We start from the raw sequence: 53,417 nt of genomic DNA on the forward strand, positions 1-53,417 counted from the left end.
CGAAATAAATGACACAAATCTGCCCATATTGACAAACAATATTCCCTGGAAAACAAGGAAAATGAAACATCGTAACCTTCCACACCATTTACCAATGACTCCTCATTTCCTACATAGTGTCGCCGATTATTGGTATTGTCACACCGCCGATTACTGGTAATGTCACACCAGCAGTCGATCACTGCAAAAATGGTGCATGTCCATACATCACCACCAGCAGCACCAGTCCAGACGAGGCTTGGGCCATGCCTCCCGGGAGTTTCGAGGCACCACTGCAGTGCAGTGCTTATGAAAAACAGCCACAATGGACAACCGTAGCAGTTATGTCTTGAGTTCTTGTGGAGTACATTTAGAGTTCTACTTTGACTTCCAGGGGACAGAATCGTCGCATCATCGCTCTGGCGAGCTTATGTCAGACTTCTATACTCACAGTGTTTAGTTGTGTCTAACAGATAGTGCTTGTAGCAACTATACTAAGAACAATTAAAGTGCAAGGTCTACAGACTTGCCATATCACACAGCTTAGTGTCTTTGGCAGTTTCCTTGTTTACTTGGGCAGTCAAGAATTATATTTGTGTAAATATTATATTTGTGTAAATAATTCCGTGTGTGTCGTCAGTCATAGCAGTCGGGGGCTATACAGTACTAAGTAAAGAGCTGTGTTATTCGACTGTGAGTGCTAACTGATGGTTCTCTATTTCCACCTGCCTATACAGCAGTAGAATACAACAGTACATAATTAATCACAAAAATAATTACGCTCAAAAACCATATGGTAACCTACCTATGTGATTGTGTGATCTCAGTGTGTATGGCATCTTCCATGTGACCTGCATGTGCGTTTTTGTAACCTTACTCCCATCTTTGCCCCCTATCTTCTTCCCAGGTAGTGGCACTGGTACCTGTGGTAAGGTATCTGGAGTACGAATGCACCCCATGTGGACAATGGTTGTCCATATTGGCAACTGAAATTTAACATTTACCAGTGACATCATTACACAACTTGATGTGGCCCCTGATATTGCATAACAGATTTCTTCACTTTATCCTGTGGTGTATACAGGTTTGATAACATCACCCACTGGCGCCGGCCGGTGTGGCCGTGGGGTTCTAGGCGCTTCAGTCTGGAACCGCGTGACCGCTACGGTCGCAGGTTCGAATCCTGCCTCGGGCAAGGATGTTTGTGATGTCCTTAGGTTAGTTAGGTTTAAGTAGTTCTAAGTTCTAGGGGACTGATGACCATGGATGTTAAGTCCCATAGTGCTCAGAGCCATCACCCACTGGCCAGCCCTATACCCTGACAGTTCACCACTATAATTTCCCATTTTCCCTGGCACTCAAGTTTCGTAGTGTTCACCTGCATTCACTTCCACACATCGTTTAGTGTTCTTGCGAAGTCCCATATGGGCTCCCTATTTTTTCCTACCTTAGGTTTAATAACTTCAAACAGTGATGGCATCTGCTTTCCATACACTACCCCATATGGAAAACGACTAGTGCTATCATTTAGCTTTGAATTCTATGCAGCCATTACATACGAACAGCAAACTTCCCAGTCATTATGGTGACTATTGACATAATAGCTCAGCGTCTTCCCAATCATTTTATGGATTTATTCAGTCTTCCCATTAGCCTGTGTGTGCAATGGAGTAGTTCATAGCTTTTTGATATGTAGCAGGTGACACAGTTGTTTTGTTAACTCTGACATGAAGTTGGTGCCCCAATTGGTGATTGTCATTTCAGGGATGTCAAACTTCAACAACCAACTGTTTGTAATCACCTGTGCTACTATATTTGCTTTCTCATTTGGAATGGTGACCATTGTAATACGTTACACAAAATTTTATATATGCCAGAACATAGCAGTTACAAGCTGGTTTCTGTCAAAACAGTCCTAGGATGTCTAACCCAATCATTTCAAATGGTTTGGTTGCCTCTCGTACCGCCTGAAATGGCATTAGCTGATGACTCAAGTCTGCACATGATACACAGTTTCTCACATACTGGTCCACATCCAGTTTCTATGTTCTCCACTGATAACATTCAGTTGCTCTACAACCCATTGTCCTGCATTGTCTGTGTCCTGGTAACTATGGTCATGTGCTTCAATCTCACAGTGCAGCAGACACTATGATATGTGGCCCAAGCCTGGTTGTCTTACATAAAAAGTCATAGTGAACAATGAATTGCAGCCATGTTTTGAATAGCTCAGAGTCTGCATCAGTTCCTGTACCGTCTGTCATTCTGCAAGCCTGTGACCGAGTGCTCATATTACATCAATCTTCCTGCTCAGTCCATTTGTGTTAACAGGCATTCTACCCAGGCCCCTCCTATCTGCATCCTCAGCTGAGGATGACATGGCGGTCGGACGGCCACGAAGGGCCACTTGTGACCTGAAGACGGAGTGCTTGTGCTACTATTCGTAATAGACAGATATCTTGTCTAAATCACTTTGTAATTGGTTTTGATCTTCTGATGACTGTACAAGAGGGAGAATGAGTGCGTCATCTGCAAACAAGCCAACAAGCCTGCTCAGATTGTCTCCTATGTTGTTTATGTAGATTACGGACAGCAGAGAGACTATTACACTTCCTTTGGAAACGCCAGATATTACTTCTGTTTCACGCGATGATTTTTCATCAGTTACTATGAACTGTGACATTTTTGACAGGAAATCACGAATGCAGTCACACAATTGAGACGATAATTCATAAGCACGCAAGTTTATTACACGTCCATTGTGAAGAACAGTGTCAAAAGCCTTCGGAAATATAGAAATACGGAATCAATTTGACATCCTCTGTCAACAGACCTCATTACTTCGTGGAAATAAAGAACTAGTCGTGTTTCTCGAGGACACTATTTCCTGAATCCATGTTGGCTGTTTGTCAAGAAATCGTTTTCTTGAAGTAATCCATAATAGTTGAAATCAGTATATGTTCAAAAATCCTACTGCAAAATGATGTTAGTGGTAGGGGTCTGTAATTCAATGGATTACCAATATTTCCTTTTTTGGGTATTGGTGTGACCTGCGCAACTTCCCAGTCTTTAAGGTAGTTGCATATGATTGCTAAGTGTGGAGCTTTTTTAGCGGCATACTCTGAAACGAACCTGACTGGTATACAATCTGGACCAGAAGCATCGCCTTTATTAAGTTATTTAAACTGATTCGCTACACCGAGGACATCTACTTCTATGTCACTCATATTGGCAGTTGTTCTTGATTCTAATTGTGGAATATTTACTTCGTCGTCTTTGGCGAAGGAATTTCGGAGAACCGTGTTTAGTAGCTCTGCTTTAGTAGCACTGTCATCAGCGGCGTCACCATTGTTGTCGCACAGTGAAAGTGTTGGTTGCGTCTTGCTGCTGGTGGGCTTTACATCTGACCAGAATCTCTTTGAGTTTTCTGCCAGATTTCGACTTAAGAGTTCCGTTGTGGAAACTATTAAAAGCCTTTCTCATTGAAGTTCACGCTAAATTTCGAGCTTTTGTAAAACTTCGGCAATCTTGAGGATTTTGCGTTATTTTAAATTTGGCACGATTTTCTCGTTGCTTGTGCAACAGTGTTCAGACATGTTTTGTGTATCATATGGGATCATTATCATCACTTATCAGTTTATGTTGTACATATCTCTCAATTGTCGTTGGTACTATTTCTTTGAATTTAAATCACAGCTGGTTACGGCTACATTGTCAGATCGGAGGGGGTGGAAACTGTATCTTAGAAAAGCGTCAAGTGAATTTTTATCTGTTGCATTTTGCGTTTTTTTTATGGGCTTGTATGTTACGGTATACCGTCACGCCACAACTGCTTTGTGGTATCCCTATATCTGTCAGGGTGTTCCCCATTTGCTCTGGATAATTTGTTGCTAAGAGGTCAAGTATGTTTCCGCAAGCATTTTACTTCGAGCGGGCTCCTGAACTAATTGTTCAAAATAGTATTCTGAGAAAGCATTCAATACTATTTCGGACGCAGTTTTATGCCTATCTTCAGCCTTAAACATGTCTTTTTGCCAAAATGTCGAGAGTATATTGAAATCATCACAAACTATAACCATAAGTGTGAGGTACGTATTTGAAATAAGACTCATGTTTTCTTTGAACTGTTCAGCAACTAAATCATCTGAGTAAGGCGATCGATAAAAGGAACTAGTCTTTAATATGTTCTGCATGTCAAGTACAGCTCTTACCCATTCTAACTCGCAGGAACTATCTACTTCAGTTTCACTATGAGGTAAACTGCTTCTGACAGTAATAAAACTCCACCACCAGCTGTATTTTCTTTATCCCTTCTGAACACAGTTAGGTCCTTTGAAAAAATTTCATCTCAACTTATTTCCAGCTTTCTGTACCTATACCGATTTGAGCTTCAGTGCTTTCTATTAGCACTTGGAGCTCTGGTTTTTTCTCAACACAGCGGCGACAGTTTGCATCAATACTACTGAGTATTGTTGGGCTTAGCTTCCTGTTTTTGCCTTACACCCTTTCAGACTGACATCTTTTTATTTTTTCTCGGTACCCTTTAATCTAAAAAAAAAAAAAAAAAATATGCCCAGTCCCCAACACACAGCCTCCGTTACCCGTGTAGCCGTTTCCTGTGTATAGTTTATAAAGTCGCCTCGAACTAATATTGCATGATCTGGGTATTTCCAGGCTAAAAGAGCGTAAACCTTCTTTTAATGACTCTAAAACTGTCGTGGCGGAATCGGGTGGCGTGTAAAAACAGCCAACAGTCAATTTGATTTCACCTACATGCGTCCAAGTACATTCACAATCGCACACATATTCGACCTCAATGGAGACAATATCGACTGCAATGAAAACTCCTCCTACTGCGTCAAATTTGTCTTTTCGACAGATGTCCCATGTCTCGCTAAGTGTTTCAGAGCTTTCTACTTTGGGTTTCAGCCAGCTCTTGGTCTTGAGAATAATTTGAGTGTGACTTATTTCATGGAGGGTAGTAATTTCTGGAATTGTGTTATGAATACTTCAACAAATTACCGATGAAATTTTGATAGCCGAAATGTCCTTGCTCTGAACACAGTATGATTCCGCTATCTGTGTGTCGACTGGGAAGTGATCCTCAGAACACTTCAAACTACTGCATAGATAGACTAAAAGAAAAAAGAAAAAAAAAGTGCACAATGCAAACACACTGATACTCAAATAGCTACTTTCTTTGTGTAGTACACCACTGACCTATGAAGGGGAGTACTACTACTTCCCACATGATAACACAGATCAGAAGTCTACATCCAAGACCATCACAGGATCGACAAAGCCCTTGATTGAGGCCCTCCACTTGGCTCCAAACCAGATGACCCCAATCAATCCTGAGAACAATGCTGCCAGTTGCGAGGTTTGCTTGCACCCCATGAGCCAGGCTAGCAGCCTTTCACCATATCCGATAGCCGCTGGGGTGAAATGAGGTTAGCCTCAGAACTCAAGCGACAGGCACCACTGGTACTGTTGTGAGCCACAACTTGCAGAAGACTACATTCTGCATACTCGACACCCGCAGGCAAGGTCTCCTCAACATCTCCGATGAGGTCCTCTGGTAGATATACCAAGTGAACATTGACTTTCTTTCCAGTACTGAACGCTATTTCTCTAAGAGTCTCCATAACATGCCTAACGTTGGAACTCCTGCACCCGTGAGCTGCTCAGACCCTGCTGAAGTAGTGGCCGCCTACCCATTCGGAGGGCGAATGGGCGATATCGATTGATTAAATGACCGTCGTCGCTATGGCATCGTGATCACTAATCCCTGCCTCTATACTGACACCGTCAATAAGCCCATAGTAAGGCACAGCAAGGTGAGAAACAATTTTTTCCGATTTTATGGGGACGCATTTAAAAGGAAATCGCCTGATAAAAAAAACAAAGTCCATTTCCCTAAGCTCACTGTCGTTTAAGAATACGTGAGTTCTGAAGAATTCATTGTGGCCTTGAAAGAATTTCAAGGATAGTTTGCCAAACGTTTTGAAGAGGCTGCCAATCTTGCATCTGTTTTCAAACTGTTTACGAGACCATTTGCATTGCAGCTGAAAACTCGCCTGTGCATTTGCAGTGTAATTCCTGTTTAAAAGACCAATTATTCTACCAAATTGAAGAAATCCATATCTGCCATAAATTACAGATTTTGCGACTGACTGCTGTCCTTTCTTCAATCTGATCATTCAACGGTTGCTGTGCACGCAAGCAAATTCTTTTACGTTAGGACATCTGGTTTGTTTTCCTCGTGAAGGCCAATGAGGTTCCAAAAATGATAAAATATTTCAATCAACGTATGTGTATATCAAAGGCTTTTTTAGATTATGAAACTAATAAGACACAATCACGTGGTGCCCTGAGTGCGAAAATGTCGTTTAATTCATTCCACGCAGCGCATTATGGTCGCGATGAGAAACAGAGGCGTTCAGTTTGTTCTATTTTGTGTAGCAAGTACTCTGAAGCAAAGTGGCGTAGACATCGAAAAAATTGTGAACTTTTGCGAGAGGGTGAAATGGGGGATGCTTCGGCACTGATGAGTGATTTGCAGCTGTAGCCATAGCGAAAGCTTCACTCACATGTCAGCTGACTATTTTCACCCATTCTTGCTGCAGATGACCTGATGATTTCAAAGCAAGACACAAATTATCGACAAGCCATATCAGCAGGAAAGAGGCTAGCACTTACACTCCGATTCTTAGCAACTAGTAACAGTTACGCTATCCTCAAGCGTCTATTTCGTATATTACCGGCATCTATTTAGAAGATAATTCCTGAAGAAGGATGTGTAGCACCATATAAGAAGCATTCATGGATTTTATTAAGATATAAGCGAGGGATATAATGTCAATAAAATGAAGTGATGTAATGTGAAAACATACAAGATACCAGCTTTATAGGCTATTTGATGACTATTACTTAATTTGTCGGATAGCCAATCTGTAATGCACAGCCAGTCTTTGGTGAGATGCATCTTGGTACCTGAAGAGTTCCCTGGGTCAGTTCATATGGAATATCTTTGTTTTGGTTTAATATGTTTTGAAATTGAGTGTGGGTGTGTTGTTTACAATGCCATCTTTTTAATTTATCGACAGTTGTGCCAGAAGAAAACTTTTTCGAAATGTCAGCTGTAAACAGAAAAGGCATTAGCATTATTTTCAATCAGTTTCGTTTGTTCGGGAAAGTTACAAACTCTGATCTAGCAACTAGTGCTAGATTTAAATCTGTAAAGGCAGCAGTTCTTCGTGAATTCAAGGAAAATTTGGATATTAAGGAGATACCGCTGAAAAAATTGCGCAAGAACGAGGTACTTCGTGTAGTTTAGTTACTGTTTGTGTGTTTCACATGTATTCACGATAAACGTTCTGATGTGGACTGTGTCAATTGAACAAAAGTTAAACGCCCGTCTTTAAAGACCTATTTATGTCGCTACTTATGACTGTTTACAGGTTTGTAACAACATACTTGTTTGTATTCAACATTTATTTTGCGGCATACGTGTTGTCAAGAAGAAATAACTTTAATAATAATCTGTATTTGAGAATACTACTGCTGTCAGACACACGCTTCGTATTCTTGGACACATTGTTCGGAAGTTTTATACCTCTTTATTTCAGTCACTAGCGCACCAACCTTATGTCAAAGTTAGATTTGTTAGAGAATAGCGGAGACCATTATTCTTCTTCTTAATACTGCAGTTTTGAATGCGACATCTCTCTTACTCGCAAGCTCAAACGAATTGCTGAAACTGTTGGTTGGTGCTCCAGTTACCAATATAGGGTCCTCCATGATCTATAGACATCACAAACAATTCTAGTTTTATTTTATTTCGGGTTGAGTAACCCTTTTGTAGTGTTCGACAAATCAACATTGTTTCTGTTTCTTTGTTGTCATATGTAGTTTCCTTCTCATCTTTTGTGCACTTTCTCCCAGTTCTTCCCTTTTGCTGTCCTGAAAGCCACTCTTTTCTATTGGTTCTTTAAAAAACGTTCTGTTTGTTATTTTGTCCAAGTTAACTCCTGCACTTTCTATATCTCTTCCTACTTCTCTCAGCCATGTGATTTTGAAGTTGTAATTGTTTAGTAAGTCAAAGACCCTTTTTCTTATTCTGTCATTATTCATCCTGGATGTGTGCCCATATAATTTTAATCTTCTTTTTCTCATTACATCAGTTACCGTATCAACTTCCAGATATAGTTCTGCATTAGACCTTAATTCGTATTGTGATTCACTGCTGTGTTTTTGTCGTAGTATTTTTCTTTGTTATTTAATGAATATTTTTTACCTGTCTGTGCAGTCAGCACTAAATATTGCCTTCATAAATTAATGAAAATAGGTGGACATGCTCATTTCTGTTACCACAACCTAGAATATTATTATTGTTATGCAAAAGTAATCTAACCTAAATATTTTAGCTGTTAACTCTGTAGTTTTTCCCCTTTAAGTTTTCTTCAGTATGTAGACCTACAGTCAAACATTAATAAACTCTTCAATAGAATGTAATGATTACCTTTAGTAAGCTGTAGAAGATTCCAGCTATAGGTTTTTATTGAATAGTCAGTGGATACGTAAATTATAAATACACTGTACCACTAGAATTTCAACATGTAAAGACGGCATTGAACAAATGTCAAGTTGGTATGAAATGTGCCACATGCTTGGACATGCAAATGATTAGCATTTCGTGACAACCACACAAAATAGGTAGAAGTAATGCCATTTACATTCTGTATATAAGGAAACATTACACATTGAGTTTCTCTTTCAGAATCACGTTCAAATGTTGTTTCTCAGGAAGATCGTGTTGTGCTTCTTGCAAGAAGGAGAAACATCTACCGGCACGTTATAATTTGACAACTGTATAATCGTGGCATATCAAAAGTTCTTTTATTGTTCTGTGATGCAGTTAAGTTGGTTAGAATCCTACAACTGTTGGACCGATATGGAATTGACGGCTTAAGGAGGGCCATACTCAATGCTATGTAGCATCTTAACAGGTACACATTCCTAGCTCCTGAAAGGACAGGCATATTCTTCACTTGTCATGCAGAATCATACAGCCTCTACACATACTTTAAGCCTGGAAATGGGCTTGTTCGCAGCAAGACACTTATTTACATGGTCACTGCTAAGACATCTGGAGCCCTGCAGACTGTCAGCACAACTACACTACTGGCCATTAAAATTGCTACACCACGAATATGACATGCTACAGGCGTGAAATTTAACCGACAGGAAGAAGATGCAGTGATATGCAAATGATTAGCTTTTCAGAGCATTCACACAAGGTTGGCGCCGGTGGCGATACCTACAACGTGCTGACATGAGGAAAGTTTCCAACCGATTTCTCACACACAAACAGCAGTTGACCGGCATGGCCTGGTGAAACGTAGAACTTGTGATGCCTCGTGTAAGGAGGAGAAATGCGTACCATCACGTTTATGACTTTGATAAAGGTAGGATTGTAGCCTATCGCGATTGCGGTTTATCGTATCGCGACATTGCTGCTCGCGTTGGTTGAGATTCAATGACTGTTAGCAGAATATGGAATCGGCGGGTTCAGGAGGGTAATACGGAACGCTGTGCTGGATCCCAATGGCCTTGTATCACTAGCAGTTGAGATGACAGGCATCTTGTCCACATGGCTGTAACGGATCGTGGAGCCACGTCTCTATCCCTGAGTCAACAGATGGGAACGTTTGCAAGACAACAACCATCTGCATGAACAGTTCGACAACTTTTGCAGCAGTATGGACTATCAGCTCAGAGACCATGGCTGCAGTTACCCTTGACGCTGCATCACAGACAGGACCGCCTACGATGGTGTACTCAATGACGAACCTGAGTGCACGAATGGCAAAATGTCATTTTTTTGGATGAATCCAGCTTCTGTTTACAGCATCATGATGGTTGCATCAGTGTTTGGCGACATCGCAGTGAACGCACATTGGAAGCGTGTATTCGTCATCGCCATACTGGCATATCACCCGGCATGATCGTATATGGTGCCATTGGTTACACGTCTCTATCACCTCTTGTTCGCATTGACGGCACTTTGAACAGTGGACGCTACATTTCAGATGTGTTATGACCCGTGGCTCTACCCTTCATTCGATCCCTGTGAAACCCTACATTTCAGCAGGATAATGCAGGACCACATGTTGCAGGTCCTGTACGGGCCTTTCTGGATACAGAAAATGTTTGACTGCTGCCCTGGCCAGCACATTCTCCAGATCTCTCACCAATTGAAAACATCTGGTCAATGGTGGCCGAGCAACTGGATCGTCACAACATGCCAGTCACTACTCTTGATGAGCTGTGGTATTGTGTTGAAGCTGCATGGGCAGCTGTACCTGTACACGCAATCCAAGCTCTGTTTGACTCAATTCCCAGGTTTATCAAGGCCGTTATGATTGCTGGAGGTGGTTGTTCTGGGTACCTATTTCTCAGGATCTATGCACCCAAATTGCGTGAAAATGTAATCACATGTCAGTTGTAGTATAATATATTTGTCCAATGAATACCCGTTTATCATCTGCATTTCTTCTTTGTGTAGCAATTTTAATAGCCAGTAGTGTACCATTGTTGCAGCTAATCTTGATGCAGCAACACTGGAGACGGGAGTGGCACCATAGCTTTTCAGACGAGTCCCATGATACATCGTCATGATGGACATATCAATGTGTGGGAGCACCAAAGAAAACTGATCTTGCCAGACTGTATTCATCATCAGTATGTCGATCTAATACCTGGTGTTATGGTATGGGGTGTCATTGGGTGCAAAACACAATGGCCTCTGGTTCAGATATCCAGTAACTTGGGGGCAAGTGTTATGATACACATTAGTACTTATGGCTGTACTCTATCTTTGAGGCCTCTATGACATTACCTTTCGACATTATAACAGAAGATCATATGTTGCCCACCTACATTCATACACCTGGTCGGCCTGTATCTCAGATCCCTCACCCATTGAAAACATATGTTCATTGGCTACTGAGACACTCCCAGGCCACCACTTGGCAGCCATTATGATTAATGAAGTCTGACATATAGTGCAAGCAGCGTGGAACGATGTACATGTATTTGTCTTTGAATATCTGTCATCAAAGGTCAGCTCAACATGATGACCAGCCGAGTTAGAGCTGTTGTTACTTCCAGAGGTTGCAGCTCTGTGTACTAAATGTCCCACTTTATATACCCTCAAACTCCCAGAAAATTAATTATGTTACCTTCCTACTACAGTACGTTGTATACACACAAGTAAAATTTAGTTATCTGCTATCCTTCCTTGTATTGCAGTTCTGATGGCCAGCAGTTTTACTGTCTCAGGATATTGTACTGTTACTGCTTTTTGAAGTTTTCTAATCACTCTCTTGCAAATGACACCATGAGCTTCCTGTGTAAAGTGCGACAGAAAAATTATTGTCACGTAGTAAGTGCACAGGATCACTGAACTTTATCTGTGTGACAGAGTGTATCAACTGTACAACTGATTCTTGATCGTTCTGGCACACTATCCACCATGATTTCATAAGCTAAGCAAATGAAGAGATGTAGCTCGTTTAAACATAAGAAGTAGGACAGGAGAGGGATTGCATGGAATGAATACGGGTCACCGGAGGCATCCCATCCCACCTGTCTGCTTTGACCCGTGACATCATTACTGCGCAAAATTTAATTTACGAGTTGGTTGTTTTTGTAGATGTCGTCTTATGGTTGATGGTGTCCTCTGGATATTTTTGTTTTTTTTTGTTTGTGTGTGTGTGTGTGTGTGTGTGTGTGTGTGTGTGTGTGTGTGTGTGTGTGTGCGTGCGTGTGTGTGTAGGGAGAGAGGTGGCTAACCTAGTGCTGAGGGCCGGAATTTGTCGTAAATAGTCATTTTTTTGGGTCTACTGTTCCCGAGTTGGGGATTTTGATGTGTTGTGGGTTTGGTTTCATTTATCGCAGTTGTAGGTGTTTGGTTTTCGGTATTGTCTGCTGTGATTGACTTATATAAGTTAAGAGAAGTGTCTGGTTCCAGTTTTTGTTGTTTTATGTATTGGTTTCGTGGTATCAATAGTTGCAGTCTGATTCTAATTTTTGTAGTTGTAGGTTTTTATTTTGTGGTATCGACAATTGCGGTTGACCTATGTAGGTGAAGGGAAGTGACTGATTCCTGTGGATTTTGTGAGTATAGCAGAATGTGGGAATTTGGAGTTGTTTTTCATCGTTTTGTGTGGTTTGGGATCATGGTGTGCGTATTTATATGTTTACATTTAGCTTGTCCCCACCCTAAAACCCCTAGTTTGTCTCATTTGTCCTGTTAGTTTGACTATATTTTTGGAGGGAGATGTTATTGTTGTATTTCTATGTATTTTATTGTTTGTTGTCATGTTTAGGTATTGGCGTTTTAGGTGCCTTATTGGAGATGCTGAGAATGGTCATTTCTGCCATATTGATGATGTCATAGGTCTAAGCAGACCGGTTGAATTGGATGCTTCTGTAATCCCATGAATGCTCCCATGACTTGTCATACAAATATCGACATGTGTTTATTGTCTTTGCAGTGAATTTTAGGTGGCACTGAAACTTAAAGGTTTGTTTACTTTACTTACTTTCACTGTGTTATGTCCTATGGTACCATATTTTGGGGGAACTCTGTACTCTCATTAAGAAGTTTCTTATCCCACGAAAGAATGGTCAAGTAGACATGCAGTGTCAATTAGCATTCTTCAAGTAGGCCGTTGTTCTGGCGTCATGGAATCCTAATTCTGCTATCCCTGTACATATACTCCATCATGAGATATGTTATTGCCAGTGTTGGCTCACACAGAACAAACTGCAGTATTCATTTCATGAACACCAAATGGAAAAACGATTTTCACCTGGATTAAACTTTCTTGAGTATTGTACAGTATGCACTAGTCAACAGATATAGCTAAACTTTACTGACAGCTGACAGCCCTTTGTAAAGTTTTACCACAGGTTTTATTTTCAGTACACTTCCAGCACAACTGGGGGGGGGGGGGGGGGTAAAAAAAAAGGTCAGTCAGAAGACTTAAGTTGGAAGATTTCCTTGTGGCACACTCCTCTTTTGTAAGGGCTTCCTCACAGTAGTTGAAAAATTCTTTCTGTAATGTTTTATTTATTCTTATACTCTGTCATAATGTTTTTTCTGTTTTAGTAATACTTTTTTATAATTTTTCCAGTGAACATTCTGTAAGCTATGAAGTAGACTGGCTTGCATGGACCCATAGAACTTGCTAAATAAATAAAATTAAATTAATTTGAATGGCACAGAAACATATAGTGATTGCCTCTTCTGAAAGTATGCAATATGTCTGCACTGTTTCTGTTATGACTTCCATTTGTCGTTAACTATAGAAACTATTCAAAGAAGATACAACTTTTCTAGCTGTTCAAATGAATTCACAGTTGCGAATAAGTAATGTAGCGCTTGACACAGTCACGTCGATTAAATATTTGGGCGTAACATTGCAGAGCGATATGAAGTGGGACAAGCATGTAATGGCAGTTGTGGGGAAGGCGGATAGTCGTCTTCGGTTCATTGGTAGAATTTTGGGAAGATGTGGTTCATCTGTAAAGGAGACCACTTATAAAACACCAATACGACCTATTCTTGAGTACTGCTTGAGCGTTTGGGATCCCTATCAGGTTGGATTGGATTGAGGGAGGACATAGAAGCAATTCAGAGGCGGGCTGCTAGATTTGTTACTGGTAGATTTGATCATCACACGAGTGTTACGGAAATGCTTCAGGAACTCGGGTGGGAGTCTCTAGAGGAAAGGAGGCGTTCTTTTCGTGAATCGCTACTGAGGAAATTTAGAGAACCAGCATTTGAGGCTGACTGCAGTATAATTTTACTGCCGCCAACTTACATTTCGCAGAAAGACCACAAAGATAAGATAAGAGAGATTTGGGCTCGTACAGAGGCATATAGGCAGTCATTTTTCCCTCGTTCTGTTTGGGAGTGGAACAGGGAGAGAAGATGATAGTTGTGGTACGAGGTACCCTCTGCCACCACGCACCGTATAGTGGATTGCGGAGTATGTATGTATGTAGATGTAGATGTAGATGTAGACTACCATCAGCTGTAGAATGGAATGACAACAATGAAAATCTGTGCTGGACCGGGACTCAAACCCGGATTTCCCACTTATCGCGAGCGGCCGCCTTACCATTTGGCTATCCGTGCACGACTCACGGCCAGACCCAAACCTCTGTATGTCGTCAGCTTTGGGACTACGCAGTAGTTGGTATCTGGGTTGATAATGAAATATCGGACACAAATACACTTCATTGGAGACAATAATAACGTGACCATTTTTCATTTAAAAATCTGTGTTCACAGTTAAATAATTGCATATTTTAGTCCTACCCTAACATCATCGGACTCAAATCTGCACTAACTACAAAGAATAGGAAAAAAGGGTATTTGTTTGTCACAAATTTTACTATGCCATATAATCATGGCATTTGTTCCGTGACAGTAATTAGCTTTGTCGCCAAGAATTCAACAATAGACCAGGTTTTGTATTATTCTCTAGAAAATAATACATTCACTCCAAATAGTCCTAGAAACTGTGAATCAACTCGAACACTTCTGCAGTAGTTTCCACTGCTGTTTGAGGCACAAAACTTAACCAGATATCACCGTAAAAGATGTAGGTAGGATTCATGTCATTTTAATGTATAAGCTAAGATGCTGAACTCTCATTGATTGCATGCGCTTATAAAGTGTTTTTACTACACTCTTTAGTCACATTAATGTGACCACCCTTTCAAAAGCGTAACCAACCACCTTTTGCACCACTGACCACTGTGAGATGTGCAGGAAGATAGCTAATGAGGTTCTGTAAGGTACTAACAGGGATGTGGAGCCATGCCGACTCTAGCACCATGGCCAGCTGCAGTAGCTCATTTGATGATCTGTGGTGCATACAGCCCGATTGAGGTGGTCTCGCAGTTCCTTGATTGGGCTTATATCTAGGAAGTTTGTTTGCTGGGGGAGTATGGTAAACTCATCCTGGTGCTTTTCTAACCATACATGTAGACTGAGAGCTGCAATATGATACATTGTCCTTCTGGTAAATGCCATCATGCTGAGGAAACACAAACTGCATGTAGGGGTGGAATGGTCCTCAAGGAAAGGGGCATAATTCTGTTGATCCATTGTGCCTTGCAGAATGAAGCGATCACCCTGGGAATGCCCCAAAACATTCCCCAGACCATAATGCTGCCTCCTCCAGATTGGACCCTTCCGTCGACTGTTGCAGGGTGTTTACTTTCAGACATTTCATGCAGTACATGCCAATGGCCATCTGTCCGATGGAGCATAAAATATGTTTCACCTTGAAAGGCCACTTGTTGCCACTCAGTGGACGTCCAGTTGCATTATTGGCTTGCAAATTACAGGGTTTGTCATTGATGCACAGCAGTCAGCATAGGTGCATGAACCAGGCATCAATCATTGAGGAGACACTTTTGGTAGCCATTAGGTTCATCAGGGTAATCAGTTGCACATCTATTCACCTGTAGACATCTCCACAGCTGTCATTCACCCATGTCATATAGGGGCAGTGTGCATAACAGTTGTCTTGGTGCCAGTTTTGAATAGTGCCATTTTGCCATGCATGGTATTCTTTAGCCACGGAATCACAGGAACAGTATAAGAACTTAGCTGTTTTGAAAATGCTTCCATTCAACACCCAAAAGATAATGATAATGTCCTCTTGGACATCAGATAAATCTCTCTGTTTCCACATTACAACATGTGCACTGTTTTCTGCATCCCCCAACAAGCATTGTGTAAGCTCTGCTGCTAGTGCTGCCAGCAACTGTCTGTGAGTGGTCGTTGCACATTGACTTCAAACAGGCACTAGTCACATTAATATGACTGGACCATGTATATATTTGTCTGTAATCCATATATCACATAGTGTAGGGTATTTCCTGGACCACTGTCACTCTTGACCCCTCTTGTTCCAATTGCAAATTGTGTACAAGAAGGGGTGTTGGTAAGCTTTCATATGAGCTTAAATCTCTCCAATTTTACCCTCATGGTCTTTTTATGAGGTATATATATGAGAAAACATATGTTGGCTGACTCTTCTGTTAACAAATGTGTCAACCAATTTTTGCGATACCACCCCTCAGCTTTGATCCCTAATGTATCTGTGTTGTATTTTGTGATGGCATTCAAGTGCAGCATCTTTGAAATGGATCTTGTTTGCAGAGGGCTTGTTGGAGGCAGTGGTGGCACACTGTAGTGTTGGATATTTATGTTTCTAATTTCTTTGTGGGTGATGTTTCTGTGGCATTGTACTTTTTGCCGTGTAGTATTTGGTGTTTTTGAAGGTTGTGGTTGTTGTTGTTGGCTTGTCAGTGAGTTGTTTTTGAATCTCATTAGTTATTGGCTACCAATTTGTCTTCAGTTTTGGACCTGTTAGATCATGTGAAATTTCATCATTTGAGGAATTTAATTTTGCGTGTTTTTCGTTCGTTGCTAGGTACGGATCTGACAGTTAAATTTAACAGTTGTTTGTTACTGGCTGCAGTGGGTGAGGCTGTGGCTGCAACTATGAAATTTCTACAGTTATCAGGCCTCTTCGTGGGGTGTATGAGATGTCATCCATGTGGTGAATTTATGAAGTTAACAAGTTCCTGCTTCTTGAACTAGGGACCAAAACATGTTTTGGTGCTGTTGTGATAACATTTGGAGCTCGATTATGAGGGGTTCCTGGGTTGAGCAATCTAGGCCGTCCATACAGTATATTGTTTTTCTAAAGTATCATTGGTATTATTGTCTGTCTGTCTGGTTATGTGCGCATAAGACTGGTGTGAGTGGTAGATGTGTCTCAGATTGCCGGCCACAGTGGCCGAGCGGTTCTAGGGGCTTCAGTCTGGAACCGCGTGACTGCTACGGTCGCAGGTTCGAATCCTGCCTTGGGCATGGATGTGTGTGATGTCCTTAGGTTAGTTATGTTTAAGTAGTTCTAAGTTCTAGGGGACTGCTGACGACCCCAGAAGTTAAGTCCCATAGTGCTCAGAGTCATTTGAACCATTTGTCTTAGATTAGTATTCTGGGAAGATATGGGTTGGCTATCAGTTGGTGGGTGGGCAGTGTTTAGGGGAGGTGTTGTTAGTGTGCTGCGAGTTTTAGAAATAATTATTTTTGTGTGTGTGTGTGTGTGTGTGAGAGAGAGAGAGAGAGAGAGAGAGAGAGAGAGAGAGAGAGAGAGAGAGAGAGAGGGGGGGGGGGGGGGGAGGGGGGGATATGAACAGCCTAGATTGATTTGGCAGCTGACTGAGGCTTTTAAGTTCATTCTCATGTTGTGTTTGGTCTGTGTTGTAAGGCTGTAGTGGGTCTGTTTACATGTGTAATTATTTTTTTGAGTTGTGAGTGTCGTGATTTATGTTGGACTAGTTTATAGTTTTGAGGTTTGGGTTGATAGTTGAACTTCGTAATTATGAGGGTTGGAACTTAAATAGTGGCAACTATTTATTCACAACCAATACAAAAGAGTTACGTGTTTGTACCTGTTGCTTTCCTTCAAAGTAGTCACCAGCGTTGTGTAGAACCCACTGCCAGCGATGTGGAAGGCGTAGTATACCATTAGCAGAGCCTGTTCTATTGTTGGTGCGACTGGAGCAGTCTACTGCCTGTCAAATCTTTCGAACAGTTCTGAAGCGAATGCCACAATGTGGTTCCTTCATCTTCAGAATCAAATCAAAGTCACAAGGGCTTAAGTCTGGGGAGTATGGTGGATGGTACAGTAGTTCCCAGTCCCATCGACCGGACAGAGCAGCCACAGCTTGCGGTGTATGCGCCTGCGCATTGTCATGCAAAATGATGGGTGGGTTGTACAGAAAGTGTCGCCGCTTCTTTCGCAAAGCTGGTCGCAGGTGATGTTCCAAAAACGAACAGTAATACTTTGCATTGACGGTCTGCCATGGAGGAACGTAATGCTTTAGGATAACACCATCTGAGTTGTACACAAGAATGACCATAACTTTAGACTGCTCCATTCTCACTATCAACAGAACAGGCTCTGCTAACGGTATACTACGCCTTCCGTATCACTGGCAATGGGTTCTACACAACGCTGCTGACTACTTTGAAGGACAGTAACGGGTGCAAACATGTAACTCTTTTGTGTTGGTTGTGAATAAATAGTTGCCACTATTTAAGTTCCAACCCTCATATTAGCTTACATTCGTGAGTATCGTGAATTGTGGTCTGGAGTTATAGGTATTTGGGGGTTGGTAGTATAGTGAATTTTGGTTGAGCTGTATAGGTTAAGTGAATTTTCCACTACTGCTATTTTTCTAGGTTTTTTTGGTCATGGTATTGTTTGCTTTATTTGAGCTATATAGATCATGTGAAATTTGCAGTATTGGTTTTTAGAATTGTGTGGGTTCATAGTATCATATACTTCATTTGAGCTACATATGTCAAGCGAAGTTTCCGCTCCCTGTTTTTGTGTTTTCAACTTTTGGTTGTTGTGGTTTTTGTTTTGTTGATTTTTGCATTAGTGTTTCTTTTGGTATGTCTTCAATATTAAGATTGACGTATACACTGATCATCCAGAACATAGTGGCCACCTACCTAATAGCTGGTATGACTGCCTTTGGCATGGTAGGTCACTGGAAGGAGTTGGCATCACATCTGCACACACAAGTCATCTAATTCCCGTGAATTCCGGGAAGAGGGCGAGGAGCTCTGGTGCCATTTTCAATCACATCCCAGATGTGTTTGATCAGATTCAGATCTGGAAAGTTCAGGGACCAGCACATCAACTCGAACTCACCATTGTGTTCTCAAACCACTCCATCACACTCATGGCCTTGTGATGTGACATGTTATCTTCTCGAAAAATGCCTTTGCTGTAGGGAAACGTGATCATCATGAAGGGGTTGCGTGATCTACAATCAGAGTACGATACTCCTTGGCCATCATGGTGTCTTGCACAAGCCCCGCTGGACCTATGGGTGCCCAAGTGAGTGTTCCCTAGAGTGTAATGGTGCCACCGCCAGCTTGCCTCTGTGTCGCAACACAGGTGTCAAGGAGCTGTTCCCCTGGAAGACTATGGATTCTTGCCCTCCCATTGGCATGATGGAGGAGGTATTGGGATTCATCAGACCATGCTACAACTGTTGCTACAGCTGCTATGCCAATGTCCAGTGCCAGTGGTCGTGTGCCCATTTCAGTTGTATTTGCCAGTGTCATAGTGTTATCATTGGGACATATATTGGTCATTGGCTGTTGAGGCCCATCATTAGGAGTGTTCGGTGCACTGTGTTTTCAGACACACTTTTGCTCTGCCCAGCATTAAAGTCTGATGTTAATTCCATCGCAGTTCACTGCCTTTCCTGTTTTACCAGTCTGCCTAGCCTATGATGTCAGACATCTGTAATGAGGTGTGGCCACCTAACCGCACAATGTCTGGACGTCGTTTCACTGTGTGCTGAAGACATTTACCACAGTACTCCTTCAACACCCGACATGTCATGCATTTTCCAAAATGCTCATGCCAAGCCTCCGGATCATCACAACCTGCCCTCAGTCAAACTCAGATAGAGCATTCTACACATGGACAACACTCTTACTAATATTACATACACCGTGCATTTGTCCAGCTAGCATTCATTCCTCGCCTTTAAGTAGGGTATCAGCCATCTTGCTGACATCATGAGTCATAGCCAACCACCCTTCAATGAGCAACACTTCTCCTTTAATCATTATCACTGGATTTGAATGAACATCACCATGATGCTTTCATGCTCACCAAACAAACCTGTTGTGAAATGTGCTGCAGTTTTTTTTATCTTGTCTGTTTCCTCAGTCACTCCTACTGGGTGGGCTGCCAGACTGAGAAACAATACTCGAAAAGGAATTGAATGAAGATTTTGTGGGTGAATTACACTTTGTGGAGATTATTCCAGTGACTGGCTAACATCTGCCTTTCTTATGATTATTTTTATGTGATCGTTCCATTTTACATCTGTCCATATGCTTACACCCAGATATTTAATGGATGCTTGGTAATCATATTATCATGCAGTAAGTTTTTTGCTTGTGCAGTTCTCTGCTGTTATTCCTCCATTTTGCTACTATTTTCTTGCATTGTAACTTCTCTATGTACAACAGCCTCATGGGATTCCAGGATTATCCATTAGGTCATTTATGTATATTGTGAACAGTAATTGCCCTATAATACTTCCTTTGAATGTGCCCAAAACTGTTTCTACATTTGAAGGCTTGTCTCCATTAAGAATGGCATTACAAGGCATTGTGGAAATACGCTGAAGACCCAAAGAAACTGGTACACCTGCATATTATCGTGTAGAGCCCCTGCGAACACGCACAAGTGCCGCAACACAACATGGAATGGACTCTACTAATGTCTGAAGTAATGCTGGATGCAATTGACACCATGAATCCTTCGGGGCTGTCCATAAATCCGTAAGAGTACGGGGAAGTGGAGCTCTGTTCTGAGTAACACATTGCAAGACCTCCCATGATATGCTCACTAATGTTCATGTCTGGAGAGTTTGGTGGCCAGTGGAAGTGTTTAAACTCAGAAGAGTGTTCCTGGACCCACTCTGTAGCAATTCTGGATGTATGGGGTGTCACATTGTCCTGCTGGAATTGCGTAAGTCCACCGGATGCACAATGGGTATGAATGGATGCAGGTGATCAGACAGGATGCTTACATATGTGTCACCTGTAAGTCATATCTAGATGTATCATGGGTCCCATATCACTCCAACAGTACACGAACCACACCATTATAGAGCCTGCACCAGCTTGAACAGTCCCCTGCTGACATGCAGGGTCCATGGATTCATGAGGTTGTCTCCATAAGCGTACACATCCATCTGCTCGATACAATTTGAAATGAGACTTGTCCGACCAGGCGTACACATCCATCTGCTCAATACAATTTGAAATGAGACTTGTCTGACCAGGCAACATGTTTCCAGTCATCAACAGTCCAATGTCCATGTTAACAGGCCCAGGCGAGGTGTAAAGCTTTGTGTTGTGCAGTCATCAAGAGTACACAAGTAGGCCTTCAGCTCCGAAAGCCCATATCGATAATGTTTCGTTGAATGGTTCACATGTTGACACTTGTTGATGGCCCAGCATTGAAATCTGCAGCAATTTGTGGAAGTGTTGCACTTCTGTCATGTGGAATGATTCTCTTCGGTCATTGCTGGTCCCATTCTTGAAGGATCTTTTTCCAGTCGCAGTGATGTCGAAGATTTGATGTTTTACTGGATTCCTGATATTCATAGTACACTCGTGAAATGGTTGTACGAGAAAATTCCCACTTCATCGCTACCTCGGAGATGTGTCCCATCGCTTGTGTGCCGACTATAAGACCATGTTCAAACTCACTTAAATTTTGATAACCTGCCATTGTAGCAGCTGTAATAACCATTTGACATAATAAGTTACACTTGATGCCGTTACATAGGTTACTCTTACTAGTTTTTTTTTTAAGACCACTTTTCATTAGTAAAGCTCAGCGTGTGCTCCCTTGGTAGCTCGGAGAATGTCGAGGCGGTATTCCAGTTCCCGCGATGTGTTTCGTAACATGTGTTCTGTCACAGTACCCACAGCAGCTTGTATTCTAGCCTTCAGTTCGTCGACATCAGCAACTTGTGTGACAAAGACTCTGTCCTTGATATAGCCCCAGAAAAAAAAAAGTCAAGGGGCGTAATGCCTGGAGAGTGGGGTGGCCAGGGTGTTGGACCGTTCCTTCCAATCCGATCCGGACATTACTCCCCTCTCCAGACGTTATGCCCCTTGATTACTTTTTTCCTTGTGCCATATCAAGGACAGAGTCTTCGTCACACCAGTTGCTGACGTCGACGAACTGAAGGCTTGGATACTAGCTGCTGTGGGGTTTGACAGGACACATGTTACGAATCATCTGGCAGGAACTGGAATACCACCTCGACATTCTCTGAGCTACCAAGGGAGCACACGTTGAGGTTTATTAACATAAGTAGTCTTTAAAAAAAACTAGTAACACTAACCTATGTATTGGCATCAAATGTAAATTATTGTGTCAAACGGTTATTCTGTAGTAAATTGTTATAATCAGGGTAAGACTTTGTGCTCACCCTGTCTAATGAAACTATATGGATGCAAAAACCTTTTCAAGTCTGAAACATCTAGGATGTATACGTGCAGACCAAAACGATGAATGACAATTTTCATTCATCTCTTCAGTCCATATATATACGTCATAAATGTTAGAGACTTGAGAAGGTATCTGGAACCATATATACAGAGTGGTCCATTGATCGTGACCGGGCCAAATATCTCACGAAATAAGCGTCAAACGAAAAAACTACAAAGAACAAAACTTGTCTAGCTTGAAGGGGGAAACCAGATGCCACTATGGTTGGCCCGATAGATGGCGCTGCCATAGGTCAAACGGATATCAACTGTGTTTTTTAAAATAGAGACCCCCATTTTTTATTACATATTCGTGTAGTACGTAAAGAAATATGAATGTTTTAGTTGGATCACTTTTTTCGCTTTGTGATAGATGGTGCTGTAATAGTCACAAACATATGGCTCACAATTTTAGATGAACAGTTGGTAACAGGTCGGTTTTTTAAATTAAAATACAGAACGTAGGTACGTTTGAACATTTTATTTTGGTTGTTCCAATGTGATACACGTACCTTTGTGAACTTATCATTCCTGAGAACACATGCTGTTACAGCGTGATTACCTGTAAATACCACATTAATGCAATAAATGCTCAAAATGATGTCCGTCAACCTCAATGCATTTTGCAATATGTGTAACGACATTCGTCTCAACACCGAGTAGTTCGCCTTCCGTAATGTTCGCACATGCATTGACAATGCGCTGACGCATGTTGTCAGACGTTGTCAGTGGATCATGATAGCAATATCCTTCAACTTTCCCCACAGAAAGAAATCCGGGGATGTCAGATCCGGTGAACGTGTACGCCATGGTATGATGCTTCGACAACTAGTCCACCTGTCATGAAGTATGCTGTTCAATACTGCTTCAACTGCACGCGAGCTATGTGCCGGACATCCATCATGTTGGTTGGTAGTACATCGCCATTCTGTCATGCAGTGAAACATCTTGTAGTAACATCGGTAGAACATTACGTAGGAAATCAGCATACATTGCATCATTTAGATTGCCATCGATAAAAAGGGGGCTCAATTATCCTTCCTCCCATAATGCCGCATCCCCGTCAAGGTCACTGATGTTCCACTTGTCCCAGCCATCGTGGCTTTTCCATTGCCCAATAGTGGATATTATGCTGGTTTACGTCACTGCTGTTGGTGAATGACGCTTTGTCGCTAAATAGAACACGTGCAAAAAATCTGTCACTGTCCCGTAATTTCTCTTGTGCCCAGTGGCAGAACTTTACACGACGTTCAAAGTCATCACAATGCAATTCCTGGTGCATATAAATATGGTACGGGTACAATTGATGTTGATGTAGCATTCTCAACACCAATGTTTTCGAGATTCCCGATTCTCACGCAATTTGTCTGCTACTGATGTGCGGATTAGCCCTGACAGCAGCTAAAACACCTACTTGGGCATCATCATTTGTTGCAGGTTGTGGTTGATGTTTCACATGTGGCTGTCTGTTGGGCATTTTGATCACAAAATAAGCATCAAACGAAAAAACTACAAAGAATGAAACTTATCTAGCTTGAAGGGGGAAACCAGATGGTGCTATGATTGGCCCGCTAGATCGCACTGTCATGGGTCAAACGGATATCAACTGCATTTTTTAAAATAGAAACCCCCATTTTTTATTACATATTCCTGTAGTACGTAAAGAAATATGAATGTTTTCGCTTTGTGATAGATGACGCTGTAATAGTCAGAAACGTATAAGTATGTCGTATCACGTAACATTCCGCCAGTCAGACGGTATTTGCTTCGTGATACATTACCCCTGTTAAAATGGACCATTTACCAATTGCTGAAAAGGTCGATATCATGTTGATGTATCTAGAACCACATTGTTTAATTTAATTAAAAGTGCTATTCCAATACAGTTGGAGACCATCTGCAATGCTTTTTGAGCAGCCTCAGGCCTGAGTAGGAATTTGGATTGAAGAAGGAGGCTTGCTAGGATAGTTCCGTGCTGTTGTGCAAAGCCACTGTGCCGAGGTGATTTAGTGATTAGTTCATCTGCCTAGTGAGCAGGAGACCCTGGTTTGAATCCCAGCCTTGTTACAGATTTTCATTCGTTGCTTCAGTCTACATGCGAGGTGCTATCCTAAATTTTTGGGGCTGGTGCTGCCATCTGTTGAAAACCTTACCTTTGGACTAATGGTCACCATCACCCTCGAAGTAGTTCCCATCCACACGTACACACCGGTCCCAGCGCGTCTGCCTCTTGTCAAACATTTTCTGCAAGTCCTGTTCTTTGAGAGTGTTTATCACTACCAGCAATGCTTCTGGAATCGTCTCTAAAGTGTTGATCTGATGGCCTTTCAACTTGAGTTTCAGTTTTGGGAATAGCGCAAAGTCACAAGGTGCCAAGTCTGGCGAATAGGTTGGGTGGGGTACACTTTTTTGGGCCTTGGAGAGCCTGGGCTCTTCCACTGGGCAATTGTTGTTTTGTCTCTGGGTCATAACCGTAAATCCAGCTCTCGTCGCCGGTGATAACCTGTGACAAGAAAGATGGATCATCAGATGCGGTCTGACGAAGGTCTGTGCACACTTCAACATGTTGTGCCTTCTGATTGGCATTCGAGATCCTTGGCACACATTTTTTGGCAACACAATGCATGCCCAATTCATCAGTCAACATTCGTTGACATGTCCCATAACCAATACCCACCTCATCTGCAAGGTCTTGAATGGTTCGATGTAATCCGCACAAACCAATTGTTGAAGTTTGGCAACAGTGTCTGGCGTTGTGTGGCTAACGGGGCTTCCAGTGTGAGCATCATCTTCGACGTCTGTACTTTCGGCCCTGAACTGAGCATGCCACTCAAACACACACGTACGGCTCGTGCTCTGTCCCCCAAACACTTATTGAATCATTGCAAGGGTCTCCGTAGCAGTTTTACTGAGATTCACACAGAATTTGATACACACGCGCTGTTCTGTTCATGGATCCATCGTAAAATTGCCACACACCAAACACAGAGTGTTACGGAAATCACTGTGGACATGTAACACGTCCTCCCAGCTGAATTCCACTCCTCACACTGACTCATCATATATGCAGCTCTTGCCACCTAGCAGTGCAAAGATCTACTACCCTACTTTCCAGATGGCAGCACCAGTCCTGAAAATTTTGGATTCCACCTCATATATACATCAGTGATATCTAATGCCTTATGGGTCTTATGGATGAACTGAGTCAGTTGGGTTTCGCAAGACTGTTGTTTTTAGAATCCATGTTGACTCCTACAGAGGAAGCATAGGCATCTGATACATGATTATCTATCACTTGAGATTGAGATCCAGAAAACTTTTATGAAAATCAGTAACATGTTGCAGGTGACTACATACAAAGCTAGAACGGAAACAGGTAAAGTAATAACTTCAAACCATCATTACTGGCCTCAACCACCTGAAAAACTCCCTCCAGGTCACCAAGATAAGTGGACTATGTGCCATGCCCACAAGTGCTTACTTTGTATTGTTGAAAGATCCACAAGAAATCTGCAAATTAATCTCCAAAAATTTCAATTTCCACCTATAATTTCCTATTGTGTAACGGTGGAGAAGTACACACCCTGAAGCACATGCTCGGGTGCAGGCTCTGTCCCTTGGCTTGCACTAAGGAAGGTTTACTTCGGGGGAGCTGCAGATGCTTTTGAACTTGCCTGCATTCGTCATCCATTTTTCAATCCCCCATGTCCTTATACATGACGCGTTTACTCTATGTAATATGCTTTATGTATTCTGCAATATTTTTGGTTCTTTGTAGTGATGCATCTGACATATATCAAAAAAATTGCTTGAAAAGATTTGAATGGATTGTCAATGAGATGTATTTTTGTTTTGTTAGCCATTTCAGGACCAATTATCATGAAATAAATAATAGAAGCAATGAATCTTTTCAATAAGTGTCACTTCTGTGTGCGAGATTTGAATTTTTTTTTAAAAAAAGAAACTAATGGTTCATTGCTCATATCTGTCATTTTATAATGTGAGGTCTGCATGCATGGCACCCAACACTTTTAGGCTAATGTCGACCTGAACTGCCATGCATTATTGGATAGTGGTGATGTTTGAACTATCAGTGTTATAGTCTGCATTGTGCACAGTTGTCCTCCTATTTGTGTTCCCTTAGTCCTCTTAAGACTGCGCTCAGTGCTCTTTGCCTCTCCCCCTTCCCCTCCCCTCCCCCCCCTCCCCCCTCCCCCTCCCCCTCCCCCTCCCCCTCCCCCTCCCCCCCTCCCCCCCAAGCTCAAGATCTAGAGTTTCGTCATAGAGAGCGTGCAAGCAAGGTATATCTTGGCACTCTGGTCTAAGTAACTACCTCACTAACTGTACAGCTGATAAGAGTATGTCGGCATATGTATTGACATAGTTCATGGTTTGTGTAAGGTAGGCATTAGTGCTGTTCTGTCTGTCTTTTGACTCACAAAATTACAGGACATTTCACTGTCAATGTCTGCAGAAGAAGTTAATTGGTTACAGTTGGAGAAGAAATTAATTGGTTACAGTTGTATTCCAAAAGCTTCATTGATTATAAATACAACAACCTCTTATAAATGATTGTTATGCAGCTCTATACTCACTGAAAAACTGTGTCATTTTTGTAAATAAGTGGACATATTCCATATTGTCAGTGTGATCTGTGTCACTATTTTTTGTATTTATACTACTTGTTATAAATTGTTAATACTATGTATTTGATTGCAGGTTAGAGTTAAAGTTAGCTATTGCAGTTTGAATCAATCAGACTTATTGATGTGTAAAGGAGAATATGATTTCACGCCAAAATTGCCATTTGTTCCTGGTCATGAAATTTCAGGAGAGATAATTGAAGTTGGATCTGAAGCAACAAAAGAAGGTTTTACCAATGGTCAGAAAGTGGTAGGCCTTAGCAAGGATGACTATGGAGGATTAGCACAACAAATCACATTATCAGCAACAGTAAGTTTTTTTATAGCATTTTATCAGTAGCGTGATATCTCACATTCAACTCAGATCATAACCACTCATTATTACTCTTCAAGGGTTCATTTTCTTGTACACTGACATTCTGTATCACAGTAGTTCATACTTGATGACTTTATTGATATTTTGGCAGAAATGAAGATTGAGTACCATATGTCAGCTTTGACCTGTGACGTCATCAACACAGTGGATACCCCTATTTCAAATGTAAACAATATGCAACTATGATGTTACTCACTACACCTGCAAACAGACATAAATGATATGCATAATTACATCAGTTCAAATACACTATCAGGCCAACTGTGTGAATTAGGGGGTCTTAGGCGGAGTCAAACAAAATAAATAACACTTCAAATAATAAAGACATACGAAAATCAATATGAACATAAAAATGAAGCAAATGAAATCCTTAGCAATAGACAAGACCAACGTGGGGTGGGGGACTTATTACTGGAAATGTCACCTGATATATACATCTGAAATGAAGTCCACAATGCCACAAACCCAAACACAACTCCAAAACAAGTACCTGAGATTTCATTTGACCTATATGGCTCAAACGTAATCAGCAGTACCATAAACCCACACATTACTCCAAAATCCAACACAGCAGATGTCACTTGACCTATATAGTGCAAACAATCACCAAGATACTGTCAACCCACACTAAACTCCAAAACATAGTACTGCTGTACATAACACTTACCACACATACTATAGTAACAATAAAAAAAACACCAAAAATTACTTACTAATCAAAGCTGCTGAGAGACCAAATCTAGGATAGGCAACCACTCACATAACCATATGCAACCCCTCGCACGCATAACTGGAAAAAAAAAGTATTACTTGTTTCTTCAAAATGTTAACGTGTATGTCACAAATTTGTAACTTTGTGACAAAGCTTGTGCGGCCAAGTCTTGTGACAGTACAACATATATATAAATGGTGGTTATAATTAAACTTTCGCTGTTTGGGAAGGCTCTCATGAAAAATGAGTGATTGTAGGACAGTTAAAATTTGTGGAAATATTTGTAAGGGCATGCAGAAGAGAAATAACAAATAAACCTTTGAAAGAGACACATTTTAATTTACATATGAGAGAGTAACTTTTTGTTACTTGTGTTCCATGTTACATGTGTTGCTCGATGTAATGACCATCTACTTCTGTAGCACTCTGGAACCACACTAGAGGTTGCCCTGCTGCTGCCCAAAACAATGGTGGACTATGAAATGTTCAGCTGTTGTGACACAGCTTGTGCACTGTTTGAAAGTCGCACATTGTGTCCCATATTCTCACCCATGGCAACAGTGACTACTCCAACAATTTTCGGTACAGTTGGCAATCGGCCTCTCCCAGGAGCAATTCCCAAACTGCCAGCTAATTCAAACTTCTGACTCATATTCTTCAACCCAAATATGGAAAGTGGACCTTTCTGTATTCCTTTAATGTGTTGGCACTTGCGTAGAGCAGCAGCACTTATCCCTGATGTTGGGTTAAAAACAGCTTTATGAGGAAAGCCCTGCTCACCTCCAGACCAATTTTGACTGACTGCGACTGTAATGCATAAGGATGCTTCTATTTCAACCCTATGTCACTGTACCAGTACCGGAGCCTAATGACAAGTCATGATACTAATATTACTAATAACCCAAATCCTGCAATAAACAATCTGAACACCATTCCTGTAAGCTGGGTGCCCATACAGTAAGTAGTTTTCCATCTGCACTGGCTCAAGCTGTAAAAGTTTAATCATAACATGTATCTGATGTCACAATATGTGTAGTATATTGCATTTACTAAGGTCTGAAGATGGTCATTGACTGAAATTTATAAGCTGATTGATAAATAGTTGTGGTCCTGATGTCACAGGTTAAATTATGGTCTGTCCCAGATGTCCTATAATGTCAGAGTATAAGACATTGTTCATGGTGACATTTCTTTTGGATGGTAAGATTAAGTGTGTACAAGCAACCCTTAAGTGATGTGAGACGAATAAGCTACTGTCCAACACCAGATTTCACCCTCTCTCTTGTGTCACTCAGCAATTAAAACACAACGTTACAATCTACACATAATCATCTGAGTCATCTACTCTGTATATTAATACATAAAACACAACATTCTAACATTACAGAAATGCTTTTTAAAACTGGATGTGGAGCTACCATTAAGAGTGGGCGTGTCTGTGCTTGCAGTACTACATTTTTATTGAATTTGATGTTCATTTCTCAAAGTATTCAGAATAACGTTACCGAACTTATACTAATATCTTATTGAGTTTCTCCTGAAGAGTAATTTAATGTTGCAGGATGTATGGTTACTTCCACAATCTATAAAGCTACGCAAGGGCTGTGTTCTTGCTGATGCATATGCTACAGCTTTGCTTGGGCTTACACGACGAGGCCGGCTGAAAGAGAAACAGTCTGTTCTAGTCACTGCTGCTTCTGGTGGGCTGGGATTGGCTGCTGTGGATGTTGCAGCTAATGTTTATCGAGCCAAGGTAATTTACATTCAAATTGTATATGTAACTTTTTTAATGAAAGAAGAAGCTAAAACATTGCGAAAAATAAATAGGGATAATATGTGGTTAATTGTCTCAATAAATGTGTTTGTTAAGATTAATACATGATAAATGCAATATATCATGGTGATACTGCAATTAGAATACCCAGATGTGATGTTAGTAAGCTGTTTGAGTAGGAGGAGACTAGATATAGTGCTTATAGTCATAATGGAAAAAGTAAATGTTATTAAGTCTCAGTGGAAGAAGTAAATATTTGAAGTTTTAATCAATATAAAAAGGCAGGATTATGACTGAAATGCATGTCCAAGGCATAAACCAGCTACAGTAACACAAAAGTGCCATCAGACACAACCACCATCAAAAGCCCACAGTTGGAAATTTGTGTATAAGTACGTGCATATAGTGAGAGACTTAAGGGGAGCCAGAACAATGAAAATGACAAAATTAACAGCGAGAGAAATTTTGATGTGGTAGCACAACTGGAAAGATGCCTCCACATGATGAAATTCAGTGTCCAGACTTTCACAGCTACAACTAATTCAGCAGTGTTTGTGAAATATTTCATCTAAAGTCTCTCACAATTAGTTACAGCAGTCAGTTTCACTCATTTTTCAAAAAGCACAAACATTTCTCCATGTATATTCAAAGCAGTCATAATACAAATAGTGAATAATGTGTCGTAGATGTGTGAAGTAAGATCTTTGGCTTATTTTTATACTGTTACATGGATTATAACCATACCAGTGATGAAATGTCACTGTGACACAATAGTTTGAACTGAAATTGGGACACCATCATCAGTTGATCTGGTGTACTCAGGTGCTGTCACATTGTCTGCACCATATGTACCTGTTACTACTACTCCTGGCTCACAAAATGGATGACAATTGCCCCCACTGACAGGAGGTGTCCACAGATGCTCTGACCAATCTCCACATCTGCCTGCAGCCAGACTACCTCTCATCATGCCCTGAAATGAAGAATGTCATACCCACTATTCTCTTCCCACCCCATCCACAATGGCCCATCGAATCTACACAACTTCCTTGTCCATCCCTACAAAACCCCTGCTCCAAACCCCTTGCCTCATGGCTCATATCCCTGTAATAGACCTAGATGCAAGACGTGTCCCACACATCCTCCCATAGGACGGGCAGGTTTGGGCAAACAGCTGACACAGGGCCAGTCATGCAGCTGGGCTGCAGCACAGCTGATTATAGTGCACTGGCTGAGCTCAGGAAACCAGAGGTGGCCAAGCAGGTCATGCATTCACAGAATACATGCAATTGTGCCATCTGGCAGGTTGCTTGCACCACTTGTGCCTGCTTGTGTGCACTAGCAGGACCGCGTGACCAATGAGGCAGCATTGGAACAACCTGCTCTAGAGGGTCCATAACTGGGCTAGTAAATAAAGGTTCAGTGCAAATGGCCATGAGTGTGTTGCAGATTTGCTTCTGAAACTTTTTTTTTTAGGAAATCAATTTGACATTATTATGTATTTGGTCACAGTTATGAGGATGGAGATGACTGGATTCACACTGTTCTCACCACCCACCCCGCTGAAACCAATAATGACCCCAGTCAGAGTAGAAAGAGTACCCCTGTGTACTTATGGTTTGATAAAGAATGCAGGTTTCAGAGATTTTTTTATTTTGTCCCTCTCATGCTATTTTCCCTCAAAGAAGATTTTCATATTTCATGTACTTCACTCATCTTCTAAAAACAAGACATAAAACTTTTTATGATGTGCCTAATACATATGGCAGTGGCTGCTATATGGAAAATGAGTGTAGTTTTTTCACATGTTTCATCCTTTTTATTTTTGTATTCTTACATGTGCTACCTTAAAATGAATTTCAAAATCATCTCAGTAAACACTAGACAATATGAGCAATGGTATGTTGTTTGGACTTTTCAGTTACACTTTGAACATATTGAGAATCTGAAATTGCATTATAGCATGTGTGAAAATGTGGCAAAGAAAGAGAGTGTAACACTTGTTAAATATTACAGGTAATTGCTGTGTGTGCAAGTGAGGAACAAGCGAGTTTACTTCGTGAAAGAGGAGCATGGGCTGCCCTCACCTATGACCCAAAAGAAGTGATTAAGAAAGTAGAAGAAGTTACTGATGGTAGAGGTGTTGATTTGGTATTTGACGCAGTTGGTGGAAAAGTTTTTGAACATGTTACTAAATGGTGAGTGTTTGTAAAACTTTAAATAGAGATGATTTGGAGATTATATTTGTACTGAATTAATTTGAGTATAGTAAAATTTAGTGGTAAGGAAAGTAGTGTAACTTATTGTGAATGAATACCAGTGAATTACTGGTTGTAATTTGAAAAATAGTCTTCACTGTGATGTAAAAATTTTCAAAATATTTTATGTATTGCATCTAGGTCTATTACATAAATATTAGTGAGCTGCACAACAATAGAGTAGTGTAGTATCTCTAGCAATTTAGGTTTCCATTTGGGTCAGAATATTCTTACATGTTTCTGTGTTCTTGCAAATACTCATTCTTCCGACAAAATACAATACACAAACTCAATGTGGCACATTTGTAACGTCATAGATTACTTAAGAATTTTGGAGAACTTGGACTAAGACAGGTGAGATGAGGGCTGATGATGACAATTTGAAGGCTATGTACACAAACAAATCTCTGAGCAGTGAAACTGATTTCTTTCAATAATAACTGCCAGTTTTTGGATATATAGCAAGAAAAAGGAAGCAAACATTTTCAGTTCAAGTAAATGCCCATGTTCACTTGTTTGTTTGAGCTTCATCTCACTTTAAATTTCAGTTTTGATTTTGCAATCTGATGTACTGATTTTAATAAGAGGTTTCATCCTCCTCTGTATTTGTAAGAGCTTTGAATCTTGCAAACATTTTTGTGTTAACATTGAGAAAAGGTATTGAAATGGATGTTTGTTGTTTAACATTAAATCAGCATTTAAGAATATCTCGTGAATATTATGCTAGGCACAGCTGATGGCTCTGAGCAGGCCAGCCATTTACCAGCACTTAGTTGTTATGAAACAACCCTTTTTCAAAACAGTGCTCTATTAAGTAATTATACACAATTTTCATTTGTGAATTGGTTTTTTGTTTTGTGCAGCAAGTTAGCAGTAAAAGTGGCCTTGTAGTGATCTATGAAGGAACTACTATACTCAGATGAGTAAAGTTGAAGTATTTTAGTCCCTCAGAATTGGTCACTCATTTTCCTACACTTCCTTGTTACATCTGCAGACACTATTCATGTTTTACACACATGACAAGTCACAGTTAGTTTAACACATGCTGTGGCAACTATACACTTTTGATCACTCGTATTTCTTAAATCACTTGAGGCAAGTGGTGGTTGGTTCTTTCAGGAAGGCCATGGCCTGATTCCCCCCTTCCTTCTCTGATACATCTGTATTAAAGTCCCATATTTAATGAGTTCAGTGATAAAATAAAAAAACATTCAAGTTTCTTACAGTTGATTATGTCGTGTATATTGATAGTGTCTTTATCACTTACAAATCTTTTCCAGTAAAGAAAAACTACAAAATAAATCAGCCATCTTCTCGCAGTACTGACTGTAAAATGACGAAGTTTGAGTAGGTTGTTCGTAAACCTTTTACCATCAGCTGGAAACTACATCAAAAGGCTGTTTTTTGCCTTATCCACACAAGGCAATCCTTTAGGAAGACTATACAGTGCTTCATAACAACAAATTGCCTCCAAGAGCGTGAAGTCACAACTGTTTACATTCAATTTGTTTTAGCAGTTATGAGCGCGCTCATGCACATGCACAGTTGAGTCACGGTTGAGTAGTAGCACAATCTAGCTAGACTGTGGTAGTAGATTCTTCCGCTTCTGGAAACACGAATGTGGCTGTTGACTGTGCAAGCAGTCGCAGCAAGCAGCTAGATGCTATCGGGGAAAGGGGGCACCAAATTCATATTCTTGAGGAAAACAACTTGTTTCACAAAGCACCTAGCATCCAGCGCACGTTTGCATATCGATTATTCATATCATTTTGAAACGCTTCCCTGTTGGTTTTTGAACATTTTTGAACACAGTTTAAGCTCATAATCAGAGCAATTTTTTTTGCACAGATCATATTTTTTCTGCCTAGCTCACTTTGTATTTTGTATTACTGCTGCTCACTTGGACAAATGACAACACAAATTATCATTGTGTTACCTGAAGCATTAATGAAGGTATAGGTACGGGTCTGCAGTTGTGAAACAAAAATGGAACGGTGCAGAATCATTTTATTATTTGTTGGTGAACTTTATACACAAGCGCGCCCACTCGAGGGTTAATATGACCATTAGAGTTAAGCAGATTTTATATCCGTGAGTCCAAATATTGTAGCATATTACAGTAGAAGTGGCTTTTGCTTTGTGTTTGAATGTGTGGGGATTTTGAGTTTCCTGACTGTCTACTGGCGATGCGTTATAACCAAAATATAAAACTCCATTCTGAACTTTACACAGGGATGCATACTCTACATGGAAATCATTTTTACTTCTAGTATTGTGGTTGTGAATTGCACAGTTCATCCTAAAGTCCCATTTATTATTAACCACGAATACTATTGGGGAGTAAATGTATTGCCATGTCAGTATAAGTCCCTAGGTCCCTGAACAGGTTTTTGCAGGATGCTCAGTTATCAATCTTTCATAACTTTCTTACTGGCATTTTTGCAGAATAAATACTATTTTAACTTTAGATGTCCAGAAGATTATGCCACAAGACAGTATCGAGTGAAAGTACTCAATGTATGCTAGCAACCTCATCTGCAAATAAACACAGTGAGAGATATTTCCAAAAGCAAAGCAGGCACGACTGAGATTTTTGGTTAAGTTATTCCTGTGCTGGTGACATCTTAGTTTATTATCCGTCTGGATGCCTAGGAAACTCATGCAAGGATCATTATCCAATGTGTGCCTGGCCTCTATTTGTCTGAGCACGAGTTTTTGTAAGATTAACCCTTAATGTCTTTGTTGTGAAACAGTTACAGTGTGTGCGTGCAGGCTTTTTTTTTTCCCCCTTTCTTTATTCACTGTGTCAGGCCCAGTTATCAGTACACTTGTGTCATCAACAAACTTTATAGTATTTTGAAGAGTCCTCCAATGCACAGACAAATATGTACATAAGTCAAGAACGGGAATGTGGTAAACACCAAATCGTTAGGACACCACATTTAACATTTACCCATTCTAAATTTAGTCTTATTCCTGTGGTATCATTTGTTAATGTGATCGCTCCATTTTATATTGGTAACACATTCAAGAAAAGCAACATAGCTTGTACTACGTCGCACGAATTTACTCCAAAGAGACGAATGAAATAGGAGCTACGTCGACCATTTCTCAGCTTTGTAAGTGTTTCCCAACATTTTTTTTTTTTTTTTTACATTGGTAATTCATTCTGTGATGTTGTGATGCTTGTACTACTATAAAAGAATACAGTTGGCAGCACTTGTCACTCATATTGCTGGGAAAGAAATGTTACCTGCTTTGCAGCGTGCTGATTCATCTTGGCATCATGTGCAGTGCCTATGAGTTACGTGTGAAGCAAAGGCCCTTGATTTTTGTCTGTGTTGTCAGTTTTACACTTCGTGTTTGCCTTCAAGATGGCCCTACATGATGATGAGATAGAGTTTTTATTGAACAGTTGTGACTCTGAGCTTGATGAATAAATCTCTAGTTTCAAAAGCAGTTATGGTAAGCTATTTGTTTTGTCGCATCTTTTCTGTAGGCGTACATATTGTCTACTGTACACCAGAAAGCTAATTTTTATTATTTACGCTATACAAGAAGAAGGCATTCTGATGATAAAGAGTCAGTGAGCCGTAATGATGAAGCACCTGATGCTGATGCCGATGCTGCATCAGAGATACCTCTTTCTTGACCTATCAGTATACCTCTTTCAACTGGGCAGTGGACAGATGACAACACTACTGCTGCACAGCTTCCAATTTTTTCCAGAATCAAGCAGAAATCAAATTCAAGTTGACTGGAACTCTTCTGTGTTTGATTGTTTCACCTACTGTTTTTGATTAAGAACTTCTGGTAAAGAGAGAGGACAAATAGAACAACTGTTGACAAGCTAAATGCAAATGGGAACCCGAAGCCACACTCAGTTTGGTTTAAGTGGAGTACTGTGAAACCCAGTGAAATATATATATTTTTGGTGTGGTTATGCATATGTGCCTTGTTAGAAAACCAAAATTGACCAACTGTTCGTCTAAAGATTCCATACTGCAGACCTCCTGTGCAGGAAAGTATTTACCAAGAGAGAGTTTCTTTTTTTTTTTCTTTTTCCCCCCTTTCTTTCCAATTCAGTGAATGTTACATTTCATAGATAATGTGACTTTTATTTCAAAAAATCAAGAAGGGCATGATCCTGTTCACAAGGCAAGACCCACCTTTGATATATTCGTGACAAAAAGTGAGAGAGCTTACAAACCAGAAGCAAATGTGGCTATAGAAAAAGGAATTTACCCTTTTTGTGGCAGATGTTGTTTCAAGATCTACTTGAAAAATGAGCCTAATAAATATAGCATAACTTTTTTATGTTATGTCAAAGTGAAAGTGAATGTCTGCTTGTGTCTGTATATGTGTGGATGGATATGTGTGTGTGTGCGAGTGTATACCCGTCCTTTTTTCCCCCTAAGGTAAGTCTTTCCGCTCCCGGGATTGGAATGACTCCTTACCCTCTCCCTTAAAACCCACATCCTTTCGTCTTTCCCTCTCCTTCTCTCTTTCCTGATGAGGCAACAGTTTGTTGCGAAAGCTTGAATTTTGTGTGTATGTTTGTGTTTGTTTGTGTGTCTATCGACCTGCCAGCGCTTTCGTTCGGTAAGTCACCTCATCTTTGTTTTTATATATGAAAGTGAATACATTTTGAAATGTGAAATGTATTCTGGTGGTGAGGCAAATGATAATAACAGCATTTTGCATGTAGTAAACAGACGGTGTGAAAGTTTCTATGATAGAGGCTGTATTCTATATATGGATGATTTTTACACTAGCCTTGAACTAATCGATCACTTATAGAGAAACAAAACCAACGCAGTTGGTACAGCAATGAAAAATAGAAAAGGGCTAGCTAAAGATATAATAGCAGAGAGACTGAAAAAAAATGAACTTCCTTTTCACAGATGAGACCATTTACTGTTTGTGAAATGGGAAGACACAAGGGATATACTTACTTTGACAACAAAACACAAAACGACAGCATCTAATGTCAGTGTCAGTACGAAGCTAGGAATCATAGAGAAGATGAAACCTGATTGTGTCTTGGATTACAATGGAATCAAGGCTGGTGTGGACCACAGTGATCAGCTAATGGGCTACTACCCATCCGAGAGGAAAGGCAATGTTTCCCCATGTTGATCATCATATAATATATATAAAAAAATAGAGACCTACTAATAAACATCGTGTTGAGTTCATTACTGAATTGGCAGAGGCTTTGATGAACAAAGATGGCCTCATTTAATCTGATTCTACCCAAAAAGTTCACCTGTAAACAGAGTCAAGACATTTTCTTAAACAGATTCCATCTTCAGAAAAGTCAAAAATGGCCCCAGAGGAGATGAAAAGTTTGTGCAGAAAAAAAGCAACACAAGATCTGGCAAAGTGGCAATGAGATACCAGGTACTATTGCAAAGAATGTGAAGTAGGAATTTGTTTTCCAATGTAACTAGATAATTTTAAATGAAAAAAAAAAAACACATTTTGAAGCAGTTTTATTTTTAGTACAAGTGAATTCTAATCTTATCCCTGTTGTATCCTGCCTAGTTGTCAAAGATGGGTGTCTAGGAAACCTGATTTTTGGATTGCTAGACAACAATTCAAGCAAATCATATTAAAGAGTTTTATTATGAAATGACTCAATGACAATACTTAACTTTGAGAAATACATATATGTGTCTCAAGCAAAGGGCAACATGCTATATAATCAATATCCTTCAGTATAATGATTCCAATACAAGTAAAGTAATACGGTGGATGCTTCTATCCAGGTTACTGGTCTTGATGCTTCTGTAGAACTCAAAGAACTGCACCGCAATCAGTCGGTGCGGCAATTATGTCCTCTTCCCCTAGAGGCTGCTGCCGTTATGTTGTCGTCTTGGAGATGGATCAGTCAACGCACAGTTGGCTGACGCTGTCTCACAGCCCTCCCTGCTCAAACATTTCCAACTGGCGTGCCAGCGCTTGACTTCACACCAGAACATTCCCCGCCCCCCAAAGCAACAGACCGTCATTGTATAAGGAGCTCGATAATGGGAGGGGAAGCAGGATCATGGACGCTGCTCTGAACCGGAAGGTGTGGCTGCAGGGGACGTTAGGCTTGCACTCGTACACCGCTATCCAGCCTGCGCTTTGGGTGAAACGTCCTGCGGAAAATGACCAGAATGGTATGTGTCCACCTTCTGAGGCCCATAGCAAGATGTAGAAGACATCAGCTGCTGCGGCGTGCTCAGGTCCAGCTCCATCGGTAGGATGAGAGGAGGCGAAGGCTCTGTCTCCATGGGGTTGACCCGCGGTGTCGTGATGACACCCACTGGTGGCTGCTGTGGCCTCGCTGTCCTTGAGATCTGTGAATCTGGGGAAAATGATACAGAAGGATCAGTGTGCACAAGACAGTGGCAAATTTGATTGTGATGTCAGCACTGCAATCTGTCTGAGCCTGAAATGAGCTACATGCATGCGCCAATTCAATGATGGATCTCGCCTCGCACCAACAGTCTGCTGCCACTAAAAATCCTAAAAAACACAATATCATGCAGTTCGTAGCAATATTTGTGGCCTTCCTTTGGCGCCAGATGCTGAAGAAGGTGGATCAGGTGGAGCAGTGTCCAATGGCTGCGGCCTTCAAGCAGTTCCACCTGTGATGGTCCAGCTTGTGGATGCAAATGATAGGAGATGAGAAACAGTTGCAGTGGTTGATCCCTGGTGTGTGCAGTGCAAAGTTTGGCCATGTGCTGCTGGAAGGTTCAGACAAAACTTTCTGCTTTGCCATTTGACTGTGGATGGAACGGTGCTCTAGTTAGATGCTGTATGCCATTGCATCCACAGAATGTTTCAAATTCATTTGACGTGAACTGAGGGCGTTGTCTGACACTATGACTTCAGGCAAACCTTTGAGGCAAAATATAGAGGACAACACCTGAACTGTGCTACGTGATATCCTCTATATTTTGCCTCATAGGTTTGCCTGAAGTCATAGTGTCAGACAACGACCCTCAGCGTCAAAGTCCGTATCAGGGCCAATTGGAAGCTGTGAAAGTACATCCGCATTACCATGTTGAGCTGTCAGACGATACACAATCTCGTACTGGTATTGAGATAACAACAAAGCCCATCTTTGCAATTTTTGGGCAGTTCATACAAGAACCGGGCTCATTGGATTAAACTACGACTGCAATGGCTAGTGATCCATTACTAAGTAGAATTTTCTGCCATGCAAATAGTGGTGGAATTTGGTGACACCATACACAATAGCCAACACTTTTTCTCTATTTGTGAATAGTTACACTGAACTTTGGACTAGACTTTTGATAGGAAACCAATAGGCCTGTCTTTATCACCAATTCTGTGCGAAAGCTCTGCACCGATTCCATAAGAGGAAGCGTCAAATTGAAACACAACTTGTTTGGCAGGATCAAAGTAAACCAAGCATTGATCACTGAGCAATGCATCTTAAAGTTTTTGAAAAGCTTCTTGGCACTCATCTGTTCAAACAAAGGAGACATTGTGGCGATGCAAGTGACGCAATGGGGCTGCAATTTGTGCATTATTTGGTATGAGTCAAATATAATAGTTCATTTTCCCTAAGACTGACTGCAATTTGGTGACATTGCAAGGAACTTGCAGTTCACGTATGGCTAACAAATGTGAATGAAGAGGATTTACACCTTGACTGCTTATGACATGACCAAGGTACTGCAACTCAAGTTTAAAAAAAAAAATCACGCTTGTCCAGTCTACACGTTAGTCTTGCATCAGATAACATACGAAACAAAGCATGCAAATTTGCAATGTGTTCTTCAGGTGTACGACCTGCTATGACAGTATCGTCCAAATAGTTTGAACAGTTTGGTATATGAGCAGTCAGCTGTTCCAAACACCATTGGAAAATGTCAGGTGTGGAAGCACTGCCAAAAGGCAAACACAAATATTTAAACAAGCCCAAATGAGTGTTCACAACACACACTTTTTGAGAGTCTTCATCTTGTGGTATTTGAAGATAACGAGTCGTGCAAATCAATTTTTGAAAAGTAACAACCAACACTTAATTTGTCCGTAAGATCCTCTGGGTGTGGCAAAGGATAAGAATCAATCACAGTTTGTGGGTCAACTATAGACCTGAAGTCAACACAGGTGCGAATGCGACCTGGAGGTTTGGGGAGCAAAACCAGTGGGCTTGTCCATTGACTAGCTTGTATGGGCACAATAGCTATTTTGCAATTCTTTAAGTTCAGCAGCGACTTTGTCCCATAATGCAATGGGAGCAGTTTTGGCCCAGCAAAATTTCGGCTGAGCATTGTCTTTCATAGTGATATGTGCAACAAAATTGTTAGCCTTGCCTAAACCTTCAGAAAAAGTTCAAGGAGCAAGTGACTACGCTGTCTTTTGCATTGAATGCAGTCACAGACAACATATTGTCATGAATGTGAAAACCAAACAAATCAAATGAATCAAGGCCAAATATGTTCTCACAATTGCGTAATTGTAGCTCAGTGAAAATTACAGGCAGGCAAAGTGCATTTTCCAAGAACTGGAATGTCTTGTCCATTATAAGCCATCAGGTGTGTGCTAGTCTTAGACAGGCATGGGGAGCCCAACAGTTCATATGTGTTACGATTCAGCACTGTAACTGTGGTACCCGTGTCCAACTGAAATTGCACACGGTTTCCACAAATATGCAAATGAACAAAAAGTTTGTTGGACTGGCGTAGCACTGAAGAAACAGTTTGCTTCCTAATTTTGCTAATGCCGGCAGCACACTTTGAGTACATGGCATTGGTTACATGGGCTAGATTTTTGTGAGTGGGCAGCATTCTTACGTTTATTCCATTGCAAACATATGGATTGTACATGTCCTTTGTTGCCACAAGCGTAACACTGTGCTTGTTGGGACGGGCAGTCTTGGCGGTAGTGTCGTTAATAGTACAGAGGGCATGACTTCGTTCTGTTTGCCTGTGTAGCCGCCTGGTTAGAGAACTGTTCATGCAGCATGGAAAACTATTTATGCAGCATGGCTCATGCAGGTTTCTGCTGCCTACTGGGCCAGTAGTGAACAAGGGAAGACTCAACCCAACAAATTGGTGGCTGCTTATATTTATTGGCTGACACGGCTCCTGACTTGTACTGATCTAGTATTTGCACTACATGCTGAAATGGTGAATCTGACTGTTTCAAAATTTGTATTCTAAATCTGACATCAGCTACATTGTACACAATCGCATCACGCAACATAACATCTGACAACATAACATCTGAATATAAAGCACCATAAGCACATTTGAATTTGCATTTCCTCATCATACCCTGAAAATCTGTTACCCACTCACAGTAAGTTTGTTCTGACCTTTTCTTGCAAGTAAAGAATTGGTATCTAGCTGCTACCACATTCACTTTTTGGTCATAATAGTTAGTTAGCAAATCTACAACCTGATCGTAGGAAAGTTCACTCGGTGCGGCATTTGGGAATAATTTCTGAATGAGGCGAAACACTGCACTTCCTACTGTTGACAAAAAATAATGGAGTTTCACAGTACCTGGTACATTGTGAGAAATTACGTGGGCTTCAAACTGTTGCAACCACCTGAGCCATTCCTCTTGTTGTTCATTAAACTGGTGAAAAGGTGGTATGGCACTCGGGGCTCCTGTAGATGCCTGCTGCACTGTACTGGTAGCTTGAGCGGTGAGTAGCTGCTATACCTTACTTAGTGGAGTTGTGATTTGTTGACTTGGAACTGAAACGTTTGTGTTAGCCGCGTTGTATCTATCACTTGCAGCTGAGGCACCTGAACGGGGTTGGGATAGGTGGGTTGTTCATTGTGAGAGAGACAAATGCAATAAACAGACAAGGCAAGCAATAAAAATAAGTACAAAAGCAAAGAAAATTTCCGCAACACCAACCTGAAAACACTGATTAGCAAAAACACTACAGGAGAGACCATTAAAGCAAGTAAACACATCCCTGCAAAGGAAAGCCTGTGTAGAATTATGGCACCAGCAAAACACAAAAGCAGCTAGGCTTTTTAGGTTCTTCACAATATTCAATACAAAGATGGGGTGTCTAGGAGACCTGCCTCTTGGATTGCTAGACAACAATTCAAGCAAATCGTGTTAAAGGGTTTGTTATGAAATGAATCAATAACAATACTTAACTTTGAGAAATACATATATGTGTCACAAGCAAAGGACGAAATGCTATATAATCAATGTCTTCAGTATATTGATTCCAATAGAAGTGAAGTAATACAATGGATGCTTCTATCCAGATTGCTGGTCTTGACGCTTATGTAGAACTGGACCACGACCAGTCGGTGCGGTGCTTATGTCCTCTTCGCCAAGAGACTGCTGCAGTCCCATTGTCATCCTGGAGAGGGGTCAGTCAGCGTGCAATAGGCTGTCACCGTCTCACAGCCCTCTCTGCTCTAACGTTTCTTACTGACATGCCGGCGCTTGACTTTACAGTGGAACAATATCCATGTAGGAAATTAAAGACAAAAAATTTTTATGTTGTGAAAACAACTTATTTCATTTCAGTATAAAAAACCTGTCATGAATGGAACTTTGTTTCTTTGCAGCATTTCATAAAAAAAGATCCACCTTTCAAATGCAATAAACTGATCTAAATTCAGTGCAATAGACCTTGTTACATAAAATGCAGAAGAATTGTGAAAATATGCAGTCTCAGCCAGTTGAACAACACTCCAGCAGCCCAGTCCTCAAAGTGTCAATACAAGAGGAATGCCTTCATCACAATACCATATTAGTTTCCATAGCAGAATATTATGATGCAGGCAACCAAAGGACGTAGCAAAATATTTAAAAATGCCAGTAGGATAATTTTTATGTGTAGTTTTACCAGGACTTAGAGGTTGTGAGAAATATATTGCTTGTGCTGAACATAAGGTTTTACAGAAACCAAACTGAACTGTAGTTAAAAGGTTATTGTCAGGATGGGGGTTCAGTATTCTGTTATAAGCTGTCTTAATCATAACCTATTCAAATATTGCACAGTGATTTTTCCTAATTACCTGAATCTCCACATGCTGCCAAGTCGTGAAAACTTGGCACCCACAGGATGACGGTTCTTGATTGTACAATTTGTTGCCTCTGTGAGTGCTCTGCCTGCAACCCAAATTGAGCTATCCTTCGTATGCCAACTTTTATGAGTTGCTCTGACAACAATGTGACAATTACTCTACTTATTATTCACACAGTGGCTGTGGTAATTGTAAGTAGCAACCCATCTTCCTGTTTCAAACGGCAATCTCTTTCCAGACAACTCAATCAATTTTCATTTGAAATATGCGTCAATTAGCGCCGCAGCAAACTCAGCATGTGTTCTTATCATAAAATTTGTTAAACATAACATACTATGTCCATGTAGAATGACTTCAAAGTGTACACAGCTGTAAATTCCATGTTTAAATTTAGTAGTCAGCTATTAGCTACATTCTTGTGGCACATAAATTTCACAAACATTTGCCAGCTGTGGATAAAAAAAATAAAAAATAAAAATATTTGTCATATGAAAAAATCTCAGTTGCATTTATCAGCATATGTTCAGTTATTAAATAAATTAATCATAAGTTTACTTCTGTAGACATATATTCATATCAACATTTCTTAACAAATAAATAAAATTAAAAAATGGTGTTATAAATCAATCATTTTATGAGAATCATTACATTCATAGGAGAATAAAAGTAAGAAAATATTAAACATTCTTCAGCATAATTTGTCCAACAGTAGTCTTTTTCTTGCGGAAATCATCATTCATTTTTAGTACCTTGGGTCATTATACAGGGTGGTTATTATTAAACTTTCAGTAATTGAGCCAGTATAGACGAAAACTATTTACCATATGGGTACCCAATTTTATCGGAATGGTGTTGAGACTGCGCTGCGGGATTTATTTTGTTAGTAGGTTATGTCATGACTTGCAGTTAGGCTCCAGTACAGATATGAATGACATTGGGTTGAAACACAAGCATCTGTGTGCCTTATGGTTGCAGGCACTCTATATGGGTCTGGACAAGGTGAGCAGGGCTGTACTCATAAAGCTGTTTTATCAAAACAACAGCAATAGCGCTGCTGCTCTTCACAAGTATTGATACATTAAAGGAATACAGAGAGGTCTTCTTTCCACAGTGGGGTTGAAGGACATATTCAGAAGTTTGAATTAACTGACGATTTGAGAAGTGCTCCTGGGAGAGACCGACAGCCAGTTGCGCCACAAATTGTTGAAGAAGGTACTGTTGTCATGGCTGAGAATGCTGGATGCTCTGTCTCATATTCAAGCAGTGCGTGAGATCGCTCATGACAACTAAACATTCCATGTTACACTGCTCAAAATGTGCTGCAAACAACTGTGAAATATGAGAGCAGATCAGAAAGTCTTTGCCCCTATTTTTTATTAGCCAAAGTAAGGAACGTACAGATAGTGACAAATATACATCTTATTCTCCGTACCTTATGCTATTTTTCCACATGGTCCCCACTCTGGTTCACACATTTGTTCCATTGCAGCACTAAGTTTTAGATGCCCCTGCAGCATAATTCATCTGGCTGACTATGGAACCACCGTCAGACTGCTGTCGTGGCTTCTTTATTACTTGTGAGTTGCTGTCCTACCAGTAACTTTTTCAGTGGACCATTCATTGTAATGCAAGACTTCATGGCATTTGTCAAACTCACAATACTACCACCTCACAATTCTCAAAGCGAGACAGTTTTCCCCATATGTGGGCTGCACTTCCATGTAGAGCTCAGTGTGTGTTCGTCCCTTGCTCCACAGAAAATGAACCACACTTCGCGGTTCTAATGCTGTGGAAATGTTAAGCACAACTGCCATCTTTAACAACTTAGAGTAACACCGTGCTGTGGAGCTACTGCCAAATAAGGCCGGCATAAAGTAAGAAATGTCCAATGCTGGGAATGGGTATGTTGACTTTGGATTTACAGCCATAATGTGGCTAAAAAAAAAAAAAAAAGTAAGATCAAAGATTTTCTGATTTGCCCTTGTAGTATTTGAACAAATGTCCAGGCTGTCAAGGGTACAGATGGTCATCACACTGAGCAATGTTTGTAACCTGGACCATAAACAGTACATAATTAACAAATGTTACTCTCTCTTGTGGAAATTAAAATGTGTTTATTTCAGTGGTTTATTTGTTATTTCTCTTCTGCATCTCCTTTCAAATGTTTCCACTAAGTTTCATTGTCCTATGATCACTCGTTTTTCATGGGGGCCCTCTCAAGTTGCAAAAGTTTAATAATAATCATCCTGTATATATATCCTTTTTTGCTGTACTGATTAATGCCATTCACTACAATAGTGCTGTCTATTTCATCTGATAAATTGTGTATATTAACCCTCTCCGTCACAAATTATTTTTTTCCTGGAAAAAAAAATCATGGCTTTGCTATCCAGTTCGTCAAATTGAATTATGATTTTTCAAATGTATAAAATTTTCCAAGGTGCCCCCCAAGGGGGGATACAACACGTCCCCAAATGAGGACATAGTGTTCAGGTGGGTGCAGTATAAGTCGAAAAGTCAAAGTATTTTATTTGATTTTATTTCATGAAAATACATAAATTACACAAAGCTTACTTATTGATTATATACATAAACTATGGTTTTACACTTGTAAAGAATGATAATCAAAGAAACAATTTTTTTTTCTACTGAGACAAAAGTGAATGTTACGTTTTACACAATAAAATGTGGTTTTGCCTTTGCAACACGGTTTCTTGCACCTGTCAAATGATTTTTGTCACTGACCACTGGAAGATGCATAACGTCATCCAAAGGAACATCAGTTCTGGACAAACTTCCGCATTGGCTCGTTTTGAAGTTCTTGAAGATAGCATTGGACTCTCACAAGTGGGACGCTCCCTTTTCTTGGCAGCTGGCTTATCTATTTTTGTCAGTACTTTGGCCACACCTGCCCTAAATGAAGCAAATCGAGAGTCTTATTTTTAGGAACACCTAATTCTGATACATTTTTCTTGTACTTAATCCATGCACTTACATATGCAATATCAATTGCATGAGCAAACATGTGAAGCGCCCACTTTCGTGATCTGATGAATGTGTGATAAATTGTGATCAGAAAATCTATCTTGTCAACCGCTCTCATATGTTGATTGCAAACTTGAATAACTTCTGGCCAGTCGATTTCAACATTTTTCTCCAAACCCTGTAATAAAAAATGCTATTACGAAAAGAAAAACTCTAAAAAACGTGCATCTGAGTAACCCAAGTGAAATAGCCGCTAAATTAATTTTATGTCGATTTTGAGGTGGGCACATGGCTGTGTATAGATTTTTTCCGCACCTAAGTGGTGGAATATGTTCCAGGTAGCAAAACCGGATACAAACTATTGAAAAATGGCTGTCAAAAATCGTGTTTGGTTTCAAAAGCAGATAACTGCTGTCTTCGGGTGCAAAGCCCGCTAAATGCCCAGTAGGCATGGCTGTCACCCTGCCATGTCTGGATGCAAAGCATGTGAACAGACATCAGACTTACCAATCTGGACATTCAAAGCTACCTTCCATTCTGTTATGATTAGAATGGATATTTTTCTTATTCAGCTACAGGTTGGCTGCACTGTAACAAATTCATACGCAACAATAACTTTCTCGCAGTCAATGAAAAGTCGTTTGGATGGGACGAATGTTTCGTGATTATCTCAGTGTCACTTATCATGCAGTTAGTGGGCTTTGCGTCTAGGCTACTCAGCTTACAATATACCGAATGATACAACATGTCTAACATTACCTCCATCATTATCCTCTTGTTCAAATTTCTCACCAGGATCATCAAATACATTGTCAATTTCAGGTGAATTAAGGAGCTCTATAACTTCTTCTTCTGTAAGTGGCCTTCGTCCATCTTGGACTCGGGACATTGTGAAATCACTGTAAATTTCTATGCTATTACAACCTTTCAAGCACAATGTCCTCATTTGGAGAAATGTATAAAATTATAAATATGTCACATACCTTTCGTTCTGGAAGACAGCTTTAGTTTTCATCTTCAAGAATGCACCTTTCTACCCATAAATAATTTTTTTTACCTAAACTCAGAAGATATTAACTGGCTGATGGGAGATACAAAGATTACTGGGAAGTGCCTATGTGACTGTGCACATTCAGTTTTTTTTGTGGTACCACAGATTGACAGGAGATGTCGACACTATTCTCAAATAGACTCTCTGCTTGTGATGATATGAGGAAACAATAAAAAATGGTAAAATTTAGTGAATTTCAATATACTAAGCATTTATTTTGTATGTCCTTATATGAAGACACCATGAATGTAAGGGTAAAGAACAATAAACAGGCCTGTTGTACTTTCTGCTGGCGTATCTGATGTTATTTTACTTCATGTTGAACATTCACTGCCCAGTATAGCATGCTTAGTTGTAGAAGTAAATAATTCTTTGATAGATTGAGATAGTTGAGAATATAATCTGTTCCATCACATCTTATTTGTCAGTCAGCAGAGTGGTACAGTGTCGAACATATACACAAAAAAGTCAATATGTACTGGTCGACCTCTGGCCAAAATGCAAGCAGTTGGATTGACTAATAGAGTTGTTGGATGTCCTCCTGACAGGTATTGTGCCATCTTCTGTTCAGTTGGTGCCTTAGATCATCAAAATCCTGACCAGGTTGGAAGGCCTTGCCCATAATGCTCCAAACATTCTCAGTTGGGGTGAGATCTGGTGACCTCACTGGCCAAGACAGGGTTTGGTAAGCATGAAGACAAGCGATCCAGTGACCCTGCTGGCCATCATAGGGTTTTACAAGCGCGAAGACAAGCAGAAGAAACTCTCACTGTGTGCTGGCGGGCATTCTCTTGGTGAAAAGTAGTCCCAGAATGGCTTGCCATGAAGGGTAACAAACCAAGGCATAGAATATAGTCGGTGTTCTGCTGTACTGTGTTGCGGGTGCCACAAATTAACAACCAAAGAGAGCCCCGATGACAAGCAAAGGTGTGTCTGGAGATGCCCCGAACAGTGGTGGGATACCAACCTGACTGTCACCTGTTATATGGGCCAACAGCAAGGAGTGATGGTTTGGGGTACCATTTATCTTCATAGCAGGACTCCTTTGGTTGTCATCCGCAGCATCCTTACAGCACAGCAGTGCTTCAATAATATTCTATGCCCTGTTTTCTTCCCCTTCGTGGCAAGCCAACCTGGGGTTACATTTCAGAAAGATAATGCCCCCTGCAGACGGTGAGAGTTTCTAATGCTTGTTTTCGAGCTTGCCAAATCCTACCATGACCAGCAAGGTTGCTGCATATCTCTACAATTGAGAACATTTGGTGCATTATGGCAGGGCCCTCCAACCAGACCTGGATTTTGATAATCTAAGTTGTCAGTTGGACAGAAGCTGGCATGATATCCCAGAAGGACATTCAACAACTCTGTCAATCAATGTCAAGCCGAATAACTGCATGCATAGGGGCCAGAGAGTGTATTTAAGAAATTTAGAAAGACAGAATCTGTCTGTTCACCAGCGTACACCATTTGCAAGATATTGTGGGTTAATAACTTAAGCTGTGTTTCATGTGAGGGATTTTATCCTGAGCACATGGTGATTCTTCAGAAAAACTTATTTTCTACAGGAACATCATAATGTTCAAACTTGTATGCCATGGGATCGTGCAAAAGACAGGTATTAGGGATATTAATTTGTGGTTCTGTGCATTTCTTTATAGACAGAAGTGATCTTTACAAGAACTGCTCATTAAATGTGAGCTAGGAAAGGGCCTAGTTTTGCAGTATTTTCAGTTTAAACTATAAAGGTATTCTGTCCAAGCCTGATGCTTCATACCAAACTGTTGTGATGATGATGATGATGATAATGCAGTAATAGGAAATGGTATTAAAAATAATATAGATTAATATATAGCACATTTGAATACATGTGTAGTATTAAAAAGGCTGAAGGGCTAAAGAATGAGGAGAGGATTGCAATGACAATGATAGTAGCTGTTAAGAAAGAACAGAATTTAAATAAAGAACTTTGCCAGTAGTATCTGGGAGAGATGGGTATTGTGATATAAGGTGGGCCATTAATGGTCCTTTGAAGTTTGGAAGGAATTTAATTTATCTGATTTTTTTGTGTAAGACTATCCATTTTGAGTGTTTTTGTTGAATTTTACATTGAGATTAGTCTAATGTATTTTTATGTATCACTTTTCACCTCTTTCATGCCTGGCAGTGTTTGTTATTGTGAAAAATACAGAGTTGCACTGTGGTTCATAATCCACGTAAAACTGGCTGGATAAGTCGGTTCAAAGGCAGATTGAAGGCAACAATATACCACCTCTAATAGGTCCACGCTGAGTAAAGCACTGTGGTATTTGGGTTATTAACAGCTATACCTTTTTATTGTGTGATGTAATTAGTAATGCAAAAAATACTGCAGATGACAAATTGTATAAAAACATCCATTTAAACTAAAGAAGACAGATGGCAATATGGATAATCATATGTGGTGCTAATTAAAATAAAAAGAAACTTACTGATAATAGTGTAATGAGAGTGAAATATGTATGGTAAAATAGCAAAATACAGAATTTTTGTTTTGCTGGAGGCAGAACTCTCTAAAATGTATTTATTTTAGTCTTTACATCATTTTAAATCCAATGTAATGGGATACTTTTATAGACAACTAAATGCTTCAACAGAATACTTTGTCATTGTGGGAGCTCCTGTAGTCAAGTGCATTTGAGCACAACTAAAATCATACTTATTCATCACTGATCCTGTCCAAAAACTTACTGAAGTGGAATGCTGCCCTTAGCCACAAGTAAAGTGTTGTAGTTCTTATCTTAGATACACCTGTGACACAAAGTGTTATGAAACAAATTTGCAATTGTTCACGTATTTCATAGCAGTTGTATTCGTCACAGTGCCTGTTCCTCTGGACACGCAAGCATGTCCAAAGGAACTTTGCATCATAATCAGACTAACACAGGCACTGAAATATTACACAAAGTGCTATTACTTCTGTTGGAAACTTTCATAATTAGTAGAAAGATTAACAAGCGACTTTTGGAAAACTTTACTGATGATTTTTATCTGTGTTTAGCTTGTTGTAACACAGCTCTTTCTGCATATTTTCAGTGTAGCCCATGAAGGTACAGTCATCCTGGCAGGTTTTGCATCCAGAACTGTGCAACAAGTTGCCACTGGTATTCTTTTACCATGTTCTATGAGTCTTGTTGGAATCTCTCTGGGATCATACCGGAAAGCAGATTTAGAAATTTATAGGTATGTATATTATGTAACATGCTATGCTTCAAGATTCATTAGAAACCAACCAGTTTTCTTAATTATATGACAATTTATCAAGGTCTGTGCAATACAAAAGAGAGGATGACAGAACAACTTTATTTTATTTTAAATTTCATTGTGTGACCATCTTGGATATGCTTCTTCAGTTACGTCTTGTACACAAGGCTACGTAAAATACATAACTTATAGTTAGCAAGTTCTTGATGATAAATAAGAGAAACAAACTGTAAAATTACTTAACAGTAAAGTGGACATAATGAAAATGGAGAGGTTCTAAATCTACAATTTTTCTGGAATATTTAGATCTGTATTACATTTGTTATTGCTGGCAAGATTTAGTTTATTCAAAGTTTTTGACACTGCTGTGTCATGGATGGTTGGAGAGAGAACACACAGGTGGCTTGTGTATCAGAATGGTATGAATATTTGTGTTGTTTAAAACAACCTAAATAAAAAAATAAGAGAGTAGAATGCTTCTATTAACAGAGAGGTATCCAGAGAATGGAGTATGTAAGTTGGAAGGGATCACAGTGGAGCATAAAGCACGTGTGTGTGTGTGTGTGTGTGTGTGTGTGTGTGTGTGTGTGTGTGTGCGCGCGCAAATACAAAATGAGGGTGTTGGGTGTGGGGAGGAAATTGAAATAAATAAATAAATAAACAAAATAAAAATTACACATTCCAGACCATCTGTATGTGTAGTTGCTGGATGTGCTTGAAGATAACAGTTTGCTTTTTTCTGTTGAGAGTAGCTGGAGGAGACATATCTGTTGTTTGTTTGCGAACTTTGAAGGCGGGTCCACACTGAGCGCGCCGCGCCATGCTGCGCTGCGCAAAATGGCTGTGCGTGGCTCTGCGCGCTCAGTGTGGACGGTGAACCGCGCTGCACCACGTCATGCTGCGCCGCGCAGTGTTCCGGCTGTTGTCGGTACATCAAAGGAAGTGGCGTGTTTGCGCGCGCTCAGTTTAGACGGGGCTTCGCTCGTTCGATCTTCAGACCGTGCGCGCGATCCAACTGGAACACAGTGCGCGCCTCGGAGCGGCGTGGACGGCACTCTCCTCTCTGCTACAACCGTGCGCGGGGTGCAGCAGCACGGCGCGGCACGCTCAGTGTGGACCCGCCTTAGATTACTCCACTTTTCCTTTTGTGAACTACCATCTCCTTCTGTACAGCTCTGCAAGTTTCCTCCCTGAACTTTGCTTGGTAATCAGTAGGTTTCACAAGTTGTCTGTGTTCTATCAAATTATTTTTCTGTACATCACATGGTTATTTTTTGTTCTCTCTTAATTTTTTGCCCTCCTCTCTCTCTCTCTCTCTCTCTCTCTCTCTCTCGCACACACACACACACACAACACACACACACACACACACACACACACACACACACACACACACACTCTTCCTCCTGATTAACTAGTCCTCTTGTGCTACCTTATGTCTGTGCACGAACAGTTACTCAGTTCACGGTATTTGATGCCACTTTGTCACCCAACCTTTTCCATGTCTTACAAAATGTAGTTATCTACTTAAGTATGTTATATAATTATATTTAGTTGTATTTTAATTTGAAACATTCTGCATTTTCTAATTGTCTTTCAGAACAACGGTCCAAGATGCCATAGACATGTGTGAGCAGGGCTTAACAGCACCTGCAATTTCCAAAATATTTCCCTTGGCAGATGTCAATTCAGCATTTGAATATATGGAGGGGCATGAAACAACAGGCAAAGTGGTGGTGCAGTTAAAAGATGAAGATTGAGGTGCTGTCTCACAACTGTAATGAGAGATCTGTCTATGTGATCTGTGCTATTTTTCTTGTAAATAGTAAACAGCCTACTATCATTTTGTAGAAATTTTTCAATTGCCTTTTTTAAAATTAAAAACCCTGTACTGTTCTTTTGGCACTTGTTTGTGAATTTCCAGAAGACCTCTGAAAGACAGAAGACATCTCAAATTACAGAAAGTGTGAGCACTGAGCATGAATGTTTAATATTACAAAACACTGGTACAATTGTATAAAGAGTGCTTTAACAATATGTGCTGTTGGTAGGTAGGGAGGAGGAATGTGAAGGAAGCAGATGCATTTAACAGGGTAAAAGTATTGGTTTTTCATGGAACAAAAGTTGCAGTCATACAAAAGTGAAGTACAAGTGGAGAAAACTACTGTATTGACCCTGAAAATAAGCCACAGGTTTTATCCAAATTTCACCCATGAAAAGTTATGTTGCAGCTTATATCTGCTACCTTTTGTTTTATAAACCATTGCTGTACGAACATCAAGCTCACTTGCAACAATACAGCTAGTGTTTATAGCCAAACTTGCTGAGAAGGCATTTTATTATGCAACAATGCAAACTTTTGCCAGTGTTTTATTGGTGTTGACACAGTGTAGGTCCACCAATATTGTTTCGTTAAATCCGTTTCACTTGGATAATGATAAGAAAATCTGATTTATGATGGTATGAACAACTATTTAGAGTGAAAAGTGTCATCAAGCCAAGGAATTTGACATAGTTACGATGCAAGCTTTAAACTTACAGTTGTGCATTATGCCAAAACCACCAACAAAGAGGCTGGAAGAAAGTATGGATTGGATGAATCTAATGTGCAACAGTAGATTACTTCAGAAGAAAAATGTAAAAAATCAGTTTCAATTAGAAAATCGTACAGGGACCAAAATGTGACAAGTATCCAGAACTTGAAGCTAAGGTTTTTTTCCAGTGTGCAAGATAAGAGGAAAGACGGAATGCCTGTGTCATGAGGAATTCCCCAACTGAAGGCCTTGGAAGTCACAGAAGTCTTAAATGTTGCACAATGAGAATTCTGTGTGAGTATTAGTTGGTGTTGTTGATTTATGCAGAGAAATGATCTTGCTCTCCGATGAAGTACTACACTAGCACAGAGAATGCCAGCAAATTTCAAGGAGAAGCTGGTCAACTTCCAGCATAATATCATCCAGTTGCAAAAGTGTCACTCATACTGTTTTCATCAGGTTGGCAGTGTTGATAAAATTCCAGTCTCATGACATGCCGAGCAATAGGACCGTAGACATGAAAGTGACAGAAGTATCTAGTTAAGAGGAACCGGGAATGAAAATGTAGAATAACTGTGATGTTAGGTGTTACAGCTGGTATGGGAAAGTTACCCTCTTATCTCATTCT

The 53,417-nt window shown here is 40.4% G+C and overlaps 1 protein-coding gene across 1 annotated transcript; it reads left to right on the forward strand.

The window, feature by feature from the left end:
• The first annotated feature begins 7,030 nt into the window (after nt 1-7,030).
• LOC124555272 (quinone oxidoreductase-like protein 2 homolog) lies at nt 7,031-52,151 on the forward strand. Its single transcript, XM_047129142.1, has 6 exons — nt 7,031-7,297; nt 26,903-27,136; nt 29,476-29,667; nt 31,705-31,886; nt 50,088-50,234; nt 51,856-52,151. Exons 1-6 carry the CDS (start codon nt 7,112-7,114, stop codon nt 52,013-52,015), a joined length of 1,101 nt encoding a protein of 366 aa, XP_046985098.1. The 5' UTR covers nt 7,031-7,111; the 3' UTR covers nt 52,016-52,151.
• Nucleotides 52,152-53,417: the final 1,266 nt, after the last annotated feature.

This window comes from Schistocerca americana, chromosome X (genome assembly GCF_021461395.2).
Source record: "Schistocerca americana isolate TAMUIC-IGC-003095 chromosome X, iqSchAmer2.1, whole genome shotgun sequence".
Classification (NCBI taxonomy): Eukaryota; Metazoa; Arthropoda; class Insecta; order Orthoptera; family Acrididae; genus Schistocerca; species Schistocerca americana.

What these genes read in the sequence shown, in the direction of transcription:
- LOC124555272 (XM_047129142.1), top strand. Translation starts at nt 7,112, where the DNA reads ATGTCAGCTGTAAACAGAAAAGGCATTAGCATTATTTTCAATCAGTTT. An exon ending in AAATCACATTATCAGCAACA is followed by an intron (nt 27,137 to 29,475) that starts GTAAGTTTTTTT and finishes TTAATGTTGCAG; the next exon opens with GATGTATGGTTACTTCCACA. An exon ending in CTAATGTTTATCGAGCCAAG is followed by an intron (nt 29,668 to 31,704) that starts GTAATTTACATT and finishes TAAATATTACAG; the next exon opens with GTAATTGCTGTGTGTGCAAG.